At 37.6% G+C, this 72,089-nt stretch overlaps 3 protein-coding genes and 1 long non-coding RNA gene across 4 annotated transcripts in view; 2 read left to right on the top strand and 2 right to left on the bottom strand.

Annotated features, from left to right (window-relative positions):
- LOC125245346 (zinc finger protein 239-like) overlaps nt 1–1,316 on the top strand; it is a 2,743-nt gene extending 1,427 nt beyond the window's left edge. The window contains exon 1 of the mRNA XM_048155893.1: nt 1–1,316. This exon is cut by the window's left edge and continues 1,427 nt beyond it. The gene's annotated coding sequence lies outside the window, so the exon portion shown is untranslated.
- Nucleotides 1,317–12,112: 10,796 nt separating this feature from the next.
- LOC125245343 (tripartite motif-containing protein 16-like) lies at nt 12,113–29,196 on the top strand. The gene is made up of 3 exons (XM_048155891.1): nt 12,113–12,532; nt 28,257–28,292; nt 28,501–29,196. Exons 1-3 carry the CDS (start codon nt 12,220–12,222, stop codon nt 29,091–29,093), a joined length of 942 nt encoding a protein of 313 aa, XP_048011848.1. The 5' UTR covers nt 12,113–12,219; the 3' UTR covers nt 29,094–29,196.
- A 10,351-nt stretch (nt 29,197–39,547) lies between these two features.
- On the bottom strand, nt 39,548–40,757 carry LOC125245360. The gene is made up of 3 exons (XR_007179501.1): nt 40,698–40,757; nt 39,937–40,088; nt 39,548–39,792 (listed from the first exon to the last, which is right to left on the bottom strand). It is a non-coding gene; the product is annotated as an uncharacterized LOC125245360 (long non-coding RNA).
- Nucleotides 40,758–48,426: 7,669 nt separating this feature from the next.
- LOC125244495 (oocyte zinc finger protein XlCOF6-like) lies at nt 48,427–55,444 on the bottom strand (the record flags this gene model as incomplete). Its single annotated transcript, XM_048154571.1, has 5 exons — nt 48,427–48,678; nt 51,948–51,992; nt 52,063–52,155; nt 52,220–52,587; nt 55,255–55,444. Coding segments are annotated over 5 exons (948 nt in total), but the record flags the coding sequence as incomplete, so codon positions are not given.
- Nucleotides 55,445–72,089: the final 16,645 nt, after the last annotated feature.

Raw genomic sequence — 72,089 nt, 5'->3', positions numbered from 1 at the left:
CGCAGTGCGTCGGTTACTGTAAATGAATTGCAATATTAATTTAATAATAAAAGTAGCACAATAATAACAATAATTTAACAGCCCTATATGCCCATCCGCTATACCCCATTGTGAAGGGATAAACGGTGTTCAGGCACGGCATCAAAGCGATTACCTGTTTAATCCAAATCCACATGTGTGGGCTGTTTAATATTCAGTACTGCAATGTCTCTCCAGTCACATGATGTTTCTCATGTGTTTTCAGTTGGCACAACAAAGAAACGTTTACTAGACTGTGGACTAGCTTTGCTCTATGAACAGTGGCAGCCTGCAGCTGAATTTTTGTGATCACTGAAGCCCTGGGTATACTTCGGCAGTTTCATGATTGACGTTCATAATTTTCGTCGTGTGGCAGGCTTGTGGCCAGCCGCACACCCCGTCCGCATGCAGCCCAAATTTCGAGACCGCGCAGATGGTGCACATGCAACAGCACATGCGCAAGCAAGACGGAAGAGTCCACTAGGTGGCAATACGCACAGTACTGAGCACAATGTACAGTCGTCAAAGAAGAGTGTAAAAAGTGATTCAAAAACAAGACAAATAAACTCAGAGGCATGCTTTCCCCATCATTTTTAATTCCTGTTCTCTTGGTGTATCTTCTGAACTATGTTGCAATGGTGGATGCACGGACACGACTGCACGCGAGACACATCCAGGCGCGGAAAGTGAAGTATAGCCGGGGCTTGATGGTGTGCTGTCTTTCCGCACTTACGGTCAAAGAATTATCTGAACTGTGCGCGAGATGGAGCAGAACGTGGGAAATGACATATACCCGGGCCTTAACCACTCCAAATTGTAGTGGACTGGAGCTGACGGCTCACTTTGGGAAAAATACCCCCCCAATGTCCTCCATGTTATTATGTCTTGACATGTAGTTTAACTGTTGCTGGTTGATGCGAGAGGCATTTTGGGATACCTTGCTGTCTCAAGTCTCCTCTCGATGCATCCTCGATAAAAGTCGGATCAAGAACACATCCGGGGATTTGAACTGTACTTGGCTAGATGTGAACTTTGAATTGGATCAGTACTCGGGCAGCAACTGATGATCTAGTTGACTCGATCTCTGCTGATACTTCAGGGCTGTGTTGTGGTCGTGTCAAGGTGCAGGTCCTCGATCTCACCTGAAAACAGCCCGGATCTGGTTGACTACAGTAAACCTCGGGATAAACAGAGAGACTAATATTAGTGTAGATGCCATTCTTCTTCTGATGTAACGAGTACATCTGGTGTTATAGGAAGTGTTCCCAGTTCCGGCTGACCTAATCTATGCAGCCTAATAATCCTTTAACGGATTTGAAAATATAAATTGATAATGTGTTATGTGTATGCCAGGTTAAAGAGATGTGTTTTTAGTCTAGATTTAAACTGACAGAGTGTGTCTGCATCCCGAACAATGCTAGGAAGATTGTTCCAGAGTTTGGGTGCCAGATAGGAGAAGGATCTACCGCCTGCGGTTGATTTTGATATTCTAGGTATTATCAACTGGCCTGAATTCTGAAATTGCAATAGATGTGAAGAACTATAATGCTTTAAGAGCTCGCTCAGGTACTGGGGAGCTAAACCATTTAGTGCTTTGTAAGTAATTAACAAGATTTTAAAATCTATACGATGTTTAACAGGAAGCCAATGCAGTGATGACAGAACTGGGCTAATATGGTCATACTTCCTAGTTCTAGTAAGAACTCTAGCTGCTGCATTTTGTACGAGCTGTAGTTTATTTATCAAGCGGGAGGAACAACCACCCAGTAGAGCGTTACAGTAATCTAGCCTTGAGGTCATGAACTAACTGTCCTTTTTTTTATTGAGAGCATATGTCGTAGTTTAGATATATTTTTAAGATGGAAGAATGCGGTTTTACAGATGCTAGAAACATGGCCTTCAAATGAAAGATTGGTATCAAAGAGCACACCCAGGTTCCAAACTGACGACAGCCATCAAGTGTTAGACAGTATTGTAAGGTTATTACATGAAAATGTTTTGGTCCAAAAATTAAATCTCTGCTTTTTATAAATTTAGTAGTAGGAAATTTTGTGAATTGTTAAGTTTTGTCAGGGCGCAAAGAAATATAGAGCGTTATAGAGAATGATGATATTGATGATACTATATAGCTGATAATACTATAGAGAAATATAGTATCATCAGCGTAACAGTCCCAGATAGCAGACCAACTTTGAATCAATGTTATATCAATGTTAATGCATTAACCAAATTAACATTGAATCAACGTTGAAGTTTTAGTTGATTTTTTTTCATCAGGTTTGCACCCTGAAATAATGTTATTTCAATGATGAAAAATAGATCAACATGGTTGTAAAATCAATGTTTTTTCAACCTTAATTAAATCACCTATTTAACATTGAATTAATAAATGAAACAATATCAAATCAATCTTGCTTTATGTACAGCAAGATTCTAAGCCAGTTAAATGTCTACTTCTACTCATTTCAATCAGAGACAATGTAAGGGCTGCAGTATATATGGTTTTAATGAACAATTCACAACTTCCTTCAATTTTCATACATATGTATTTATAACCACACACTGTTTGAACAGGAATTAACGTCACATTCAGGAAAAACAAGTGACTGTAAAAATGGCATTTTGTGGTGACAAACAGACCTGGTTTCACAGACAGAGTGTAAGGAACCCCCCATCGGCCCAAAAACGGAATCCGACGGCCTGGGCGAAGGTTAATGCATGTATGTCTCTGTGAAGTTCACTTAATTTCACTTGTTTAATCTGACTCCAATTTCAAATGATTCTTATTCTTAGGTTGTGCTTTCAATTAGAAATGAATCATTAGTTATGCCTTAATTTAGATTTTTGATTATTCTGATTACCTTATATTTTCAACTATTTCGTTCACTACAGTCCCGGTATCGCTTTAGAAGAGTCACTTTGGCCAACTTAATGCTCTTCCCAGACACAAACTCGTCAGTTCTGACCTTAAACATTGGATGCAGGGTAAATATCTACCTTTAAGTCGGTCGTGCTCTGCTTACTCGTAACAACAAGCATAGTTTTTATATATTTACAAGAACTGCAACTTATTTAAGGCAGCGATAGTCAGAAATCGAAATGGATTTAATTGATGTGCCCCATGCTCCATCTATTAAACCTTCCGTATGATCAATCCTGAACACAGATTTGAGGTAATACCTAATGGATTGAGGTAATCCATGACATGGTGATGCCTAAAGAAAAGTCTGGATTACAAATGTTAAGTGATTTCAACATTTTAACTAAAGGTAACCTTAAAAATGATCCTAGCATAAAATATTTCAAGATTGTTGTAATGGTTTTTATTTGGTAGTTAAACATTTATATTTTAACATTAAGGGTTCTATATTGTAATGAATTTAATATTACATTCTGTCTGAGTTACAGTCTTAGGAGGCCATTGAAAAGATTATTTGTGCTGTAGAGAGAGAGAGAGAGAGAGAGAGAGCCTTAGTGGAAGCAGGGATGTTATCTGCTAAAGCTTAAACAAAACATAAAGTAATGATATCACAAGCAAAACAATCCCAGCTGACTCTTTTAAAAACTAATTTATAATGATCAGACATGCTTTAAAAATGGTTAAGAGACCATGTAAAGAACTAGGTAAAACCTGAAAAATGCAACATTTAAATGTTTTTAGAGCTAACACCAAAAATCAAACCTTGAAAATGAGCAGTTAATAGTCATGTGTATCTAGTATGTGTGTTTAGTGTGTGTGTGTGTGTGTGTGTGTGTGTGTGTGTGTGTGTGTGTGTGTGTTCATTGGACTTTGTTTTGTATTTGTCAGTTCAAGGTACTATTCTGTCCCTACCGTGTGTATATTGTGTCACTAACCTCTGGAAAGAGTGTCATTACAGATGGGTTAAATTAAATGACAAAACTTTAAAGAAGCTGATAATTCTGACTGAATCTGATGAAAAAGATGATACAGATGAGCTTTAATTAGACCGGTTATCAGTTCTGTCTGCTAAAGACTACTTCTGTCATTTATGATGTTGATTTGAATTACATTCAGGATTAGTTTAAGTATTGATTCAAACTGGAAATGTGAAGTTGAAGATTGACACTTTATCTAAATTGAACTGAGGGTCTAAATTTAAATACCGTTAGCTATGTGTGATCAGATTGATAAACTGAAAATGTTATAGAGTAGGGATATAAAAAATGACAGTCACTATCAAAATGAACTGTAAATTAATGGCAGGGAAATGTGTGACGATTGACAGACTCCTGTTTTTGTTTTGGGGTGTTACATGATATTGGGGCGCTGTGGAAACATGGGAAATGATTGAAGTCAGATGGTCGCCAAATCATTCATTGAGTGTTAGTGTCAGATTTGCTGGACGATATTTTGTTGCCCATTTGGATTTCTGTTTCTAAAAAGGCAAAAGCTGCTGCCACCCAAACAAGGGAGATTGTGTGTACCACGTTATCTGAAAATAACTTTGACTGTTCTAACTCTCTACAGAGCATGAAATATTTTGCTTCAGAGGCAGAGAGGCCTATGTTATTGAGTGAGCGCAAGAAATTATTTGGTGATCATATTTGTTAATTTGTAAAAGAAGGGGGAACAGAGTTAGGATTTAAAGGTGCACTAGAACACTATTTCACAAGATGTAATATAAGTCTAAGGTGTCACCAGAATGTGTCTGTATATTAAAAAATCTATGGGGTATTTTGAGCTAAAATTTCACAATGTTTTAACTGCCTATTTTGGGGCGTAATTAAAAATGTGTGTCCCCTTTAAATGCTCGAGCTCCCTGCCCCCAAGCTCGCAACTCTTTAATACACTGAATAAACAAAGTTTACAAAGCTAATATAATCCTCAAAATGGATCTTTACAAAGTGTTCGTCATGCAGCATACCAGATCATGTAAGTATGGTATTTATTTGGATGTTTACATTTGATTCTGAATGAGTTTGATAGTGCTCAGTGGCTAACGGCTAATACAGAATGAAGTTGTGTTTATGAATTATACAGACTGCAAGTGTTTAACCCTCTACCGCATAGTGTTGCCATATGGCAACATACTCTTTGTGTTCATTTCCTTGCCACTGTCTCTTTAAGAGAACATTCTCGTTTTTCTTGTTGGTAAGAGCAGACCTTAGTTTAGCCAATGGTTAAGTCACATGACATGCAATTTTTTTCTGTGGCGTGATTTCTGACAGACTGCCATCTCTTGATGGTAGTTGCTGAAAGCAAACTAAAATGTCAGTAACAAACAAGGACCCGCCCATGTCACATTCACAAAAATTTTTTTTAACATCATCTCATGTAAGTTATGATAACATATTCACCACTCAAAATTTTTTTAATGAAATTAGTTTTTGGTAAATCAATAAAATGTCTGTGTTGCCATATAAAAAATGCTTTTTGAACTTTCATACAGAAAAAAAAATGAAGTTTGAAGGATTATGGGGGGTTTATGTTCATAACCTTCCTTCCATAAGATTGCGTAATGTTGAATTTTCATGAACTGCAATGTTTTTGGTTTTATGTCAATGTTTTATGATACATGATGAACAGTATTAGATTTGTTTTTAACTGTCTACATTTGCAATTTAAATAATATTCACAAAAAACGTAATTAAAACGTAATATAAAGCATTATTCAGCAAAAGAGAATGGAATAAATAAAAGCACAAGATTTTGGAAAATAAGTATAAGGTATTGTTTATAATTACTGCTAAAGCTTATAATAGCACCAATTAATTCAACACAACATTTCTGAGGAAAAATATTAACCATATACACTTACACTTATTCTAATTTATTTCCACTATCTAATTTATTTCCACTTTATGATATGGCAACATAACTTGAAGTGCTGTAAAAAAAAAAAAAAAAATTGAATTTTTTTTATTTTAAAGTACTTTATGATAAGCCATTCTAAGAAAAGAAAAAGAGTCAAAAATTTTTTTTATAGATGTATCATAATGTGTGCGGTAGAGGGTTTTAATAATGAAAATAACGACATGGATCTGATCTCCGTGAATTCAGTAAGAAACGATGGTAACTTTAACCACATTTAACAGTACATTAGCAACATGCTAAAGAAACATTTAGAAAGACAATTTACAAATATCAGTAAAAATATCATGTTATTATGGATCATGTCAGTTATTGTTGCTCCATCTGCCATTTTTCGCTGTTGTTCTTGCTTGCTTACCTGCATAAAGTCTGTTGATTCGGCTATGCTGCTTCGTTCATCTTCAAAACACAAATTAAGATATTTTAGTTGAAATCTGATGGCTCAGTGAGGCCTTCATAGGGAGCAATGACATTTCCTCTCTCAAGATCCATAAAGGTACTAAAAACACATCTAAATCAGTTCATGTGAGTACAGCAGTTCAATATTAATATTATAAAGCCAAAAGAATATTTTTGGTGCACCAAAAAACTAAATAACGACTTATTTAGTGATGGCCGATTTCAAAACACTGCTTCAGGAAGAAGAATTGGAGTGTTATGAATCAGCATGTCGAATCAGCTGTTCGGAGGGTTCAGCTGACCAAAAGTCAGACCAAAGTCACGTGATTTCAGCAGTTTGGCGGTTTGAAATGCGATCTGAATCATGATTCGATACACTGATTCATAATACTCCGAAGCTTCCTATATAATGATTTTATGATATATTCTTAGGGCTGGACAATTAATCGAAAAGTAATCGAAACCGAAATTCAGAATCTCTAACCGACGTAATTTTGCCATGTCGGTTCTTTCGGTTTTTTAATCCTGTTAATACTTCCCTCTTAAAAACATACTACCGCGTATGTAGCCACATGACTCTGTCCCATCCAGTCAGTGGCATAAAAGCAAAAAATGGAGGTGAACGTCGGTTCAACACCTTGTGGCGCGTGAGCGGTGAGCCTTGCGTCTTCACTAAACTTTGTCAGTTGTATTTGTTTTATGGTTTGGACATTCAAGCGATTGGACGATTGGATGTGTGTTGTTTTATCGAGCTACCGCGCTCGCGCAGCTACATTGTGGCACAAACACTCATACAAACAGTAGCTGCACAAAAAGTTAAGATCGCGCACACAGAGAGGAACGCAGAAACTAGTTGTCAGCGCTGTCTTGTGATTTATCACTAAAGTAGCTTAGAAACTCAAAACTTATAGCATATATTTTTCTACTTTTGAAGGAACTATTTACAACCCACAGCTTCACAATTAATAGAGAGACAGTATGACTAATTCACACACACAATAACTCTCTCATTACATACTGGTACTGTACTAATTTATCTTTAACTGATTTACAACGAGCAGAAATCTGTAAGAAATGTTATGAACAGAGATAAAATAACTGCTGATAGTGAGTTATGATGTCAGATTGCGCTTTCAATAGGAAAAAATATCCCACCTTTAATAGCCAATCATATTTACAGTACAAACCTTGTCAGTGAACTATGAAGGCAAAAAAAAAAGAGAGAGAAACAAAATAATCATTCATTAATCGTAATCGAGGTAAAATGTTCAATTAATTGAGGTTTTGATTTTAGGCCATAATCGTCCAGCCCTATATATTCTGATTGTAAAATATGTGGAAGAATGTGTTTTGTCACGCAATGAGTTTGCACGGCAATTCAGAGCTGTCAGATTTATGAAATCTTCCCCGAAATACATAAACTTTATTGTTTCATAAACAATGTGTATCTGATATGCGTAAAACACTTCATCAAATTCTATAATTAAAAGGGTTATTGTTGCAGCTTCTGTAGACATCAGTGTATGGAATTTGATTTTAGAACTATAAACTATAGATAAACTATAAATGCCTTTTTCTATGCAGTAGCCTACTTAATTCAAATGTGTATTTAAATGTCTGAAACCTAAAATAAACCTGATGAGGTTAAAAACACTGACACGGTCACTCCTCGTGTTTGCTGGATTTCAGGAGAGCCAGGGGAAAACACAGTATGATACACAAACCTGTAGGTCACTGCAATAATGAATGAGCATAAACTCTTTGAATGAATTGAGCACAAATTAAATAGCTGCGTTGCTGTTTCCTCTGTGTGTGTGTCTCAGAAATCAGAGCTTGGCAAGAGTAAACCAACTAAAATACTACATTATACACATGTTCTAGTATTTGTCAAGTCAAGTCAAGTCAAATTTATTTATATAGCGCTTTTACAATTGGTAATTGTTTCAAAGCAGCTTTACATATTAGAAGCACAGAAAAAAGGGAAGTGGTTAAAAATAAGCTGTACAAACAAGCGTGGTAATATGTAACATATACAAGATGGTGCTACATTAAGCCAATGTCGGCTGACTCCCAGGGGTGGAAAAAAACCCCTAGGAGAAAAACCCAGCGTGCTAACACTGGGAAAAAAGTCCTAGGAGGGAAAAAAACCCCTTGGAAGATATATATAATATATGTAAATGGATATGGAGATCAAAATCTGAATTATACATTTTTATTATAGAGATTAAAAATAGATTATATATAAATATATGTAAGCGGATACGGGGATTAAAAATCTGAATTATAGATGCAGCCAGAACTGGATCTGTAGGCCCATTGTCTCCTGGGCTACGTTGTAGTCAGGTCCAGACACAGGTTCTCCATCTGATCTGGATACGGCCTGGATCCAGCACCCGGAAAACCTCAGGATAAGCAGAGAGACAGATATTAGCGTAGATGCCATTCTTATTCTGATGTACAGGTATATCTAGTGTTATAGGAAATGTTCTCGGTTCCGGCCGACCTAATTATTGCAGCGTAACAATCCTTTAACGGATTTGAAAAATGTTAATGTATTGATAATGTGTTATGTGTATGCAAGAGCAAAGAGATGTGTTTTTAGTCAGAGTGTGTCTGCTTCCCGAACAATGCTAGGAAGATTGTTCCAGAGTTTAGGTGCTAAATAGGAAAAGGATCTGCCGCCTTCAGTTGATTTTGATATTCTGGGTATTATCAACTGGCCTGAATTCTGAGATCGCAATAAACGTGAAGGACTATAATGCATTAAGAGCTCACTTAGGTACTGGGGAGCTAAACCATTTAGAGCTTTATAAGTAAGTAGCAAGATTTTAAAATCTATACGATGTTTAATAGGGAGCCAATGTAATGTTGACAGAACTGGGCTAATATGGTCATACTTTCTGGTTCTAGTAAGAACTCTAGCTGCCGCATTTTGGACCAACTGTAGTCTGTTTAAAAGCCGAGCAGAACAACCACCCAGTAGAGCGTTACAATAATCTAGTCTTGAGGTCATGAATGCATGAACCAACTGTTCCGCATTTGTCATTGAGAGCATATGTCGTAATTTAGATATATTTTTTAGATGGAAGAAGGCGGTTTTACAGATACTAGAAACATGACTTTCAAATGAAAGATTGGTATCAAAGAGCACACCCAAGTTCTTAACTGAGGACAAAGGTTTAATGGAGCACCTGTCAAGTGTTAGAGAGTATTCAAGGTTTTTTCGTGAGGAAGTTTTTGGTCCAAAGATTAGGATATCAGTTTTTTCTGAATTTAATAATAAGAAATTTCTTGTCATCCAGTTTTTAATGTCAGCTATGCATTCTGTTAGTTTTGTGAATTTGTAGGTTTCGTCAGGGCGCGAGGAAATATAGAGCTGAGTATCGTCAGCGTAGCAGTGAAAACTAACACCATGCTTCCTAATTATCTCTCCTAAGGGCAGCATGTACAGAGTGAAAAGCAACGGTCCTAGTACTGAGCCTTGTGGTACTCCATATTGAACCTGTGATCGATACGACATCTCTTCATTAACTACTACAGACTGATAACGGTCAGATAAGTACGATTTGAACCATGCCAAAGCAATTCCACTAATGCCAATATAGTTTTCAAGTCTTTTTAAAAGAATGTTGTGATCGATAGTGTCAAAAGCAGCACTGAGATCTAATAACACTAATAGAGAAATACAGCCACGATCGGATGATAGGAGTAGATCGTTTGTAACTCTAACGAGAGCAGTCTCAGTACTATGGTATGGTCTAAATCCTAACTGGAAATCCTCACAGATTCCATTTCTTTCTAAAAAGGAGCACAGTTGTGTTGAAACTGCCTTTTCTAGTATCTTTGACAGAAAAGGTAGATTCGAGATTGGCCTGTAATTTACTAAATCTCTCGGATCTAGTTGAGGTTTTTTAATAAGAGGTTTAATAATAGCCTGCTTAAAGGTTTTTGGCACGTATCCTAGTGTTAAAGATGAATTAATTATATCAAGAAGTGGACCTACGACCTCTGGAAGCATTTCTTTCAGTAGTTTAGTCGGCATTGGGTCTAACATACATGTCGTTGATTTTGATGATTTGATAAGTTTAGATAATTCTTCCTCTCCTATAGCGGCGAATGATTCTAGTTTTACCTCAGGGACACTACAGTGCACTGTCTGAAGCGAAACTGTAGACGGTTGCATGTTTTTAATTTTCTCTCTAATATTATCAATCTTGCAAGTAAAGAAGTTCATAAAGTCATTACTGCTGTGCTCTATGGAAACGTCAGCAGTTGAATCTCTGTTTCTAGTTAATTTAGCCACTGTGTCAAATAAATACCTAGGATTATGTTTGTTTTCTATTAAGAGATTTGAAAAATAAGTAGATCTAGCATTTCTTATAGCTGTTCTGTACTCAATCATTTTTTCTTTCCACGAAAGGCGAAAAACTTCTAGTTTTGTTTTCTTCAGCTTTTCTAACAGCTCGTTTTAGAGCCCGAGTGTGCTCATCATACCACGGCGTTGGATTAGTTTCCTTAATCTTCTTTAGACGTAAAGGAGCGACTGCATCTAATGTGCTGGAAAAGAGAGAGCCAATAGTTTCTGTTGCAGCATCGAGTTCTTCTAAGTTGTCAGGTATACTAAGGCGATGAAACTGCTCGGGGAGATTATTTATAAAGCAATCTTTAGTGGTAGACGTGATGGTTCTACAATATTTATGGCTGGGTGGTGGTTTTGTAGCCTTGGCTAATTGTATTATACACGAGACTAAATAATGATCTGATATATCATCGCTCTGCTGTAGAATTTCAACAGCAGCAATATCAATTCCATGCGACAGTATTAGATCTAGGGTATGATTACGACAATGAGTGGGTCCTGACACGTGTTGTCTAACTCCAATAGAGTTTAAAATGTCTGCAAATGCCAATCCAAATGCGTCTTTATTATTATCTACATGGATATTAAAATCACCAACAACAAGGACTTTATCCGCAGCCAGTACTAACTCTGATAGAAAATCAGCAAATTCTTTGATAAAGTCATTATGGTGCCCTGGTGGCCTGTATACAGTAGCCAGCACAAATGTCAACTTACATAATGTTACATAAAGCACCATCACTTCAAAGGAATTATATTTGAAATTCTTTTGAATGATTCTGAATATATTACTATAAATTACAGCAACACCTCCCCCTTTGCCTTTCTGTCGAGGATTGTGTTGATAATCATAACCTTGAGGACTAGATTCATTTAAAGTAATGTAATCGTCTGGTTTTAGCCAGGTTTCTGTCAAACACAGCAAGTCTAGTTTATTGTCCGTGATAATTTCATTTACAATAAGTGCTTTTGAAGAAATAGATCTAATATTCAGTAACCCAAGCTTTATCATTTGTTTATCTGATTTATCTGTGATTTTCATTTTTTGAACATCAATTAAATTTTTACCCTTAAAAGGTTTCGGAAGTTTTTTGTATTTACTAGTTCGAGGTACTAGTATAGTATTGATATGTATTGATATGTATATTTAAATTATTTATACCTTGTACGATATGATACATGAATTAATGGGATAAGCACAGCAGGATCTCAAACAGCCGCGTTTCGTCACTGTGCGGCTCTCAGAATCCAAACTACAGTGAATGCAGAAAAAAACATGTTGCAAACATAGAGGAATGCATGTCTAGTACTGGATAGTTTGTACTGTTATTAAGCCCAAAGTTCAGTGTTTTGTAAGATTAAAGCAGCCAAAGAAAACACAACTTTAAACTGTCAACATTGCATACATTTGTAAAACATTAAGCCAGCACAACAATATTTTTTGAGAAACAGTCATATGCTGTAGGCTATTTTGTCTGTCATTGGCTAAATTGTTAATCATGTGAGCATTACTAAAGATTATGGTATAAAAGCATTCAATTTGTAACACTCTGAACATACAGATACAGCACACACATCTCTTTAACACGCTTTAGCTAAAGCATTAAGAATGAAGTTCAGAGTAGCAGTTCTTCTGCTTCTGTACAAATGTCTTGTATTCGCTCCGAATGTCATATTCGCGACAGAATCTGCCGTCTCAGGATTGCCTTGTCCTTTGAAAACATGCACAGATGTACTGAAGGAACTTGGAGCCACAGAGAAGCAACTAAAAGATCTGGAAATCAGACTGGCTAAGAGTGAAGCTCAGATTGAGGAAATCAAAAAGGAAAAACAAGCTCAGATTGAGGAAATCAAACAAGATCTGGAAATCAGACTGGCTAAGAGTGAAGCTCAGATTGAAGAAATCAAAAAGGAAAAACAAGGTGAGACGACACTCAAAAAAGCAGATTTTTTTTTTCTTTCAAAAAAATGAAAAAACAAGAAATTTAACTAGATTTTTCATTTTTTGTTCAGGGAACGACTCTGTCCATGAATTTGGCAACTTACGTGTGTTTATCTTTTAAATATTATCCTTATACTAGTTTATCTCAGATTATTTACTTTGCACCTGCACTCACAACTACCTAATAGCCAACAGCTTTGGCTCACTGTTTTATTATTGCTGACCACCTATCAGAATCTGTGTGGCAATGCTGCTCGACTCGCTGGACAGTACAGAGATATAGTGAAGCCCAGACCTGTGTCCTGTGTCCATACTCAGATGTTATAACTTTTTTAGGAAATTTGGACAAAAGAGGAACTTGAAAATAATATGACAGATATGAAAAGAAATAACATTGTATCATAGTTAATGTTCACAGCACATCTATTATAGTTCTATTATGATTTTTATTCATACAACAGTTGGATATAATAATGCCATTATCTCAAAGAATGGTTGTTTCAGTGATTGACTTTAGTGAAATATGAATTTGAGGCTAATGACTTTAAGGTGAACTTGTTTGAATTGAATAAAACCCTGAAATAAGACTTTGTACAATAAACCAGAGATGAAGGGTTTTCATATTTACTGTCATCTACCAGTGTCAGAAATTAACTTTCTCTCATGAAACAAATGATTTTCAGGGGTATTCTTCTTTTATCTTTATATAGAATTTATTTCCTAATCTTATTAACCCTCACACATTATGATACACATTATGATAAATCTATAGAAAAATATTTGATGCTTTTTCTTTTCTTAGAATGGCTTAACTTGAAGTGCTGTAAAAAAAAAAAAAAAAAAAAAAAAAAAAAATTGGAAAAAATATTATTTTAAGGTACTTTATAATATGTTGCAATATGGCAACAACGTACAATAGTGGAAGTAAATTAGAATAAGTGTAAGTGTATATAGTTAATATTTTCCTCAGAAAGGTTGTTTGTATTGAATCAATTGGTGCTATTATAAAATTTAGCAGTAAATATAAACAACACGGTAACACTTTACAATAACAGTACATGAATAATCATGAACTAATACCTGAATTAATGGTTACCTCAACATGAACTCATGATTAGTTAAGATATGATCTAATCATGAATTAATGAAGAGTGATCCTTAACTACGACAGGAGTCATAAGGATTCATGCATGAAAACAGAAGCCTTAACTACGCGTTAATACAATACGTTTGATAATTAATGCATTAATTAACATTTAGGTTAAACTAAATAAATCAGGCTCCATAAGAGTAAACAAGAAGTACTCTGAATTTGAATTAAACGTGATTTAATACTCATAATTTACACTGTAATATCATAATCTGCCATCTGCAGCTTTGTGACAAATAATTGGAATGACACATGATTGTTTAGCCATTAATTACATAGATCTGTCTAATCAAATGTGGAAAATAGACTAACTACCACTAATAAATTTAATTTGATCTAAACTGTTTTCTGATTTTTATAGTTCATTTACATTTATTCATAGCTAAATAGTCATAGTTTATTCCTGGAACTAAAGTATTGTGACGTTTTGCACTGTCCCAGAAGAAACAGAAAGGAGACGAGATTCCAGTTTGAAAGCACCCAACGGGCTGTGGTTTATTTCCTGAACGTTTACAAACTAAAACGCGGGTATCAGGAGGTGTCTTACTTCCCCAAAAATAATAAAACGCAGAAAAAGCTTGACTAACGTTTTTCCCGCTTGACCAACGTTCCACCCCATTCCTCTTTTTTTCCCCCGCGCGCTGTGTTAGCCCCTCCCTCCTAACTCTTTTTTTCCCTGAACACCTCCCAACAGCAGGTGAATTAAGTAAAACACATTTATAACAAAGAATAAACAGTGTCATCGCCACAGTATGTAGGGTTTGTTTCTGGTGGGACACTCATTAGTGGCGCACGCTAGGTGTTCTCTTGGTGCGTTTGTTGTGTTGCTGGCATTTTAAACTAATAAATGTTGACTGCTTTGGTAAGCCGAATTAATAATTAAAGACATATTTACATGTATGTTGTATTGGGATTTTCAGGAGGTTATGTCCAGTTATTAACTGTATTTGTATTTTTGTTGTTTAAATGTAGGCCCTATATGCTTTGATTAGCATTAGCTTGTGGACGCGCCCGATTTTACATGTAAATATGCCTTATGTGTGTCTTTACAGGTATTTTCATGGCTTGCTTTCAAGTCCATATATGTTCAATTATATAAATAAAAATAAAATACAAATACATTTTATTTAGTTTTTTTGTACCGGGGTGTAAAGGAATAAGGATTGCACTCTTAGTGTTTATTCATATATTAGTTAATGATTTGTAAGTGCATGGTGTCATGACTTTACTTGAGGGGGTACAATCATAATTAACTCATTATTAAAGGGATAGTTCACCCAAAAATGAAAATTTGATGTTTATCTGCTTACCCCCAGGGCATCCAAGATGCAGGAGTCTTTGTTTCTTCAGTAGAACACAAATGATGATTTTTAACTCCAACCGCTGCCGTCTGTCAGTCAAATAATGGGAGTGGATGGGGTCACAATCTATAAGAGTCAAATAAACACACACAGACAAATCCAAATTAAATCCTGTGGCTCGTGACGACACATTGATGTCCTAAGACACGAAACGATCAGTTTGTGCGAGAAACCGAACAGTATTTATATCATTTTTCACCTCTAATACACCACTATGTCCAACTGTGTTCAGCACTCGCTTAGTGATGTCTGATCGCGCTCTGACAGCGGAAGTGATGTCTAGCATTTATTGAAGTATATGCGCGAGACATCACTGCTGTTGTCAGAGCGCGATCAGGCCTCACTAACCGATTTCTCAATGCTGTTGGACATAGTGGTGTATTAGAGGTGAAAAATGATATAAATACTGTTCGGTTTCTCGCACAAACCGATCGTTTCGTGTCTTAGGACATCAATGTGTCGTCACGAGCCGCAGGGTTTAATTTGGATTTGTCTGTGCGTGTTTATTGTGTTCTACTGAAGAAAAAAGTCACCTACATCTTGGATGTGCTGGGGGTAAGCAGATAAACATCAAATTTTAATTTTTGGGTGAACTACCCCTTTAACTAACCATATACTAACATCAACTAATGGTTTGTTAATGTATACTTATGTCATGACTTTACTTGAGGGGGCACATCATAATTAATTCACTGTTAACTACTTACCAAATTCAGCTCATGATTTATCATTAACTTACTATCAAATACACATGTACTAACACAACTATATAAGTATTCAGCCCAGTTAAGTGATGTTGTGTGACTTTTCATAAAGTCAGAGAATGGAGGTACAGTATGATCATGGCCTGCGTCTGGATGGAGAGTGAACTTCTGAATCTGATCCCAGCAAACGTTCCCTGACCTTAGTTCATGTTTCCTGTTTGGTTATTTTTTTGGGAACCGATTCCTCAGGAACTGTTGTAAGTCACAGTAGTTTAGTTTGATAGGAAAGAATGTCACAAAACATATTAAGACCTTTTAAGATAAATTTTTAGTGTTATAAATTATTTAGTATTTTATATGTTTGATAAGGAGGATCAGTGAAAATAATGACAAACTAATCCTGTGCCTTTCAGTAATGTTTATAATGAAGCTGCTGATGTCAGTAGTTTAAATTCTGACAATAATAAATTGTTTACATTTATTTCAAAGTCCAAATATTTATTATTCCTTCTTATAGAGACTGTTTGATTTAGTTTACCCTAAATGTTAATTAATGCATTAATTATCAAACATATATTAATGCTTAGTTAAGGCTTCTGTTTCCATGCATGAATCCTTATGACTCCTGTCATAGTTAAGGATCACTCTTCATTAGTTCATGATTATTCATGTACTGTTACTGTAAAGTTGTTACCAACAACACCTTTTACATATTTTCCAACATCTTGTGCTTTTATTTATTTTATTCTCTTTTGCTGAATAATGCTTTATATTCTTTGAATTTCATTACATTTTTCATGAATATTATTTAAATTGCAAATGTAGACAGTTAAAAACAAATCTAATACTGTTCATCATGTATCATAAAACATTGACATAAAACCAAAAACATTGCAGTTCATGAAAATTCAACATTACGCCATCTTATGAGAGGAAGGTTATGAACATGAACCCCCCCCCCATAATCCTTGAAACTTCACCTTTTTTCTGTACGAAACTTTAAAAAGCAGTTTTTTTTTCAGAGGTGAGACACATGTACACATCACATTTGGTGCACTTCACCCTAACAATACACTTAAAACCACTTGCACCTGTTTTTTTGAGACATCATGGTGGGCCAGTGGTTGGTCTGGGCCAGTAGTACTGGCTGTGGTGGCACTGGGCAGGCAGGTCTCTGATGTTGATTTAATCCATAATACAAATGCCATGGCAGTCCTTAACATACGACTAATCAACATTATATCAGTAGCATTAATGTTGTGATTGTTACAGCTTAACAGACTGCAGCTGATCTTTGCTAGCTAGCTAACCTATTATAATAATGGCATTCCATTATTGCGCAGTGTTGCCATATGGCAACACAGACATTTTATCGACTTACCAAAAACAAATTTCATAAAAAAAAATTTGAGTGGTGAATATGTCATCATAACTTACATGAGATGATTTTAACATTTTTTTTGTGAATGTGACATGGGCGGGTCCTTGAGAATGTTCTCTTAAAGAGACAGTGGCAAGGAAATGAACACAAAGATTATGTTGCCATATGGCAACACTATGCGGTAGAGGGTTAAATATGTATGATATCTATAAAGTTAAATTCTTAAAGGATTAGTCCACTTTTAAATAAACTTTTCCTGATAATTTACTCACCCCCATGTCATCCAAGATGTTCATGTCTTTCTTTCTTCAGTCGAAAAGAAATTAAGGTTTTTGATGAAAACACACAAAATATCGCCTTGAACGTACTTCCGGTTTCTGCATTCTTCAAAACGCTCTTCAAAACTTACGGAACGAACGCGGCGCCAGTTTCGTTTCTTCACGACGCAATCACGCAGAGGGTTTCCACAGCATCATTTTCTATGCAATTTCTCATTCCCTCTTCAGGGAACAAAGGTTACAGTCGTAACTGATACGTTTTTTTACATTTTCTGATTTCAATATTAAATCAAAAAACAAATGACCAAAAGATACACAGACCGAACACACTGAGCTTTCTGAACCACTGCCAGTGGGAAATCAAACAGGAAATGTTTGTCAGATCTCACAACAGGTTTTGGGAAATGCAAATGTTTTGCGAGGGAAAAGTAAAAAAAAATAAAAATAATTTTCATCTCATCCCAAATTTTTTCCAACACTATATATAACAACTTTTATAATAACAACTTATTTAGTGATGGCCGATTTCAAAACACTGCTTTATGAAGTATTGGAGCATAAATGAATCAGTGTGTCGAATCAGCTGTTTGGAGTGCCAAAGTCACGTGATTTCAGCAGTTTGGCAGTTTGACACACGATCCGAATCATGATTCGATACACTGATTCATTTAGGCACCGATGCTGCGGCTCGTGACCACACATTGATGTCCTAAGACACGAAACGATCAGTTTGTGCGAGAAACCAAACAGTATTTATATCATTTCTTACCTCTAATACACCACTATGTCCAACTGCGTTCAGCACTCGGTTAGTGAGGTCTGATCACACTCTGACAACGGCAGTGATGTCTCACGCTTATGCCAGACATCACTTCTGTTGTCAGAGCACACTTTTGGGCAAACTGAAGTTGATAGGATGGCTAGAATATATATTGTGCAGGCCACAAAATGGCCGCCTCTTAGCCACCTGTTGTTTAGAGTAGCTTCTCATCTGCTGTTTTCTAGAGTAGTTTGAGTTAGCACTTGTCACTTCAGTTGATATGTATGTTTAGGTCGGCCTTAATCAGCCACCTGACATTGTTTGCTTGTGAGCTTCACTTTCTTTCTCTTATCCATGAGATTTGGAGGTGAAGCCCAGGCTTCACTAAGCTTGTGGCCCTGTAAGAAGGCCCGTAGCTTAGCAGCCAGTCTAGAGCTAGGTTAGGTGTGATGTCTGTATTTATCAAGTTTGAGTTGATGATGCTAGTTTTTTAGCTTTCGTCCTCTAGGGCTTAGAACAGATTTGAGAATCTGTATGAGAGAGTGTTTTTCCTTTTAAACAGCATGTATATCAACGTTTTGTGTTACTTTGAGTTCTAGACTTTTGCCCGACATTTGTATGTGACTTATGCTGCCACAGGTTAGCACTTTGTAGTAACAAAGGTGTCAAGTGGGCTCATCTTTTGCAGACCGGTCGGAGCCGAGCTGAGATTTTACAACCCAGTCCAGCATGCTAAAAGCATTCTGAACATTCCAAAGTTTATTGATTATCCTGATACGTGTGCATATGCTACATCTAGTTGAGCTAAGAGCCACCTCGCACCTAGGGTGGATCTATTGTACTCCTAGAAACGGCCACTAGTCTTATGCTGTGTGTCTTAGAGGTTGCTAGGCCCTATGGGCTGCTTTTTTGAACACACTGGTTTATGTTTGTGTATATTTCTCTTTGAGAATTATCTGTATACACTTCTGGTCAGTCAGAGGCCCAAGTGATAAATCCAACCTCCTTTGGTCCGGTTGTTTATTGTTCTTGGTGCCTAAACACTGCCACAAGCTGATGCCACGTGTCTGTTGAGGTTATAGGCCCTTCCAGGCCTTCCTTAATACGTGTTGGCGTGCGCTGTACTCCTCTTGCTTTAAAGAGTAAAAAGGTGCTTTTACTGAGTACACTGCTCGTTGGATTGTGTCATGTTTGTAATAGTGCTTAGTTCCCTAAGCTGATCATGGTGGTAGGCCTTAATCCGGCCTCCTCCTGAGGTTCAGCCCTAGGCTGGTTTGTGCTTCCCCTGTATGAACAGGTGTTTAGCACACAGCCTCCTCAGTGCATTAATTAAGCGCTGAGTAGATCCTAGGATGAGTGGATTATACTCCTCTCAATATGAGGGTTCATAGCACTCAGCTGAGTTCTGCTCTCCAGGATGCCCGTCTCTACGCGTGGGTCTGAGTTGCTTCTGCCTTTCTACAGTCACTCTTACCTGCTCTCTTCTATCAAGAATGCGTTATGGAGATTCTGTACTCAGACAGGGTTTGCCAAGACTAAGTTTGTCCTATGACAGACCAGGTTGGCCTTCCTGGTGGCATTGGGGGTGACTTCGTTCCCCTCTAGTGACTGGCCGGGGTTCCTTTTGGTTCTCTGGCCACATTCCCTTAAATGGACCACTTTCTCTTCAGAAAAGTTGGTTCCAGATGCCTTTAGCGGCCTTGGTAGGCCTTCTGTGGAAGGCCTTCTTGAGGCTCAGCTTGGGCTGTTGGCCAAAGGGAATGCTTTCACTGACAGCCTGGTGTGACCCAAGGGTGAGTTGCTAAGCGTTTCCTTCGAAACTGCTCGACGTTTTGTCAGTCATATTATTTGGCATGCACTCTCCTCAAGCATGGCAGCGTGGGTATATTGTTTCCCATTGCGTATTCAATGCAGAGCGAGTTCCCTTTCAAAAGGGAATGTCTCAGGTTACGTATATAACCATAGTTCTCTGAGAACCAGGGAATGAGACTCTGTGTTTCCTTGCCATGCTTCGGGTTTCCTGCCTGTAGAACAGTCCCTCAAGACGATAGATACTGACTGTTTCTCTAGGTGCTCCTTTATACTTCCGGGTCACACCATATTACGTCATAGGCTGTCGCCGGCCAATAGGGATTGGAGTTGTTGGATAGTTGGCTTTCAGACATCGGATCACGTGTGACGTTCCCCATTGAGTATTCAACGGAGAGTCTCGTTCCCTGGTTTTTCAGGGAACTATGGTTATATATGTAACCTGAGATGTTGTTACAACACAGAAGGCACGGAGGCAGATGTAAAAGTAAACAGTGAGGTTTATTGATATCAACAGAGTTATTGGCAGTGCAGGTGAGTAGATAGTGAAGATTGATGTTGTCAGATAAGCAGAGAGGTAATACTGTCCTTTTGATGATCGCAGGAATGAAGTATGGAGCTGACGCTGGAGACTGGAGACAGGGAACACTCAGACACAGATGGGATTGCACACGAGGAACACAGGAGACGCTGGAGACAGGTAAGTAGAGAGCTGGAGTCCTTGAGGTAAGCATTCAGGTAAGTGAAGTGCAAACGAGACCGGACAGTGAGTGTGTGTAAGTGTGAGTCTTAAGTAGTGCTGGTGATTGCAGTGGTGATGATGTGCAGGTGGCGGTCATTAGTACTCCGGGGATTGAGTGCGCTGGTAGTGGTGAATGGTGGAACCTGACGTGTCTGTGACAGATGTTTTGAGCACTTCAATTTGGAACAACCCTTCAATATGGCGGCCATGATTATTTTCACTCCGAAGTGCCCTTAGGAGGGCAACATATCCTGTTTGGAATGCACCGTATATCATGAAAATTAATGTGGCCAACTCCCTGATCAGTGCCCTGACTACTGAACTAGGCAGCTGAAGCTGATTGAGACGCATCCTTTAGCTCCGCCCACGGCATGACGGCAGACACGCCTCCAGGAGCGCTGCTTTTTACAGAAAGACTCTGTATAGCATATCTGTCTTTTATAAATATGATAAAACTAAAGACTCTTCAGAGATATGAAGGATGCTATAGGTGTGAAACAATACATTGATTCATCAATCTAATGTCTAACAATACGATGTATTGATGCAACGTGTAAAAAAATGATACCTGTGGGCTATTTATAGAGGCACCTTTGTTTTAACACTATCCACATTTTCACACAATGACAGTCAATGCATTATCACTGTAGTGATTTTTACTTTGTCCATCCAAGGACACTAAGTAAAATAGGGATTGGTACTCAAGTCACCGCTGACGTTGTGATTTTTGGATCATACGTCTCTTGAGGTGTGGTTATGAGTACATCAGATGACCACTTTCCCTAGTTCAGGGCACCAGTCAGGGTCTTTCACTCCCAACAGGGGCTTTCATTCATTTAGAATTAATGTAAAGTGGTCAGCTGATTTATCTGAAAGATTGGTGAAATTGCTAACTTGTAGAACCTTTTCTGTATTATCAGCACAAGGAAGACACAAGTGTAATAAAATAAATTTTATTAACAAAAAGATAAACAAGAATAACTAACACAACTACTAAATGAATACCATGAATGATAAAGGAATAAAGTGCATAAGATACATAGAATACAAGTGATTAAGTTGGGTGTGGCTATGGAAGAGTTACGCTATCTTATGGAAAGATAAACTGTTTCTCTGAAAATAATAAGGTGGAGAACATTATTATGCACCAAACAAATAAATGAAAGATTATTTGTTATTAACTAACATCAGCTATATTACATCTAATGGAAATTAGGAAATTATGTACTGATAATATACAACAATGCCAAGGTCTCTGGAAAGAGGTTTGGTTAAGTGATATTTACGTTCCACTTGGTTGAGTCCGATGACGGTGACGTCTTCCACTGGTTGTGCTGGGCGACAGTGCAGTGGGGAGAGGAGCCAGAAGCTGTTTCAACAGTCTTGAACACGAAGCTCTGTGGGATGCTGATCTCCTGGAGCACCAAAGGGTCCTAACATCTGGAACACGCAGATGAGGCCCTGGCGTAGGTGCAGAAGGTCCTTAACAACCTGGAACACGCAGACGAAGGTACCCAGAAGTGATGGTTTGCTCTCCTGAGCTTAACCTTGTTGCAGATGTCGTCACTGTCTCGCTGGATGGAAACTCTGAACGTAGTGTTTGTTAATGTCTCTTTCCTCACAAGCTGGAGGCTTAGAACGGGGTCGACTCTGTTGCTGCCTCACAAGCTGCAGACTCAGATCACAGGATCTGTTGTTGTCTCTTCTGGATGGACCAGAGGCTCAGAACGGTGTTGTATCTGTTGTGTCTCACCCGATGGGAGACTCAGAAGAATATCTGTTAATGTCTCACTCCTTACAGAGTTGGGACCCAGAACCGTGTATCTGTTGTGTCTCACCCGATGGGAGACTCAGAACAAGGAGTGTCTGTTGAAAGGGTACCTTTATCCCTTTCCGATGAGGAGGAGATTGCATTTTGGCGCTTCTCCATTCGAGTGCTGTGATTGGCTGCTGGCATCAGAGGGGACACACAGAGTGTGACCCACCCTTCTTTCTCCTGTGGAACTCATTTGCATAAAGCACAAAGTTGGAAGTCTTTACAGTGTCTTTAAAGTTTACCAATGCTTTTCTCACTTTCCAAACCACCACCAGAATACCTTTGGCAATATTCTAAACAAATAGAGACTAAACATGATGGAAAAAGATTGAACTGTCATTCAATTGTACATTAACAGCTGAATTTGTATCAGATGTTGCACTACAAATAGCTGTCACTGAGAATACTTATTTCTGTGAATAAGTATGAAATGGATGTGTAGTTTGCATCAGTTCTAAGGTTTTCAAACATAGTTTTGAATGGATTTGAATGGATCTTTGTGATCTCTCTGTTTCACCCATTTCTGCTAAGGTCCCGAGGAATTTTTATGGCAGTCTCTGGCTAACCTTAGGAAGTAGCGTCTAGATGGTGAAGGGCAGTAACTGCCTGTGGACCAATGAGAAGCCTTGTCCTTCCCAGGCTTGGTACAAGAGGTCTTCTTCTTACCCTCTAAGAGAGGTCTGGATGTTGTCCTTACATCTTTATCTGATGGCGTAGGACAGTTTGTTTGTGTTAGTCCACCGAGATCCAATCCAAATGTAGCAAACGTTTGTCCACTGTTACGGAGAGAGAGGGGCCCGGCCGTAAACTGGGCCCTGGAATTCACTACATCACCAATGTGTGCTTCTGGTTTAAAGGTGCCATAGAATTGAAAATTGAATTTACCTTGGCATAGTTGAATAACAAGAGTTTTGTACATGGAAATGACATACAGTGAGTCTCAAACACCATTGTTTCCTCGCAACAGTCGGGATCATTAATATGTATGCCCCCAAATTTTGCATATGTCAGCCCATGTTCAAGGCATCAGACAAGCCAGTATTAACGTCTGGATCTGTGCACAGCTGAATCATCAGACTTTATGCAGGTAAGCAAGCAAGGACAATAGTGAAAAATAGCAGATGGAGCAATAATAACTGACATGATCCATGATATCATGATATTTTTAGTGATATTTGTAAATTGTCTTTCTAAATGTTTTGTTAGCATGTTGCTAATGTACTGTTAAATGTGGTTAAAGTTAACATTGTTTACATCTCATTGTATTCACAGAGTTGTTATTTTCATTTTTAAACACTTGCAGTCTGTATAATTCATAAACACAACTTCATTCGTAATAAATCTCTCCAACAGTGTGTAATGTTAGCTTTAGCCATGGAGCACAGCCTCAAACTCATTCAGAATCAAATGTAAACATCCAAATAAATACCATACTTACATGATCCGATAGGCTGCATGACGAACACTTTGTAAAGATCCATTTTGAGGGTTATATTAGCTGTGTGAACTTTGTTTATGCAATGTATTATAGAGTTGTGAGCTCGGGGGCGGGGAGCATGAGCGTTTAAAGGGGAAGCATGCTGAATCTAAATCTCAATAATGGGTAGAATATTTGTAATCTCAATCATCAGTTTAAAAACAGGCGCCTCAACCCCTGTGACGTGTGGCAGCAGCAGCGCGAGATCTCGGGAGAATGACCAAGCAGACACAAATCAAGTGTGGTACAAAGCATTCTCAGATTTGTTCAGGAAGAAGGGTCATATTTATAGACATAGGTCAAACAACAATCTCCAGGATGGCATGAGCATCCAATCATACGACTTAAGAATCAAACCTTACCATGTATGGCATTTCAAGAAATATAATAACAAATAAGAAATGTATGTGCGTAAATGTGTGTGTGTCTTCAACATCTGGTTACGTGTGAGAGTGTCAGTGTGTCCAAGGACTACTACTTCTTTTTTTTGTCTAAGTAGGTACATGATGTGCACAATGGAAAAATCCCAAGACACAGAGAAAGTCAAAAAGTGAAGCCCAATAAATAAGAAATTATTTAATTATGCCCCAAAATAGGCCGTTAAAAAATTGAATAAAAATAAATATGGGGTATTTTGAGCTGAAACTTCACAGACACATTCAGGGGACACCTTAGACTTATATTACATCTTGTGATAAAGTGTTCTAGGGCACCTTTAAACTACCTTTCAGAAAGACGCTCGGGACAGTAGATGGAACTGAGCCAGTGCTGAATCTTCACAAAGGTTTATCATTTGTTCGCGTTTAAAGCCTTGCAAAAAACAGTGCGCACACATCTCAGACAGTGTCTGTTACTTAGATCAACACTGGAGAACGGAGTGCTGTGAATCGTTCTTCACACACACAGTAACTGTTAAAAGAAAATCCTCAATAAACTGTGACCCTGTGTTGCTTCAAGCGCATCATTCTGCACACGGGATGTGTATAAGTGCTTTGTGCCGCTCTGTATTGGAGCCTTTATAAAACTTTTGCACAAGTGTGAACGCACCTTTAAAGGGTTAGTTCACCCAAAAATGAAAATTCTCTCATTTATTACTCACTCACATGTCGTTTCACACCCATAAGACCTTTGTTAATCTTCAGAACACAAATTAAGATATTTTTTTAAAATCTGATGGCTCCGTGAGGCCTACATAGGAAGCAATGACATTTTCTCTCTCAAGATCCATAAAGGTACTAACACATCTAAATCAGTTCATGTGAGTACAGTGGTTCAATATTAATATTATAAAGTGACAAGAAAACAAAATAACCACTTATTTAGTGATGGCCAATTTCAAAACACTGCTTTAGGAAGCTTCGGATCATAAATGAATCAGTGTATCGAATCATGATTCGGATCGTGTGTCAAACTGCTTAAGTCACGTGACTTTGGTGCTCCGAACAGCTGATTCAACACACTGATTCATTATGCTCCGAAGCTCCCTGAAGCAGTGTTTTGAAATCAGCCATCACTAAATAAGTTGTGCACGCATATGATCGCTTTCAGCGTGGAGCTCCGCTTTGTGTTTAACAACACCAGCCACGTGGATCCTATGTCACAAAAGTGCGGCTCATTCACCTCTGCGTTCGGACGCGCAAGCCGCTGTAATGCGATCTCACACGAACATATTTTCCATTTGTGCTGGTAGATCACAGCAAAACAATCCACATGCACACAAACCTCTGCTCTGGACGCGTCGCAGGAAAACATATTGTGTTGTAGCACTGAGGAAACAAACACCAACGATATGTCTCTAAATGACAAGAGACCGAGGCGAGAGAAGTGATACTTCCTCATGCATAATACCGTGATTATAATCTTATACATACTACAGCACAGTGATTGGATTAAATGAGCTTTAAGTCATGAATAAACACAGAAACTGTTGACATGTTCGACCAGCCCATCCCGGAGCCAACCAGTATGGGCTGATCTTGCTGTTAGTACACAATGACTTCAGATTTTGTGACATTGCTCCAACTTTTCAAACCGGAAGACAGAAATCGCTCTGAAAAATGCAAAAACTTTTAAATAAAATTAATGAGTACCTTTAGTGTTTTCAGTGATGTGCAGCCTATACATATCTGTTCACAGCTCAAAAAATGTGTTCTGGGGTTTCATGAACCCTTTAAGTACTTAGTATTTTATTTTAAAAGATACTAAATCTGTGTTTTATTCAAGGGATCAGGCGTTTGCATCATGCAAAGACCGATGTGACACTCGTTAGTTAGGTGACTGACACTGCATACCTGTATGTTGACATTCATAAAATAAAATGATTTACAGCACATCAATGATTTTGTAGATCAAATAAAACATACACGAAAATAAATAAATAAATAAAACATTTTATATCTGTGGTAAGTTGGATAATTATTGCAAGGGTGGGGTTCCTTTCCGAAGCTGATTTCTTATAGAACATGCGCACAAAAGCAGTTAATCACCATACAGACAAAACAATTTCTAGTAATGAGTCTTTTTGGGAGTGCAGCATATAAATGCATATTTAATTTCCATAATAATAATAAATAGTGGACTGTGACAAAGTAGTACAAAGTAATTGTAATTTTACTCAAGTCATTTTGAAAATGAATATTTTTTTTGTTCATTAGTAGTTAATTCAGTTATTTTTCTTGAACATTAATTAGTAGATAATTACTAGTAGTTCTTCAGGAGTTATGACAGAATTCATTAGTTATTGATTAACTATCTGTTACTAAACAAAATCATAAAATTCTATTTCATACTGATTAGTTAACACATCTTCCTTAGTAGTTAACAGTAGTGACTAAAGTGTTAATGAAGAATTACCTATTAGTCCTTCATTGATTTCTTATTAGTTATGCAGTAAGTAAGAAACAGTATTCCAAAGTGTTAGCCACAGTTCTTGTGTTGTCTGATACACTTACTGCAGAGATTTTCACCTCTAAATGAAGAATATACAGAGCCTCTGAGAGATGCTTTTCTGCAATGAATTACAGCGACTGAATCGTTGAAGGACGCTCTTGTGCGTGACACAGACAGAGAGAGATGCGCTCAAGTTGTAAATGTACACAAGGAATGTTGTCTTATTTAAATAAAAAAACATTTTTCTGTATGTTTGAATTTTTAAACTGGAACTTTATAATATATTGTAACTGTATTATTTCATAATAAATATTTTGGAACCTTATATTGTATCATTTCATATGAAATATTTTATTTTAAACATTTATGGACCTATGTAGATCACACAAAAAAAATTTTTTAAAAAAATTTAAAAATATCTTTTGTTCCCTTGAATTCGTTCATTGTTGAATTTGGTGCCAGTCCAGTCCAAGTTTTCGATCCCTGATCTGATCCTATAATTGAGTTATTTTACATAATTTACAACTCTAGTTTATATTCTTTATTAAACATCTATGGAACTGTAGATCATATAATAATAACAATTAATATCAAGATTTGTGTGTTGCTGGTAGATTATCTGAGAGGCATAACCAGTGTGAAATCATAATGTTGCTAATGTAAGGATGGAAAAGTCACAGAATGAGAGTAAAACAGGTAAAACCGGTTCAACCTGGTGAACTGAAGGAGAGAAGAGATCGACTCGTCAAACACTGGGTCACTTCTAACAGCACTAACATGAGTCTACTGTAGCCCGGATTTACTGTTAAAATCACACATTCAGATACTGATGATACCAAATATGTTTTTAGAATTTAGAAATTTTTAGAATTTAAAACCAAAACATAATTTTTATAATTTTAATAACTGAAGCTGAAATGTGTTTTCCATGTATTCAGTCATTTTCATAATAAACAGTAGAATTATAATATACTGTCGGCTAATCAAATGATTGAGCATGAGAGTTTTATTGATTGATCAGAGTCTCTTTGAAGAACATTACTAAGGAGGTTGAAGTTTAATCCACATCTTATGAAGCGATATGATTTCTCTGTATGGGGAACAAAGGGAAATTTGATCAATTCCCTCTAATCAGTTCATGTCTACAGAAGACAAATCAAATATGGTGACGTGTCAATAATATCAAACCCTCAGTAGTGTCTGTGTCAGGAAACAGCAGAGGCATTTCTCTAAATATCTTCTGTGTTGAAGGATTTCTGCATGTGTGAGCGATGGATGCAGGGATCATTTTCTCCTGACATGATAATCACACTCTTCATGTCTCTTGATTTCCACAGACATTGTTTCCTGGACCAGGAAAGGCTTCCTAAAATGTAAGTCACTGAGAAAACAAGCAGAGAAACTCACTGAGTGAGAAAACATGACAGAAAAGATTTAGAGTTGATCATGATAATGATGATTTTCACAGGATATCTGGTAAACTGTACTGAGACACTGATGAAATACTGAACATGAAGAGTTCAGACACATTAAAAGATCAGATTGATGATTCCTGATTGTGATGTGTTTTATCTCCATCAGATTCCCGTCAGCTCACTGCGGATCCAAACACAGTGAATAAATTCCTCCTTCTGTCTGAGAACAACACACTGATTACTGACACTAGCACACCGCAGTTGTATCCTGATCATCCAGACAGATTTGATGGTGGTGTGCGTCCTCAGGTGTTGTGTAGAGAGAGTGTGAGTGATCGACGCTCTTACTGGGAGATTGAGTGGAGTGGAGGTGATGTGTCTATATCAGTGTCATATAAGAGCATCGGCAGGAAGGGACGGGGTCTTGAGTGTGGGTTTGGATGGAATGATCAGTCCTGGTGTTTGAACTGCTCTCCCTACGGTTACTCATTAAGTCACAATAACATAAAGACTGATCTCCCTGTAAAGCCCATCTTCAGTAGAACACGAGCGAATGAGGAGGATCACTATAGAGAAGGAGTGAAGGTGAAACACTATAGAATAGGAGTGTATGTGGATCAGAGTGCAGGAACTCTGTCCTTCTACAGCGTCTTTGGAGACACAATGATCCTCATCCACACAGTCCAGACCACATTCACTCAACCACTCTATCCTGGGATTAGGATTAATCATGCTGGATCATCAGTGAAACTGATTTGATGAATCAGAACAGAGAGACTCTACCCATAATGCTTTGAGCTGATGAAGAATCAGATGTTATAGAGTACCCCAGGGATGACGTGTTTGTAACACAGTTCGTATGTACAGGAAGAAGGAGGCGGGAACCGGCGAACATTCAACATAACTTTAATTCAAAATAAACAAAGAACAAAACGAAAGTAAAGCTGGGAGACCCTCGCGGACGTCTGCCGGCCACACAAACATAATAAAACATAAAATAATATCCAGGCCTGGTCCTCTCTCGTCCTTCACTGGCGTCGCTCCTCCTTTTATGCTTCCGGAGCTCCTCCGTGAGAGACTAAAGGCCGGTGCGCCTCCCAGGTGGAGCTCATTAACTCTCGCGCCACTGGCCTCGTGCCGTTCCCTCACGGCTCTCGCCCGCCCTGGTCGCCACAGTGTTTTTGTAGGCCAACCCAGAAGTTAGCGGCGCACGGGTTCCCTCGATTGAAAGGCTATGCATTTTTTCCATAGACTTTTGGAAAATCTCAGAAAATAAGCTCTGTGTTTAACTCCCTGAGGTCTGAAAACGCGCCGGCGCGTTTTGCAGGATTTTTTTCACATTGCAGCAAAACAGACTTAAAATACTCCGTCATTTCTTGTCATAGAGACATAAGTAATATGTCAATTGAAACTATAGAATGTCTTCTTTTATTTGTGTACACTCAGAGTAAAAACACAATGTTGTGCATTTTGTAAAACAAAGAAAACTAACATGATGCGTGATCTCTCGTCTCCCTCTGCACGAAGTCCAATCTGATAGTTCTCAGAAAATGAACTGTAACTTATGAATACTAATGACAAAAAAATGACACTTATGTCTATAGAAACGTTGAAATGTCAGGTTTTAAATCGTGCAAGTCAAATCGAAAACAAACATTCTGTGTTTATGTAATCTGTATGAAAAGAGAGCCAAGTCCGTGATTCAGCTCATTACCCACTAATGCGGCCACGCCCATGGAGCCAGCGCTATTCAGATGCAAATTCAGAGGCAATACATGCATACATTGTCTCAATCGTGTATTTATTGTCTTGAAAAGTGTTTATTTGGATGTTAAAGCCATGGTTAGCGATCTGTAGAAGACATGCCGTTAGTTCCTAGTTCCTTTTCTTCTTTATATGAATTTGTGGCCTAAAGGTGTACAGAGAGCACCCTCCGGCTGCAAGTATGAATTAAAAACACCATTCCTGAAATGTCCTCTTCTTCTTTAGAATAATTTGTGGACTAAATGTGCACAGAGAGCGCCCTCCGGCTGCAAGTATGAATTGAAAACACAGTATCCAGCACTCATATTGATGACAATAAATATTACTTCTCAGTATAGAAAATTAACATAAATATATAAGAATCCATCAATATTTCTCCAAATGTGCATCCTTTTAAGCTAAAAGCCTATATGAAATGCCATAGAGGTAACATAATTGTTCAGACACTTTGCATCACAGAAATACATTATATTTTAAAGAATATAATAGAATACCATTATTTTAAATTGTAATAATATTTCACAGTATTGCTGTTTATGATGAGCTGAGACATTATTACAGAGGGTTTTTTTCACAGCCTACCTGACTGAAAGGCCTCATTAATATGCAAGTCATTTCAGGTCATTATTATGTGATTCTTTTGTCTTCTCCGGTGTAAATGGCCCATTATTCATGATCATTCATGCCTCCATGCATACTGTGTTTCTTGACAAAAAGTGTCTTACAAAAACTAAATCAATATATTGTTTTATATGAAGGAGTAGGCAGCATAATTTTTACATAATTCTGAAGCAAAAACTTGTGAACACAGATTTAATATACTTTTTTTGGCCTTATTTCAGGGACTTAAGTTTTTTGTTTTTTCAATAACCACGCATAAACATTATTCCTTCAAAAATACAAACATGTACATACATGTTCCTCACATATTATTGTAGCCTAGTTTGTGCTGAATACAGTGTAATGACACTTTTGTCATTTATATGTTTATGAACAACTGAAAAAAGCACAAATGTCAGGGCATGCCAAAACTTCCCCAAGCCCCAAATCAGCCTCAGACTCCAGAGGGTTAACAAAGGGTTATGGCACTTACACATTTTGTCTATCAAGATAATCTTTACAAGTGAACACAACATTTATAGATTTTGAAGCCTAAATAAAGTCGTCAGATATAAAAAGCTAACAGTAGGCTATAAACGGATTACAGCACACCATGGTCGCGGATCAACTTCATCACCACCAAACTTCCTCAAACTTTATTTAGAAAACAACTTTATTTAAAAACATGCTCACTGATTATGATCTGCACTGTGTATGAATACTTATCCACTTTTTCATGAGAAATGCTGTCCCAAATGTCCCGTTTTTAATGATGACTTCTAAAGTCCTCGCCAAAGGAAGTAGTCCCTTTTAGCACTTTGTTAGCAACCGCCGATTTTAAGACACAGTAAAAGTTTAAAAATCACAAGTGGGTTATAACTGGTGTGTTTTATGTCATAGATCAAAACGTGAAAGTATTTAGAGGCTTTGTTAAACACAGACCTTATTTCAGGCGATTTAGCAAAAACCCATTCAAAAAACCCATAGACTTGACGGCGTTGGAACCGGAAGTCCTAAAATGCTAACTCGCTTCCGGGTTTTGCCTACAAAAATGCGTCATCCCTGAGGCACTCTATTGACCTTATTCCTGACTAGCCTACTGCGTTTCGAATTATGGGTTGCACTTCCGGTTTGGGGAACTTCAATTTAAAAAGACTGAAACGAATCGTTTCAAATCAAAATGTTGCTCTACAAATAAAGCTTATCCGTCAGTTTGACTGAATGAGCTGTCAATGTTTCTTTCATGTTTTATTTTCAGACATCATGAGAATTATGTAACGCTTGGTATTTTATCGTAACATGTTATAACAAGAATATCTATGGCAAGAGCTCTTTTCAGCCGCTGCTTTCTATCCTTGTGATCATTTTCTTTTGTCTCTTTGCATACCACTGTAATAGTATGAAAAGGACAACATATACTGCACATTTGTGGTCTGTTCTCCCAATATAATTTACGATATATCCCATTATTAATTCACTGGAATGAACAAAGAATCTCTCGTTTTTCTCCTCAAAACCTCACGTCTCTTTTTTCAGGTTTGTTTTCACAGATAAATACAGTTTATTATCTGTAAAAATGATGGAAATCACTTTGAAATAGTATGCAATGGTGAAGTTCATGAACATTTTTATTAAGGCAACATATATTACATAATTCAGATATCACTATAGTTATATGTAACCTGTCCGTTATTGCTGTGGAAGAATCACACTTTTTCATGGCCTGTTGAAAGTACCTTGTTGATGCTTTTACACTTTTAAATGTCTTTTTAATGTTCGTTGGCTGAAGGGTGAGTAGAATAATGTCGTCTCATTGTACCCAGTTTAAAAATAAAACACATTACTGCGGTCATAGAGCGAGTCTATCACTGACTGTTTACAGCTTAACGGAAGTTACTCCCATAATTCACGCAAAGCATCATGGGGCGTTGGAATAAGGCGGATAGAGTCTCTTCATTACATTAATACTGTGACAATGAAATATCATGTCAGAATAAAAGTGTGTGAGACAGATCATTGTGTGTGTGCATCTGTGCTTTTCTCAATCTCTGTTAATGGAAATCACCTTCATTTATTTCTATTATAGTGTCACATCAATTATAATTTATGAGTGTAGAATTGAGATTTGTTCAACATCTTTTAAGTGTATTTTAGGAGTCAAAGCACAGAAGCAACATTATTAAGATGGCTTGAAAAAGCTGAAATGCTGTTTAAACTTATTATTATTGGTGCCTGGAGCATCATCACTAACAGCTGCCAAGACACTCCCTAGCAACCAGATAGAGTACCCTAGCAACCGTTTAGCAAGACCTATATCTCTGCATCAGATCATCGTATAGAGATGTGATTGGCTCTTTTTACCAGAGACATTATTATTACAGGGAGATGGGAGGGTCTGTATCTCTTACCATTGGAGAAAGTGTAACGGCTAACGTAATCACATGCAACACCTCTCAGCCTATCGTGTAACGGCCTCTGCTCTTCTTCCCTGTGTACTGCCAGTCTTTACTGCAGCAATTACTTTACCCGTTGCGCTTTTTTGGCTAATGGTTCAGGGTTGCCAACTCTCACGCATCTGGCGTGACACTCAGGCTTTCAGCATCGGTCTCACGCTCTCACGCACACTCAAGAAATGTCACGCCAAAATCCATTTTTCTCCCCTCTCAATCCGTTAATTTTCTGTTGATGACTAGACCACAGCGTATTAATGACAGGAGAGGAGTTTAAGGCCCACAGCTGTTAGGCCGTGTGTCCACCAAAGCGTTTTTTCCAGCTGCTAGCGTGCTTTTTCAATTGTTTTCAATGGGAGCACCGCGTTTTTTAAATGCCAGGAGCGTAACGAGGCGCTGAGCGTCTTTTTCACGCTCAAGCGCTGAGAGCTCTGCGTTTTTTACTGGTCGCCTCGAGTTGAAGAATGTTCAACTTTGAGTAAAACGCTGCGCTCATCACTGTTAGGCCGTGTGTCCACTAGAGCGTTTTTAGCCAGCTGAAAACACTAGGCGCTCTGCTTAAAACGCCTATCTGTGAGCGCTTGAGAGCGCTTCTGCAGCGCAGCGTTTTTTTTCCGTTGAGACGCTTTGTTGCTATGATACAGAATATCAACGGCACTGTTACTTATAACTGATTTTATAAGGTAATTTGTTTCAGGCTAAAAATGTTCACACAATGTGGAATTACTTGCCATGTATGTTCGGAGACCAGCAATATTAATTTCTCATCCATTTTGTTTCTGTTTGTTGATGTCGCTGTAAAGCAAGAATGTGACAGTTGGTCGGAGTTGTATTTGTCCCGCCCCTCCTCCACTCTGATTGGACGGCTGGCTAAAACATGACAGTGATGAGCGCAGCATTTTAATCAAAGTTGAACATTCTTCAACTCGAGGTGACCAGTAAAAAACGCCGAGCGCTCAGCGCTTGAGCATGAAAAAGACGCTCAGCGCCTCGTTGCGCTCCTGGCGTTTAAAAAACGCAGCGTTCCCATTGAAAAAGTACGCTTGCAGCTGGAAAAAACGCTCTGGTGGACACATGGCCTTACTGTTTTCAGCTGGCTAAAAACGCTCTAGTGGACACACGGCCTTACATCTCCCTACAACGTTCTCACTGCAGTATTCTCTGATCGTCGATTGGCTGAAAACCTTGCACCTGATACGTCAGTTGCGTGTGAGAAGTTCAGAGAGAGTTCGGAGCTATGGTTCGGAGTCGGAGTCGGCACGTGTGAAAGTTTGGAAGACAATCAAGGTAAGCATAATAAAATGGTGAGCCTTGTCACTAGACGTACGTAGTGACCTACGTAGCCTTGTCTAATCAGTCTGTGTGCCGAGAGTAAGTTACAGACTTCAACTAAAGTTGCAAATGTTGTCTGACGTGCGTTATGATGTGGCCTAGCTAAATTGCTCAATAAAAATAGTCTCATGTAGGGTCCGAAATTAACACTCGCCAAGCGCCAAATGCGGGTAGATTTTCCGTTTGGCGAGTAAATCTCAAAAGGCTCTCCGCCACACTGGCGGGTTAATGTTCATATCAAAATATGAAATTTTCACTCAATATTCAGAGCGGCCAAAGCATCAAGCTTCCCCGTACTTTTTGACAAGCGTCTTTGACAAATCGGCCAGAGCTTCTTTGCAGCTCAAGTCGGCGGCGGTGTGTACGTACAGTTAACGCTCTATTTGTTGAGGGCGCTGAGGAAAAAGGATATGTGAAGCTCCTGCCACTGGAAGAAGCGGTCGCCGCCCATTTGTGGCCGCGCACCCATCAAAGCCGCGCAGAACGTCTTCAGCACTCCCGGATCGTGCACACTCCGCCGCTGGCCAGGCTGCTTCTGCTTTACACACCATGGCCGTTATTTTCTCGAGAAAAGGAGTTTTCTCATAGGCATAGCGTTTGCAACGCAATACTCGTTACCCTTATCTCTCAGGGAACCGAGGTTACGTAAGTAACCAAGTACGTTCTGCCTTCCCTTCCACACGAGTCAGGTAACAAAACTGACGATAAATAAAATAAATTATTTCACCCCAATGATAGTAATATTTCATACATTTCTCTCATTTTGATCAATATATAGATTTTTTTTATTATTATACATTTCAAATTTTGCTCTGGACAATTTTTAATGTTTTCATGTTCTGATGTTGTTGTTTTACATGTTATTTAATCACCTTTATTTTGTTCACCTTTACCTTTATTTTTTTATAGTGCAATCAATAAATTAATTGTACATTTTGAAAAAGCGTTTCCATTATATTCAGGTTTTTTGTGCATAAATCAGGGTTTATACTAAGTAAACATGGACTGACATTGATTTTTAAAATTAGGGTTACCAAACATTTTCTCCGCGCACACACGCAAACTGATATTTTTACAGAGTCTCACTCCAGCCAAAGTCCCAAAGTTGGCAACCCTGATGGTTGCAGGCTTGTCATCTAGTGGCTTTGTTTTTATGCTAGCAAACAGGACTTCCAATATGCTACACATGCTAGCAGTGAATAGCTACATGCTAATAACAACTAAGTGTTAAAACATTAAGATTAACTTAAAGGGTCATGAAACCCCAAAACTTTTTTTGAGATGTAAACAGATATGTATAGGCTGCACATCATTGAAAACACTAAAGTGAAAACACTACATTTACATTTACGCATTTGGCAGACACTTTTGTGACTTACATTGCATTATACTATACATTTGTATCTGAGTCTGTGCAATCAGAGCTGAAGGTTGGGCGAGGGCGGCTGGCCTGCTGTGGCCTCAGAAGGCAATGAATGGACTGTATGTTTGTTGCAAACATTTTGTACCGGAGAACTTTGTAAATCTACTATGACAAGTGGAATCCGGCTTTGCTAATCGGCTTATTTTAAAGCAAGACGCTGTACCAATTCCCATCTCCAAAACTGTGGTAAGTGTTTGCTAACATATTCTTTATTTTTGTGAATTTGCATGGGTAATTGTTTTTATCGGCAATGAACTCTGTCTGCATTTTTCTGTGCGGTGTGAACTCAAACACATTTGTCTGGTTAGTTCGTTGCGTATTTTGGCGTTGCTCGGGTTTTTATTTTCACCCGATTGAACATGTTCAATCAGCGTTTGTCGGTGTCTGTTTGGTAAGCATAAACATGACTTCTTTTTATAAAGTTTTAAATCCTGCGGCCCACTTAAATGTGGGCGTTTTTCTGTGCGGTGTGAAGTAGTCATTAGGAGCAGGCATAGTCAATGTTAACCAGTAACAGATTTTTTTTTTCTTCAGTGCTTTGGGTTATTTTTGTATTGTGAATATAATGCTTGCGTGTTGTACTTTTTTAGGTTGTAAAGCCCTTGTGTCGTGAGGTGGGGTGCCAGACAGCAGTATTCACAAAAGATGTGATGTGCCAAGCAGATGTTGATTCGCTGATCAAGCATGTATCCACACAATATGCATGGAAACCAGAGCGAAGAAGCAAGAGTAAGAATCCAAATTTTATTATTATTTTTTTTTAATATTTTAAAAGCTAAGCAACTGATATTTATTTTTCAATGCTGAATTGTTCAGGGCACAGTGCCAAATATGGCACCTACACAACGATGGACCTTCAAAAAAACGGATCTTGGACATTCAGCTAATTCAGGTATTTTTAATTTACTAACATAATTTAATCGCTTGCATGCATTTTTTTTAATTATTATTATTCGGACAAACCGTCTGAATTAATCCATAATTTGGAATAATATAATGTTGTATTTTTTAGAGCAATGTTGTTGGCAACAGCCAACGCATGGAAAAGGAGGGGTTACAAAGATGCCTCAGACAGCTGGAGCACAGAGGGGTCCGAGTTCAAATGATTGTCACGGATCGGCATCCTGCTGTCATGAAGTTCCTCAAAGAGAGCAGGCCTGATGTTGTGCACAAGTTTGATGCATGGCACATGGCGAAAGGTGGGTTTCATAACAGAGCTTATTTTCCAGATATGGAGTAGAAAACTGTTGTAAAATAATATGTCTGCCATGTATCTGTAAATAATATTCTGTTTTTTTCCCCCAAGGTGTTGCTAAGAAAATCGACCAACTTGCGAAGACAAGAACTTGCAGAGAAGTTGGTGCTTAGAAGAGCACTGAGAACCACCTTTACTGGTGTGGAGCAAGTTCTTCTACAGGCAGTGAAATTGTTGCTAAATGGAAAACTGTTGCCAACCACATCCAGAACATACATGAGCATGAAGGCGAATTTCCAAACTGCCTCCATCAACCATTTGTGGGAGATCACGCAAGGCAGTGGCTGAAACCAAGTAATGACAACCGCATACACACTTTGATATAGTATCTGTATAGTCTGTTTTTGTATAACAGTTTGAATGTTAAAATATGAAGCAGTCACATTTTTAATCTGATTTATTTTCTTTAAATGATCTTCTTTATTTTATTTTTTTTTTGCATGTTATTTATATATATATATATATATATATATATATATAGACTGTATTATTTTCTCATTAGGTACAGCTGCATGTGAGAAGCTCTGTGATGTCATCCTGGCTCCAAAACTGCTTAGGGACCTACAAAACAAAAGTGGTGACTACCAGACTTCATCACTGGAGTCGTTTCACAGTTTACTCATTCGGTTTTTACTCATTCGGTGTGGCATTCTCTTATGTGGGAATGTTGTGCAGGTATGTTCTCAATTGTTTTGTCAGTGTCCATGAGCAAATAACCCTAATAATTGCTAAAGTGGGAGTTGATTTACAGTATGTAACAATATATTTTCTAATCTTAGATCACAACTGGCAGCAATGCACTACAATGAAAACAGTGAAAGAACACAAGCCACTACTGCAGCCGGACAGCTTAGGTGGCACATACAGTATCCATGCTACAAAAAGGGGGAATGCACAGTGAGGCCGCTAAAGACAAGCCCTACATACAGTTATTATTTTTTTATTATTATATTTTTATTCAGTGTTGCGTATGAGGCAATTTTTTATAGAATCTGGTCATTTTAACACTACTTTCATTGTACTCTGCAGGGTACGTAGAGCGTCTGATGGAGCTACTTTTTGACTACGTGTTGGCGCAGCCCCAGCAGTTCCAAGAAAAGCTAAAACAAGTGCATGTTCCAGATCACCTCTGCACACAATTTACCAGACCTGAAAAGTGGGAGGCTGTGGCACTGCACACATCTCGCCTCTAGTCCATGGACTGTACAGAATAGAAGAGACACAATTTATGCACTATATTTTTAATTTTAGCACTCAAGTAAGTTAAATTAATAGGAGAACAATGTTTTACTGGAGTGAGCATAGTGATGTACATTGATAGTGCACCATTAGTTTACCAACATTACCATTGTTTGAGAAAGATGTCTAAAGATGCAAGTTAAACACATGCTTGTAAAACCACATAATTTAATAAAGTATTGTACAATTTCAACAGATCTGGCCTTTGCTTTTTATATGTTTAGAGTGCCATTCTCATCTCAGACTGAAATGTCCCGTTCTAACATTTGCTACTGAATTGTCTTTGCTGTTCACACATTTCAGCATGACTGTTGTATTGCTAATGTGTACTGATGCTTGTTGGTTTCTATCCATTCAGGTATTTTGATAATCTCTTGCGTATTTCAGATGGGCTACTAACGACCCTATTCAAAACTGTACTACCACATTTACATTTTCCTGGGGTACACAAGGTTCCTTGATGAACCATCATTAGGTTTGATAATGTTTTTATCTAGTTGCATTAGGATGTCTTTGTTACTGATACAAGACATTTACATTTGTATTCTAAATGGGTTATTCACATGTTTGTGGATGCAACATTCAATGTATGGTCAAACATATATTAGGACATTGAAAGCCATTAGGCAAATTAAAGGACAAATTAGGTTTTGCATCTTCAATATATTTAGTTTTTAAAAATATATAAATATGACAACACAATACAAGGTAAAACAGTTAAGGAGAGACACCCCAGGTGAATATGGTAAAAAATTAACTAATAGATATCACCATACTACCCCAGGTGATTGATTACATTAAAAATTGCAAATAAGGCATTATCTAATTAAATATGCGCTAATTTGCATACATTTCTAGAACAAAAATTGGATGACGTCAGGTTCACAGTTCTCGTTTCAGTTTTTGGACATATTAAATTCAAAGGTTTTTACAGAGGGAATTTTGGATATCTCTTTTTATCACTCCATAAATCTGAAAATACTATCAACAGCCAGAAAAAAAAATATTTTCACCATTTTTTTAGGAATAAAATGTTGTATAAAATCAGGCAAATTATATATCAACAAATCCCTCTGTAAAAACCTTCAGAATATAGATAGGAATAAAACTGTAAAGTTTGGTGTATGTAAGTTCTGCTGAAGTGGGAGATTTCTGACTCAGAGCAGGAGAAAAAGCTCATTTTGAGAAAACAGCCTTTAAAGATCTATAGATGCAAATAGATACAGTGCTCTAAAATATACACTTGAAAGTGTATTTTGGATGTTTTCACATTGTTCTGGAAACTGCTGTCTGATGCGTGTAACTGCACAGGAGGGTATGACCACTCTGATGTATCTGCCCAGGAAGCCCCAGCACCATCGGACAAAATTCCTGTATGCCAGGTGTCTGTAAGAACTGTGAATGACATTTAAATAAGTTTGTATTCATACACTTTAGTATTATGTTCATATAGGAATAAAAGCTTTGTAGAAACATTCCCTGTTAAACAGAATGTGTGTGGACAAACTATAGTCATGTAATATTTTTAGCACAACTGACCTGTTGAGGGTAGGGTTCCTCATCTCCCCAAAAAACTGGCGATACGTGCCATACACTGCCTGCAGTACGAATGGGTTTAGAGCGACAGGGTCAAAGCCTGGGTGGTCTGTTATACAGGCGACACCATTCACCTGTACACATCTGTGCATTACCTGTTTGACAGAAAGGACATATTATGGTGCGTTCAAGTCCTCCTGGGAAGTTCGTATTTACGAGGTGGGAAGTCGTGTGTACGACGGTATAGGTGCGTTCAAGTCACTTTCGTCGGAGTATGATGGCGGTGTGCCTTCTCTAAATTAATTACACAAAATAACAACACTTCTGCTTCTAGAAAATGTAGAGCAAAGAATGTGCATTAGTTGTATGTTGCTTTTTTATTTTTAATTAATTTATGAAGCCATTGTAAACTTTATTGTTATATATTACATTTTTATATTGTGATGCTATCATATTTTTGCTGGGAATCGGCTTACTTCGTTGTAAATATAAAAGCCTGACAATGTCACTGCTAAATACCTGTAAGTATTGTGGTATTTCACTATGTTTCTGACTGACACGCCCCCAACTCGTACAGATCGGAGCTTAAAGAAAATTACGAGCTTCCCACTGGTATTTACGACATTGTGGTGGCGTTCATGTCGGTTCTGTTCGTAAATACGATCTTTCCGACATGACTTGAACGCACCATTAGTACTTGGTAAAGGCTACAACATAAAGAATATGTGTTTTTCTTCAGAAATTAAGTTTAAGTAGGATTTTACCTGTGGTATGTCTTTACAACATACATTCTCCCCGGGACTGGAGCAGTTACCACACGATCAACCTGTTATAAAAGTACAACATATTATGCGTTAATATTACTTTGCAACGTGAGATAGAGATAGATCCATGTCACCTGTGTCTGTGTGTGTCCATTGCCGGTGTTATGAAATATTCGGTGTCTGAGATTTTCGGTGACACTGGGCGGAGCTTACATGAATATTCACGAGTTTACTGTTTTATGTTAAAGCGCCACTGAAAATATCAGTGCACGCTCCTCGGATCACAGAAACTGTTTTCGGTAACGTGATAGCGTTTCATAGTTAAGCTTTTTCTGCCTTCATTTAGTTTGTAGATTATCAATGTGTCCGGTGTTATGTTCCAAGTAAGCGAGAACGTTTTTTACATTTGAGGGTATTTAAAAGGTTTATTTGATAATGTATAAATATAATCATACTTGTATCTGAGGTGACACCATTCTATGCGAACTGAACTGAACTGGATGATGACAGCACTGTTTTCTAACTAAGTTGATTGATATTGATTTTTTTTTTTTTATATATACATAAGAATGAATGAATACTGAATTTACTTAAGCTGGACAATGCTTCTAGAGCTGCTGTCCATCCAAAATTATTTAATTACCAGTTATCACTGTAAAGCTACTTTGACACAATCTGCATTGTAAAAAGCGCTAGCCTAGGATAAATAAATAAAGGTGACTTGACTTGGTGGCTTAATTTGTGATATTCCTTATTGCTTGTTCAGTTGGTACATAACTTGATTTATGGAGCAAAACAATTATTTTTACACATTAAGTGGTCTATCTAATATTCTATATATTAGTAGCACATTTCCTGTAAATCTAGTTATGAGTGTAAAATAGTTATTCTGAATTCAGTAAAGAGAGCAAATGTATTTCTGCTACAGTTTTATTTACAAACATGGAAAAAAAAGAATTGCAAAAAAAAAAAAAAAAAAAGGGTTTAAATAAACAAACATGAATAATTTACTAAGGGCCTTTACATCCAGGACAAATAAAAGCTGCCTCAAGACTTGGCCTACTCATGCAGTCCTGGTGATACCAGCCTTTGCAAGCATCACATTCGATCTAAACAAAATAAGATTTACACACATGAATGAACATATAGTCTTGCCAGTTTAATTATACACAGTAATGTTATAAAAGAAAAGAAAGTCATCCAAACGCACCCAAGTGTCTACTTGGTCTGGTGTGTGGGGATTTTGTTCTCCACAAGCCAAGCACAGGTCATCAAGAGGTTCTGTGGAATGTAATCAAGGTGATATACATGCTATTTGTAATCATATACTTAACCCATCATCCCCTATTAATATAATAAAATACCTGATTCATTTAGAAGATATAGACCTATATCTTCACGTATGCGTGTGATATTCGCTTCTGTGCAGGAAAAGGTCAAATCTCCTCCTAGAAGATGTGTTTCTGCAAACTAGGAAATTTGGTTGGAGGTTGAACAAGTATAATTAAAATATACATAAACATTTCTTACAGCTGTATACCTTGCAAACAAACACCCCACATGAAGTGCCATCTGGCTGTAGGCTGTGTGGTAATGTCACACACTTCCATGTGGCACCCTGGATGCCTTTTATGTCCATGAAACTCCTTTTATTAAAGGAAGAAATGGTTATAAAACTTATAACTGGTTAGGGGCTTTATATTCTTACTTACTCACCGTACAGCCTTGACACAGTGAGCAATGTTCCTGCTGCTTTCACCACAGGAGTTCATATAAATGATCCTCATTTCTTGAAGATATATCATCTGGAAACACATTGAATAAGTTGTCCAGTCTTGAAGAAAAAGAAGAAAAAAAAAAACTTCAAACATAATTTACATAAGAATAGATATTAATGTGTGAAACAAACCAGTACTGTCCAGTGGTTACCCTCATTTACTGGAACCCAGTAGCAAATTATGGGCCCTGTGGATCCATCTATGGGTAGGAAATTACAGAGCATTACAATTAAACATCAACATTTATGGTAATCATAAAAATAAACAAGCTGTTTACCTTTTTCATTACAGTGGCCTTGCCTTTCCACAGATCTGTCATTTGGAATGAGTCGATTACTAATGCCTTTCCTGCATACCTCCTTGCTATGCAAGTGAGGTATGCATTGATAACCTGAACAGAAAAGTGGCTCAAATATTTTTTCACAGTTTGACACTTGAACATATGGTTAAAAAGCATTATGATTATGAATTAAGCATTAGAAATTTTGTGAAGACAAAGCTCACCTCACTCTCAAGCTTCGCCCCTGGTCGGAGGCGCTCAAGATCCCAGGTGAATATTTTATATGGCCCATACCTTGCTCCACAGTCTTCCTCCTATTTTTCTTGCCCAGATGTCTTGTAATACTAAAAAAAAAATGTAAATAAAGTTACTACACAGAACATTGTTGTATTTGCACACATTTTAAAAGGTGGATATATACAATCAGTTCAAGGAGCAGGATGACAGGCCACAGGGTTCGTGGGTTCCATAATGGCCCCATGTTAACAGCCCACATGGATTTCATATAGGATTGCACTTGTCAATAGGTGGGCCCCAAGTGGGCAACATGCACAAGACCCATCTCGGTCCCAGATTTAACCCAGACACTGAAAAATGGGCTCTATATGGGATTGTCCGTGGGTTCCATAATGGCCCCATGCCAATTGCCCAGATGGATTTCATGCAGGATTGCACTAGCCACGAGGTGGGCACCAACTGGGCAACTTGTGCAAGACCCATATGGGTCCCAGCTTTAAGTTTTATGTGGGTACTACATGGGCTTGAAATATGGGTTATAAGAGGGATTGTCCATGGGTTCCATGTTGGCCCTTTGTCAATTTCCCATGTAGATTATATGCAGGATTTCACTGGGTGTTAGGTAGGGCCCAAATATTTAACATATGCAAAACCCATCCTGGTCCCATCTTCAAGGTTTCAGTGGACCATAATGCCCATACCCACCCCTGCTCTGACCAGAATAAGACTTTGAACAATTTAAAATAAGATAAATGCATTCCTCACTAAGACAAACTACCATGTTAACAATGCACAACTTTTATCTATATGTTATTTTCTACCTGAATAGTAATCTGAATAGCAAAACCACACAAATAAAATAGCAAACAATTACCAGGGCAGAATGCAGTAGAGAACACAGTGAGACTGAAATCCTTTCAATTTCAGTTTTATTTAATGGCAGAAAACTACAACTATAATAAAGTACTTCAATACAAGCACTACAACAGAAGCAGCAACTTAAAATGTTGTTATAACTCAACCATAAAGGGATAGTTCACCAAAAATGAAAATTCTGTCATTATTTGCCATCATTTACTTTTGTCATCATTTACTAAACATCTTCATTGCTGTACAGCAGAACAAAGAAATTTATACAGGTTTGGAACAACTTGATATGGAGTAAATTATGACAGAAATTTCATTTTTGGGTGAAGTTTTCCTTTAAGCTACAGCCAACTTTTGGTGCATTCTCACTGCCCTCTGTCCTCCTCTGTCTCTTGCTCCAGTAAACCACTTCGACAGTGCCCTCTCCGCTTCTTGCAAGTTAACCTTGGACGTCAGGGGGTTGTTCTTAAGAGCCTCTGCAAAAACAAATAACAAATTAATATTACAAATAGGGATGGTCTGGGGTGCGTTTCCTGAACAACGATGTAACTCGCTGCTGAACTACCATAGTATGATGTATCGTTGAACAAATAAACTTGCTAGTCACGACTGTTTCCCGAAACCATATTATTACAAACCTGTCGTTCAGCCATGATGGTGAATGATGTCACGCAGTTGGTGAGTTATAACTTCTTTAAATTAATCTGTTTGAGATCAAATTAATGCTAGATTTTCTGCTATAAATAGTGGACAAGACTTCAGAGGACTAATTCTCATTTTTCTGTTATTTTGCTTTATTTCCAGATTCAATTATATGCTTGTTCTGATGTACTAGAGCACGTATGCACATGCACACTCTCCAAAAACGGTGCTTTAAATATCTTGACAAACTAAAATATATAAATGACATTTGTACATATTCAAAATAAAATATATATTCAATGACATGCAGCTTGCTTATTTTGCTCAAGATAACAATTTATTAAGTCCACATGTCATAAAAACAAGAAACTATGCTTCTAACCACACCATTCCAACCACACAAGTTTGCAATGCAGTTTGCGAATGTTCAGTTGAATGATGGTTTCAGGAAACACCAAATCGATGAACAATATAAGTAACGACGGAACTTGCAATGTTAGTTGGCTAACGATACTTTTGGGAAATGCACCCCTGATCGGTTGGCTGCAGTTCAGTGTTTGTAGATAATCACATGCAGTATGACTAAATCGGTAGTTACTAGGGGTGTGCAAGACTACCCAGGTGAAAAAAAGTGCAGTAAAATACACTTTATTTTAGTACACTTCCAAAATGTACTTAAAGTGCTTTATTTTCAAGCACTTATTTTGTACTTAATATACTAAAAGTTTTAGTTCATATTCATGGTGTCTCAAAATAGCACAGTTGAGTACAGTTAGATGTTCTTAAGATTATCTAATTATCGAATTTTTAGTATATTATGTACAAAATAAGTGCACGAAAATAGAGCACTTTAAGTACATTATGGAAGTGTACTAAAATAAAGTGTATTTTACTGCATGTTTTTCACCTGGGTATAGAGTTTACTTAATTAATTTGTACTATATTCTTCATGAAAATCCATTAAAATAGAACTTGTGACAGTATATATAAAAATACAGTAAATGTTTATGTAAAGCGTTCATAGCACACTTTTAAGTAATGCACTTATAAAACACTGTATATTTGGTATACTCTATCTGACTACACTTAAAATCATTTGAAGTGTTAGTGCTAATTAGTGCATTTATATTAAATGTACTTAAGTAACACAGTTGGGAAAATGTACTTATAACTAGTACATTAGTAACTTATTTAAAAAACTTTAGATAGTAAGAACTGTTAGATAGTAAGTATGACATTATAAATACAACCTATTGTTTCCAAACTTAAAAATGGCTATACTCAATGTTGGATGTATAAACCTGAAGAAGAACATCTTCAATTAAAAATTATTTGTACAAGCATGATGATATAAAGCTACATTTAAATAAATTATTTTCAATTTATTTTTAAATTGTAAAGATTTGAATTATTACTCATGTGCAAGGCTTGCAAAAGAACCAGAGGGTATATAAGGTGAAGTCTGTGACCTGGACGCGCATAACAGGACTCCATTCAGGCAGGTGCAAGAGGAGAGTAAATTTTCATGAGGTAAGTTCTTTTACCTAACCAATTTAAGTTAATTTAAATCATAAAATCCACATAATAATATACAAATAATCCCACTACAAATATCAATTTAACAATATGAAGAAAATAAATAATACAATAGCTATATACCCTACCCTAACACTAACAGTCCAATGGAACAGTTTGTTTTTCACAGGACAATTCTAAACAACAACAACAAAAACATAAATAAATATCAGCCACGCTTTTACCATATTTATATAACCCATTGGTCAAAGAACTGTCTTTTCCGGCAAATGTACCAAAGGCAGCCTACAAGTTAAATGTTTTAGATTACTGTACAAACTTTGCGTTAATACCGTTAATATCCGTTTATACCGTTATATGTGAAATCATTGTACATTTACTGTACAAACAATGGTTTTGTGTTAATACCGTTAATGTCCGTTTTGTACCGTTATATATGTGTGAAATCATTGTACATTTACTGTACAAACACTGGCTTTAATGGCTTTAAACACTGGCGTTAATACCGTTATTTCCATTATTTATGTGTGACGTCATGTGCGCGTTCTCAAAGGCTTGACTGCAAGCGCGCGTGCTCCCCCTCTCTCACACACGCTGAAAGAGAACTATAGTCAAACTACATGAAAATACTACTACAATTAAATAAATAAATAAATAACTAGTTGATTAATTAAATAATTAATTTATTAAATAATTAAACATATGATCAGAATATCAACTTGCCTAATAATTATGCACTCAACGGAATTAATTTTTTTTGACCACGTTTTTTTTTTTTTCATTGTTTCCAGAATAGCCTCGAGACGATCACCATATGAAAGAGCAGAGCCAATAAGAGTGCGATGCTACGCACCACGTGCAGAACACTAACTTTCAAGACAGTTGATGGGGTCATCAAGGCAGACAAACAGCGGACCACTACTTTGGCTGCCTTGTGGGATGGCATAAAAGCCTTCACATGTCCACAGTCTGACCAGCCACAATTTGAAGAGGATCAGACATATTATTAAAAATTACATAGTACAAAAAAAATATGGAAAAGACTCCATAATTGTAAATCACAAGGCGAGCATTTTTAAAACTTCCCCCCTTCCACTAAGCAAAGAAGAAGAGAGGTTAGCCATGGAAGTCCTGCTTCCTCTTTCAAGGGAAATAACTGGTGAAGAACCTGACCTCAGGAGGGAATGTTACCCTCAGAGGATACATTAATAATGTGAGTAAAAAAAAAAAAAATGTTTTAAGAAGTTTACTGTTTCCCAGTCTTGGTCCTAGAGATATCCAACTATACTTTGTAATGTATTAGGGAAACTGTGGATTCCTTTGAAGTACTCTGCAAAAAAAAAGAAAAAAGAAAAAAAAGAAAAGTTGATTCAACTTAAAATAATTTGTAACCTGGCTGCCTTAAAATGTTGTGTTCAATAAGCTAAAAAACATTTGTTGTTTACACATATATTGGAGTTCCTTAAACCTAGAATTAATCAACTTTATATTTTGTATAACCAACAAGTTTTTAGTAAGCCTAACTAGACGAGAAAATTGTGCCAACCTAAATTCAAGTTGAAACAACATTAAATTAGTGAGACCAACAAACGTGGAGTTGTTCAAACTAAGCTTTTTGTTGAATAAACTTGTAAGTACAAATTGGCCAAACTAAGCGTCTTGTTGAATTAACTTCAGCCAGGTTACTTTTTCAAGAATAGTTAATCTCACTAGTAATGTTAAGTTCATTCAACTGGCCAAACTATGTAATTTGCCCACACAACTCAAGTTTCTATTTTCTACTGTACCACATAAAAATGGAATGAACATTTAAGAACATGCAATGTATATTTATTTCAAAATTGACAGCATGCTATTTAGTATTAGTGTTTAATATAAAAACACCTTTAAAAACAAACATTGACATTTCATATTAACTGTGGAACTATTATCTAAAAAAAAGTATAAAAAGTATGTTTGTCAAACAATTATTTTTACAAAAAAATGTATGAAAACTAAGTTTTCATTACATAACGTCTGTCAAACAATCATCTAAAAAAACTTAACAGTTTTCATTTCATAATGTTTTTGTCGAACAATTTTCTAAAAAAAAAAGTATGAAAACTTGTACATGCAACAAGTTTTGGTAGCTTAGATTAACTCAGTGGCATTTTAGAACAAATATGTTAAACTTTTTTTAACCATGCAAAATGGTGGTGTGATGCAACTACTGATTAGTGTACAAACAGTAAACATTTGTGTAACTAACAAATCAATGCTACCAACTGAAACTGTATTGATGACATTAACTAGGACAACTTGCCACTACACTTTGTCTTGAAGCAAACTGTTGCGGAGTCCATTAAATAATCGCAGAACTATTGCCACTGCCAATGCCCATGAACACTTTTTATATCACCTCAAATGTGTACTTCAGCCTCTTGGGATAGTCTATGTTAAGATAGTAAAGAAGACCCACGAGTGTAGCAAAGGCAAAAGCAACATCTCCTAGGTCACGTTTGACAATCTGCTCCTCCAGAACCACCACAACATCCACCATCATCTCCCTTTCTAGCAAAACTGTGCTGCTCCCGCCTTCTTCAGTGATGATGAGAATGCCAACATCAACTTCTTTTGTAGCATCTTTTTCTGAACTGTCAGCCTAAGAACATAATGAACAAAGATATTAGTAATTAAGCATGTACTGTTACATTAACAAATTCAATGTACAATGTAAAAAAATCAATTCAAATTCTGTGTGAAATGACAAATGCAACATTGATGATTACCTGAAGAAAAATTTCTCTCATGAGACACATCAATATAATTTGTGTAGTACTAGGCTGTATCACTTTTCTCAAAACCAGACCAATATATTACTTTTACACCTAATACTAATTAATTTACAGGTTTAAACTTTGCCACTATCCTAGGTTTTGATCATTTGTCAGCAAGATTTTAGTCATTTAAGTTACAATAAAATTTATTATGAAGACTGGTTATTAAATATCCAGCTCTTGGACATTTGTAACCAGTTCTAAAATGGAACCAATTTTTGACACCCAACCCTACTCTCAATGCCAGTAGCACTGGGCTGAGCTTTGCCACTGTAGTGTGAAAGCACTGTAAGGGTATTTTTCTGTCACTATTGTCCTCAGGCATGTTTTAGTCGGTTAATATTAACCTGTATCTGTTGAGTTGCATTTGTCGGCCACGGTCTCTGCTAAAATAATTCCTTTTCTACGTAAAGGTGCTCTAAGCGATCCTGGGTGGAGTAACTTCCTGTTGACGTGTTGCCAAACAAAACAGAGGCTAGCTAGACCCTCCCTCATCCTCCCATTACCAGAAGCACATTTCACCACCTGAGATTATAACTTCAGCTCCTACACAAGGAAACGCAATAATAATAGCATGATAACATTAGCTTTGCGTTTCACAGAAAGCATAAACAATGGCTCCGTCGTAAACAAATTTAGTCAAAGTTGTCAATAGGCTATAAACGAATTCATAACAAACAGTGGGTGAAAACAATCCTTATTTGTGTTTATATCCTTGTGTTGGTTAGGCGAACATGAACGTAACATCCATTTAGAATAACAAAAAATGGTTTAACTCACCTGTCCAGCAAAAAAAGAGCCACCTGAATGTCGGATTGGAAGCCCTTCTGCCGCCAGAGTTCTCGCCACCTTTCAAAGGCTTTTCCTATGTAAATTCGGGACTTTCAGCATTCCTTCTCCTTTTCCCTTTTCTTTTCCAGGTGTTCATTAGAATGTCGTCGCTTTGGTCATGTGTCGGCCATATCAAGATCACATAATTCGAACTTCCCTCTTTATGCTTCTCTCTTCTACACACCCCCCTTCATGTGCATGCGCACTAACCCCAAAACTCCACCCCCAAATCATTCTTGTCGGTTATTGGCTGGAGCATGTTTATTATGTTTCGTGGTTCAGACTGCACCAGTTTGTTTTTGTGTCCGTTTTCGAGCTTGTGGCGACTACAGAGACTGCGTTTTTTTACAGTGTGTTCAGGGGACTGGCAGCTAGTGGAGAGTGAGGAGATGTTTGCTGTATGTGACAAAAAAAATGTTTTGGCCTAAAAACGTGTGACATCACTTAGAGCACCTTTAATTAAAAAGTTAAAATGAGAAATTTCATATTTAAATATTGAGTTAAATTTATGTAGACAAATAGTAAATGCTGTGTAAATATATTAATGCCATTTCTCATGTCGTTTTTGTCTCACCTCTGCATTGCAAAGATTTTGTTGATAATAAAATAATATTTTATATGATTGGTAATAACAGCCCTATACTGTGCTGTTATTTTAATTGAATTTAATTTGAATGTTAGAATTTTACTTAAAAGGTGATGCATACATCTAATCGGTTTAGAAAAATGGCCTTATTTAGGTAAAAATGCTACTAGAAATCAATGTGATCTGAAAATTTACTTTTGTCAGTATTGCAGCCCGCTAATGTATACACTCACCTAAAGGATTATTAGGAACACCACACTAATACTGTGTTTGACCCCCTTTCGCCTTCAGAACTGCCTTAATTCTACGTGGCATTGATTCAACAAGGTGCTGAAAGCATTCTTTAGAAATGTTGGTCCATATTGATAGGATAGCATCTTGCAGTTGATGGAGATTTGTGGGATGCACATCCAGGGCACGAAGCTGCCGTTCCACCACATCCCAAAGATGCTCTATTGGGTTGAGATCTGGTGACTGTGGGGGCCATTTTAGTACAGTGAACTCATTGTCATGTTCAAGAAACCAATTTGAAATGATTCGAGCTTTGTGACATGGTGCATTATCCTGCTGGAAGTAGCCATCAGAGTATGGGTACATGGTGGTCATAAAGGGATGGACATGGTCAGAAACAATGCTCAGGTAGGCTGTGGCATTTAAACGATGCCCAATTGGCACTAAGGGGCCTAAAGTGTGCCAAGAAAACATCCCCCACACCATTACACCACCACCACCAGCCTGCACAGTGGTAACAAGGCATGATGGATCCATGTTCTCATTCTGGTTACGCCAAATTCTGACTCTACCATCTGAATGTCTCAACAGACATCGAGACTCATCAGACCAGGCAACATTTTTCCAGTCTTCAACTGTCCTATTTTGGTGAGCTCGTGCAAATTGTAGCCTCTTTTTCCTATTTGTAGTGGAGATGAGTGGTACCCGGTGGGGTCTTCTGCTGTTGTAGCCCATCCGCCTCAAGGTTGTGCGTGTTGTGGCTTCACAAATGCTTTGCTGCATACCTCGGTTGTAATGAGTGGTTATTTCAGTCAAAGTTGTTCTTCTATCAGCTTGAATCAGTCGGCCCATTCTCCTCTGACCTCTAGCATCAACAAGGCATTTTCATTTAATGGCATACTCCTCATTTAAAAAAACAAAATTTTTAACCATATAACACTACCGTCCCGCCAGCGGACCACTGGGTCGTTAAAGGGATAAACTTGTTTGCTTAAAATTTTTGTGAATAATTTGCTGATGCAGGTACAAAAAGACATTTTTTAACTGCAAAAAATAAAGAAAATAAAACTTGTCACCCATGGCGCCAACTATAGCTGGAGAGGAGAGATTTGGCTGTGGCTAACTTACACAGAAGAGATTTTGTTGTTCAGCACATAAAAATGAACTACTTCATTTCAGACTGTGGTGATGTGGTTTCTCCACTGCATGGATCTTCATGTGTATCTTCAGGTGACTTTTAATAGTGAAACTCTTTCCACACTGATCGCAGGTGTGCAGCTTCTCTCTGCTGTGGATCCTCTCATGTGTTTTCAGATTTGATGACACACTGAATCTCTTGTCACAGTGTGAACACTTATAAGGTTTCTCTCCAGTGTGGATCCTCTCATGTGTTTTCAGAGATGATAACTGACTAAATCTCTTGTCACAGTGTGAACACTTGTAAGGTTTTTCTCCAGTGTGAATTCTCTGGTGCTGTTTTAAATTGTTTCGCTGTAGTAAAAGTCTTCTCACACTCAAAGCACATGTACTCTCTCACACCAGTGTGTGTTTTTTCATGTGCATGTAAATATGACAGCAGTGAAAAACTCTTTCCACACACAGAACATGAATGTGGCTTCTCCTTTGTATGAACTGTCAGGTGTCTCTTCAGGTTCTGATGCCCAGAGAAATGTTTTGTCACATTGATCACATGTGTGTGGCTTCTCTCCAGTGTGAACTTTCATGTGTTCCTTAAGACTTCCTTTTTGAGTGAAACTCTTCCCACACTGATCACATGTGAACGGCTTCTCTCCTGTGTGGATTCGCATGTGTGCTTTAAGGCTTGATGATTGACTGAATCTCTTCCCACACTGATCACATGTGAACGGCTTCTCTCCTGTATGAACTCTCATGTGAATCTCAAGATATTGTTTGGATGTGAAACTCTTTCCACACTGAGTGCAGGTTGTAGATTTCTTGGCTCTTATTTTCTTTAAAAATGTCTTTTTAGTCTTTGAGCGACTCAAAGGTTTTTCTCCAGGTTTGTCATGATGTTCCTCCTCCACTTCATTCAGTTCTTCACTCTCCTCCTTCACTTCCATCAGCTCTGAAATGAAAGAGAAAAAGTCATTTCATTTTCAGTAAATCAAAATAAAGAGAGAAATATGAAGTTAAAGGTCATTAAATTGAGACTTGTTGTGATAGACAACTGCTACAAAACATTACGATCATTTTGATGCATTTGCATAAATTAGTTGCATATGTCCCTGAAACTTTAACATTAATCTTCCAATCGTAAAGGACCAGCTGTCGTTCCAGCGACAGAATCCAGTGGTCTGGTGAAGGTATAATGTGTGTACGTCTTTTCAGCGCTCCTGTGAAGTTCACTTAATTTTAGAATTTAGTCTCAATTTTACTTTAGCTGCTCGTTTAATCTGACTCCAATTTCAAATGTTTTTACATCAAGATTTACTGAATTCAGACAATCAGCACTGAATGGACGTCTTCTGGCTACAGAATTTCATAAATAGCTGCTCTGCCACCTTCCCTTAAATAATTCTTGATAATTTATAAATAATATTAAGAAAATAAAGAAAACATTGATCTGAAATATTTTCAGTAAAATATTTAATCAATGACAAAATGATCTAATGTGATATTAACAGCCATATTTTGACATTTGATATTTAAATAATTTTCCTAAAACTGTGTAATTATTAAGGGCCGTTCACAGCAGACTTCTCCTTCCTCTGACTTCCTTTCATGAACATGTGAATGTGGGACACCAGAAACACAAGATCAAGTGAAGTTTGCAGTAAAGTGCAGTAGACTGTATATTTTAAAATTTTGGAGTGATTTTTATTTGTTATTTATGTTTTTATATCACGTCATATCTTGACGTTGCCGTGTCTGTAGAAAGTTCACATGCTCAAAGTCTAGACTGACTGCATCTTTAAATGTGTTATTATCAGTGTCCTACATGATTCACTCAATCCTGTTACTTCTGACATGATTTTCCTCCTTTCAAAACCAGAGGATTTCTTAAAACTGTGATGCCCAGGAAGTGACATCATCTGGGCTCTTTCTACAGCATGATGGGAGGACAAGAAAATTATCTCAATCCATTGTCTCAGTTTTTACACAAATAAATGACTGCATTCATCAACCCTGTTACCAAAGTTACTGTAAGAAGAGATTTTGCTCAAGTTACACTCACAACCCTGTCAGCCATCTTTCGACACACATACCCCTTTTCCACCAAGGCAATTTGAGTGCTGGTTCGGAGCCAGAGCCAAGTTTCAAATCAGTTCTTTGTCTTTCGACACACAAAGCACCAGCTCCGAACCAGGAAAAGTGGTTCGTAAGTAGCACCAAAACGTTGCTGGGCTAGAAGTAAGAACCGCTTGCGTCAGGGGCTGGGGGCGGGGTTACCGTGACCAACAAGAAACTTGTGACCGCCATTTTTGAAATAGCAGCTAATCGAGCTAATAGCAGCTCGATCGTAATCTCCGTCTATATACAAATTACGGCGAGCCGTGTTTGTATGCCGATGTAGGGTCGCAAAGCCATGAGCATTAACAGTAGTGAAACATCCGCGATTGTTGATAGAAGGCTTGTTCGAGATGCATCGGAGCAGCGCGGGCCGATTCGGCGGGTGCCGCGGATCCGCGGGAGCGTTTGTAGAGCATACGACTCCTTGTGCTTTTGGATCGTTCTCGCGGAGCTTTAATGTCATGCTCCGATCGCTATGCGAGAAGCCGATGCATCTCAATCGAGCCTGGTATGTTTGCGTTTGGCACTGCGGTGCTAGCTTTGCTGTGAAATATGAGACGTATACAGTGACGTAACACCTGGCTCTGTGCTGCTCTCTGGCCCGTGGAAAGGCAAACTGGTTCTTAGAAGGCTCGTCAGTTGAACCAGCTCCGAACTGGCACTAGCACTAGCTCTGAACTAGCACCCGGTTCGTGCTGGTGGAAAAGGGGTAACAAAGCACCAGCTCCGAACCAGAAAAAGTGGTTCGTAAATAGCACCAAAACATTGCTGGGCTAGAAGTAAGAACCGCTTGCGTCAGGGGCTGGGGGCGGGGTTACCGTGACTAACAAGAAACTTGTGACCGCCATTTTTGAAATAGCAGCTAATCGAGCTAATAGCAGCTCGATCGTAATCTCCGTCTATATACAAATTACGGCGGGCCGTGTTTGGATGCCGATGTAGGTTCGCAAAGCCATGAGCATCAACAGTAGTGAAACATCCGCGATTGTTGATAGAAGGCTTGTTCGAGATGCATCGGAGCAGCACGGACCGATTCGGCAGGTGCCGCGGGTCCGCGGGAGCGTTTGTAGAGCATACGACTCCTTGTGCTTTTGGATCGAGAAGCCGATGCATCTCAAACGAGCCTGGTGTATTTGTGTTTGGCGCTGTGGCGCTAGCTTTGCTGTGAAATATGAGACGTATACAGTGACGTAAGACCTGGCTCTGTAGTGGCTCTCTTGCCTGTGGAAAGGCAAAGTGGTTCTTAGAAGGCTCGTCAGTTGAACCAACTCCGAACTGGCACTAGCACTAGCTCTGAACTAGCACCCGGTTCGTGCTGGTGGAAAGGGGGTATATGTATCATTTCATAGTTTAACTGCATGTCTAAATATGCAGAAGTGTTTGAATCTTTCTAACATGAATGTTGTCATTAAAAGTTCAGTATGTATTTGATAGTTTATCTAAATGTGCAAGAACATGAATGTTGTTCAGCATCATGAATGAATGAAGAATAAACACCAACCTCTTTGTTCTTCAGTATCTTCAGTGTGTTTCATTCTGCAGAGTTCTGGATCACTCGTGTTCTTTGCAGTTTTCAGCTCTTCCTGATGCTTCAGTGCTCGTCTGATGGGAATATTCCAGCATTTATTGATGAACTGCAGTGGGAGGAGCTTCACTGATGATGTGAGTGATGTGGGAGGAGCTTCACTGATGATGTGACTGCTGTGGGAGGAGCTTCACTGACTGAACTACAGATTGGTTGGAGGAGCTGATCTGCCCAAATCAAAAATATCAGTTACTGTGTTTGTTTTTACAGGGTTAAAGACCAGAAATCAAACTGTAGTGTCTGCATCAAATGAAATGTACAAAAGCGAATTTAAATAGAAAACCCATTAAATGCAAGTGTCTATTTTAATGTTTCAAATGACTTTTGTGAAAACCAAATGTTTTAATGTCCCATTATCATTTAGTGTAACAGATATATTTATGTAAAAATGAAACAACATTTATTTTGACCAGAACTTAATAAAGTATATAAAAGAATAAGAGATCATACTAAATTTCATTATATTTTAAATGTATAAGGATTTCAAATGAAAATTAAAGAGTATTTTGGGCTTCACTGTGATCCTTCAATACACTGTTTGAATGTTGTCAAATGATTCTTGTTCTAAGTATGCATGACAAGTTGTTTTCTTTCTTTCTTTTTTTTCTTGCTATATTAACCCCTTTTGTATTTCACTCTTAAACTAATTGCATTAATCATTTATATCCATCTATCGTAAAGCAAATGAGGCAGAATTATAAGCAAAAAGTTATAAATTAAACTTTATTCTGTTTCTTCATTAAAATAATGGCAAATATCTAGAAAATTAGTAAAGAACTGTAAGAAAAACATTTATGGCATGAAGACAGAAATAAGCAGACATAAACACCATCAAATCCCCTCAGTCTGTTGAGAGCAATGAAATGAGCTTTAAGTGTCAATTTACAGCAGATCTGAAGACATCAGCATAATAAATGAGGTGAAAACAGGAACTATTGACATGAAATAAAGAGTGTTTTCAGCAGTTTCTCTGTTAATATTGATCCTCAGACTATCAACACTCATTCAACAAGACATTCAGATCAACATTAGCAGATCATCTCACTTCATTCTGAGTGTTTGCTGATAAAAACCCATTATTAAAGTCCTATAAACTGCTCTATTGAAAGACAATACTGTTATTTCTTACAACATGAAATGGATAAAACACCAATAATACAAAAACAAACACTAATGACACTCATCTTCATCAACCACTGCAATATAATATATATATATGAACTGAAAGTTTGATTTTCTAATAATAAGTACATTGATTGCAGTAGTGAAATTAGATCAGAAGAGACAATGATCACAAAACTTTTCAAAATAAAGAGCAGCACAAAGTAGAGTTGTCGTCATAATACAGAATCATCTCATATTTAAGATATCAAAGCATTGATCTGTATTAAATCCAATATAATCACCAGTATAGGCTACATGTAGATTAGAGGAAGAATTAAAGTGTGAACTAAATGTAAATGAAATACATAAAATGAGTTTTCAGAAATATAAAAATACTTATTTTATTGGATACGATACAAAGCAGTTAAAACTTAAATCATCTTAAACTCTATAATCTAGCTTTATCCAGCAATATTGGAGATGCTGTTACTCGTCCCTCGATCATTTATCTTCTACACTTAATGCAGTTCAGCATCTGAGGAAGCCTTTTACTCCACAGACTCCCATTCTGGTTTATATTCTCTGAAAACTTTTATCTTTTTCTTTCACAATGCTGGACTAATAACAGCTGCCATCATGAGCTGCTCTCTGTAAAGTTAAACTTCCGCCACTGTCAGCATCCCGTCTGGATGATCATGTGATGTATCAACAACCAATGACAGAGAGCTTTACTTAAACTGAGGCTCAAAACAGAAGCTCAAGAGAGTCTTCTCCATCATTCCTGAAGATCTTCAGCTGCGGCGGGTGACAACTTTATGATTGAGGCAGATCTGACTATCCTGAATAATCACAGGGTTAATGCTGAATGATTAAAAGACACAGCGACTGAAAATATATATGACCTATGACATTTGCATATTTTTTGTAGGGGAGAGGAGGAATGTTTCAGACAGAGATATATTTTTGCTGTGGTCAATAAATCACAAGGGTGGTCAATCAATACCAGGTGGTATTTTGTACAAATGTAGAACGGCTTCAGTATAATTTCACTGTGAACAGAAGATGTCGATGACCTTGTCAGTTGGGACGAAAGTAACACAACAATACAAGCTAAATTGTTTGTGTTACTCTTGTTTTTTTATTGAATATACCCTACTAAGACTTTATTACTATGTAACTTAAAACATATTTTGTCCTTTATCTTTGCAAAAAATAAAATATATTAAATTACATTTTCATTTTAAATTTTAGTTTTATCAAATTTTTCAAGTAACTTGACAGTACAAACTTGAATCGTTTAAAATATTTGTTTATAGGCCATGTCAATTCATTTTAAAGTCATTCAAAACATTTTTTTTTCAACAGTATGACAGTATATATTCCAAGAAACCAACAAAAACAGCAAAGATACACCACCATGTATCAGTGGCTGCAGAAACAATAGTTAGAAGAAGCTTTGAGAAACCATGGCATATTCTCAGAAGAGCGGGAAAGAGTACAAACAAACAGGAACATAATAATAGAGATTAGCCTAGTCATTGTCACAGTTGTGATAGATATAATGTTCTGCACCCTCAGTAATAATATCGTTCTCTCAGACAGGCCTGTCGTAAAGATGGAAGCATCATCGTTTAACTGTGTCCTTTGAGATTTTTAAAGTTTCAGCATGCTGCAAAATTAGCTAGATGAAGGTATTTTTCTGATCATCATCATTGGCCTAAGATTTTATTTACCACAATTAAATCAATAATTCAGTTCAATGAGGAACCCTCGGCTGAACTTTATGAGAAATTTTTTAGTTTTTTTCTGACAATGTGATTCATTCTTCCTTCACTTTCACAGTTCCCAGATCTGACTCTGAATTCGCTGGCTACTCCGGTGCTTTTATCATTTTCAGCATGTTTCTTTAAAGGATCTGGGTGATCTGGTTAACCGGATGAATAACTTCCGCCTCACTTGATGTTGTTCCCTCAGAGTTTCTTTCTCTGAAATTGATCCCAGTTTTCAAGTGTTTATTAATTCATCTTTGGATGCTGGGTTAGTCCCAACACATGCTCTACAGGTGAGCCTGATATGAAACAACCAAAAACAATCCTGAGGAGTTTAAATGTGGGATGTCAAAGTTCAAAATGAACAAAGCTCATATTAATCTGCAGATTATACAACATAAATATTACAAAACACACACAAATGTCACATATATTGTCAGTGGCTGTGTCTTTTTTATCATTCAGCCTTAAGCCTGTGATTATTCAGGTAGGGTCAGGATAGTCAGATCTGCCTCAATCATAAAGTTGTCACCCGCCGCAGCTGAAGATCTTCAGGAATGATGGAGACTCTCTTGAGCTTCTGTTCTGAGGCTCAGTTTAAGTAAAGTCTCACAGGAGGCGGTCATGACAATATAAACACTTTTTTATTGGTCACGACGATACAAAGCAGATTAAACTTAAATCATCTTAAGCTAAAAAGCTCTATAATCTTCACTTAATGCAGTTCATCTGAGGAAACCTTTCACTCCTCAGACTCCCATTCTGGTTTATATTTCTGAAAACTCATTTTAGTGTATTTCATTTACATCGAGTTTAAGTTTACTCACTTTAATTCTTCCTCTCTAATCTACATGTAGCCTATACTGGTGATTATACTGGATTTAATACAGATCACTGCTTTGATATCTTAAATATGAGATGATTCTGTATTATTAACCCTACTTTGTGCTGCTCTTTATTTTGAAAGGTTTTGTGATCATTGTCTCTTCTGATCTAATTTCACTACTGCAATCAATGTACTTATTATTAGAAAATCAAACTTTCAATTCATATCTATCATATTGCTGTAGTTATTCATCTTTAGTGGTTGGTGATGGTGAGTGTCCTTATGTTGATTTTTGTATTATTAATGTCATATTGTGAGAAATAACAGTATTGTCTTTCACTTGAGTAGTTTATAGGATTTTCTCATATATCCTGACTCTAATAATCAGTTTCTAACAGCAAACACTCAGAATAAAGTATTGATGATCCTCAGACTATCAACAATCATTCAACAAGACATTCAGATCATCAGCAGATCATCTCACACTCTTTATTCATGTCAATAGTTCCTGTTTTCAGCTCATTTATTATGTTGATGTCTTCAGATCTGCTGTAAATTGACACTTAAAGCTCATTTCATTGCTGTCAACAGACTGAGAGGATTTGATAACTACAAATATGTACATGTATTTCTGTATTCATGCATAATGTTTTTCATACTGTGTAGGCATCTTGCTCTCCATTCTTACTTTGGCCTACATTAACCACATCAATTTCTTCAGGTACACCTTCACCAACATGTGCTCCCTCACCTGCATAAGACTACTCTACAACTTCACATAGATGAACTGGTGCTATCTGAGTGACATTCCAGCTCCTGTGATATCTGCAAATATGAGATGAAAAGGATGTTTTTACACTGAAAGTTTCAGAACATCCATCAAAGGGAGAAGTTACAGTCAGCCCCTCTTGTATGTGGCTACTCAAGTGAGACACAGTTGGCAAAAATGGAGCTGGAAAAAAGAAAGAAAACCACTAATTTAGATTAACTGTAACTGGCTGCTGACACGCATGAACAGCAAAATTAGGACTTTCATGTGAACGTACCTTGCTCATGGGTGCAATATCCACCTTCTCCTTTAACGATGCATGAGGTTGGAGGAATGGCTTCAAAAAACCCATGAATCACACTTTCCCTGTTGTGGAGTGGCTGTTTTTTGTGATGCAATACATCACAGTCCCCACAGAACCAATCCTCAGGAAGACACTCTCTGCAGAAAAATAAAAAAAATATTCTAATATAATACATTATTTCATGTGAATAGTTTATTTCAAATTTACTTTGATTAGTTCTGATTTGATTTTGTAGGGCTGCACAGTAGCTCAGTGTTTAGCACTATCACCACACAGCACAAACATCTTAGATTTACTTTTCTCATTAATGTGGTTTTCATCTGGGTATCCAAGTTTTCTACCATTCCACAAGACATGCGTCTTAGCTTATAAAGCACTGAGCATTAATTCTCAGCAAACCGACCCTGGGTAATCCAAGCTTTATCATTTGTGTATCATTATTATCTCGATTTTTTATTTGTTGAACATCAATAAAATTTTTTCCATTAAATGGGTTTGGAAGTTTTTTGTTTTTATTAATTCAGGGTACAGACACAGTCTCTATGCTTAAAACAACAGACTTGTTTTAAGCGGTAACTTTTACTGCCACATTTTCCAACCAGTTACACAGTGGCAGGCAGACATAGGCTATAACTGCATTCATGTTCATTATTTTTTTTCAACCTACTGTATATACTGATCAATTTTTGAAATCAGACATATTTCTGTTAAGTACTTGGTAATGTCTTCTATAATAGTGCCAGAAAAAGGTTTATGAATGTCTTTTTGGATATTGGACTATTTTAAATTCTCAACAATCAATTACAGTGATCTAATTACAGTTGCTCCACCATTTACATAGTAAATTCCAACAAACGTCACATAATTCACATTTAACCTGTAGCTGAGGCTTGCCGTCGCATCCTCGGCTTGCCACGACCTACAAAGACCCTTTCAGAGGTCTGTGGAGGGTCTCCTCCAGAGGCTGCACGTTTCCTCTCCAAAGCTGCTCTCTGTGTGTTGGAGTGAATATTTCTTGTAAGACTGATGATGTTAAACGTACTGGAACCAAAAGAAATGTAACTAGTGAAAAGAAAACACTGAATGAGCCTTGGCATAGAAGTCTCTGTAACTCCATTCTTCCAAAATATATGCCCTCATTTACATATACCACAGAGCATGATAGGATGTTAATTGCTAAACTGCATCATGCCATATACCTGTCTGAAATCTAATACACTCATCCTTCCACATTCATTATGTTTTTACTTCAATCTGTCCCCCATCTGTATGTTATGTATGTATAAAATGATTGAGGTGTATAAAAACTCGGCTAGAACGTGGTCATGTTTCAGTTCAAGAGCCATGCGTCTCCCCTCTTGGTAATGGGGGTCCTGTGAGTCAAGGATATGTCTGGTGGCCATTGCAACACAGACAGATACAGACAGACAGATACAGATAAGACAGACAAGTAAACAAAGACAGTATGGAGATTGAAGAGATGGATAGAAATATAGATGGACAGAGAGGTTGTGAGAGATAGAGATAGAAAATGATGAAGAGAAAGATAGAGGTTGGCTCTTAAAATTGCCTTTGGGTTTTGGGAATCAGGTGCATCTATAGGGTGAAGGTGAAATTTGACAGGATCTGCAGGAGAACAGAAAATGTTAATTATATAGTGAAGGCTAGATATGTTGAAAAAAGGTTTAAAATGTGTACCCTGATAGTGAGAGATACCAATTTTCATAAAAATATTTTTTTTTTCTTAAAATAAATCAATAAAATTCATGTTTTTCCCATTTTCTGTATGACTGCACAAAAGACGTGTCTTTTATCTTCTTCTTGTTTTGCTGTTAATATGGAAACCATTGGTCGGCCTTTAATTTGTTGCTCTAACATGTAAACCATGTGAGTCTAATGGCAAAGAAAAGCATCAATTATAACATTTAAACAAATTTGATCATTACTTTCAAGTCTCGTGGCTTACCTGAGAAGTGGTTTGAGTCAGTGAAGGAGAATTCGCGGCCTGCAGAAATCATCCAATCGCGAAGCGGACTGGCTCCGTCTCCACAGCAACGGATGCTGAGGCTCACGGGTAATGCGGGCGTATACTAATTAATTTAATTAATTTTATTTTATTTTAATTTAATTAATAACCACAACTAATCCCCCGTTCTCACAATAGAAGGAGAATCAAATAAAACGGATGGTCATGAACATCGTATTGTTGAATTATCAAGCACACTTTCGTATTTATGTGTTGAAAGAAAGATGAGGATATCATTAAAAGAGAATCGGCGGTGGGTCATCAGGTAGTTTTAGCCGACATCTTCAACATAGTAAAAGTAGATAAGGCTCATGGGTACTCTAGTATTAGTTTACTGTCCGATTTGACACACCAAATAGATGGAAAAACGGCTTTTCTCAGAAAAGAAACCGTAGCACAATGGTTAGTAGCCTACAGAATATAAAGCAATAAACACAAGGATCAAATCTCCTGGTTAAATGTTGAGTAAAGTAGTGCTTAAAGTTTAAAAATGAATAACAAATGAGAAAAAACAATGCTTCCCAGTGGCAGAAAGAAAGTCGTGTTGAGTGACACACAAAAAAAAGGGAAATTCGTGTCCACGAACACGAACCAATAGATTCGTGACTAAATTTCGTGACTTTGTCACAAACTGCAGTGAGACTGGGTTGGTGAGGAGGACCCACAATTCTTCAAGACTTGACATGTAAGTGTTCGATGCATTAACAGAATTGCTGGTATCGGTGAATGTAACGGTCTACTTTAGTCTACTGAGTGAAACTTACAGTTGGACCCTCTATGCTTATTTCAGGAGGCGTTTGCAGAGCCAGACATCACTGATTCTGTCATTGTGGTCAACGAAACGAAAGCACAAGTCCTTCAAGAACTGTAGTTGTGATAGAAGATGATCTTCAGTTTTATAACAAAAGACTAATCTTCAAAAAATATTTAATTGTACAGCTAAAGGTTTATTTTATTTATTTATTTTTTAGGTCTTTTGAGTTAGTATTTTTATGTAATGTCCTGCAGAGGTGCCTGATCCTGTTCCTGGAGATCTACCTGCTGCAGAGTTCAGCTAACTTATTCAGCTCATTATTTTGTACAACAGCAAAACGTTTTCCATTTAGGCTACCAATGTGTTTAAAACATTTTAAGTTAGTCTATACTTACACACAGTGTGTAAAATTGAATAATACCAGTGTAGAATTTTTCAAAATGTGGTAAATATTTACAATAATTGTATAACAACTGCTGTTATTTGATGTAATATAGTTTTGTAATTGTTCTGTAAATAAAATGTTTTCATGCCAACCAGATCAAGTGGACATATAATTGCTTTCATAATAATGTGATGTTTGTATAGATTTTAGTAATGTTATTTATGTATTATAATTTATATAATTAAAATGTAAGTAAGCGTTTTGACTGGGTATCAAATTTAAATGAAAAATGAATGAACAGTATGGTAGATATATAAATGGGGCTGGGCCGTTTCTGGCGCGATACCGGCTTGATTCCGGCAGTGTTGGCATGGGAACGGCTGCCGCGTCTGGTCTGATTGACTCGGCCCGGAATCGGGCAGTGAGTACACCAGGCATCCCGTCCGATCGCTGCAGAAAGAAACGGGCCAAATAAGTCTCCGGCAGGCGAGAATCTAACAGGAACTGGCCCGAGTGTATTTTGCTATCTGGCCTGATAACAAAAATAAGAAATCATTTAAAATCATTTATTTATTCATGGCCACGATTTCGTATTTTATTCCCTGTTAGAAAATTTCATAATTCATTCATGAAAGACTTCCTATTCATGGCCATGATATATTCATATTTCCCGCATCATGTGGGGAGTGCGTAGTCCAGTCACAACAACAACCAAGTTCTTTACAAACCTACCTTTATAATCGTTGATGTGTTTGGCCTCCAGTGCGTCGGTCTTGTCGATGATCTTCCGCTTCTTTTAATGGTTTTCTTCTTCTCGGTCTCATTTCAACAGGCCGTCTCCCGCCGCTCCTCCGGTTCCAGTGATTCAGAGATGTCACGCGGTCTCACAATCTCCCACCACACTAGTCTGGGTAAACCCAGCCTGATCTGCCGGCGATTTGATTTCGCCCGGCAACTCAGTCTGGAAACCCGTACATTCAATTCTGCTGCATCTCTTACATTTTTGCGGGAACCAATCACAGACTGGCTTATCCTCCTTGCTCGCTATTGGCGGGTATAACACGATGACGATAGAGAAGCGACGGCAAGCAGTTTTCAAACTCAATCTGATCTACCCGTCACTCCAAAATAACAATGCACAATCACAGTGACGCCGATTGTGTTAAGCATTTACCTTATCTGAGAGAAATGTAGCAGAGCGCTGATCCAACTGTCACTTAGGAAGATTACAAACGGCGAAAGCCAATTGATGACTGTTACGACCTGCGTTCTTGTATTTGGTATGTGGTTTTTCTTTTTCCTTTTGTTTTGCCTGTGCTCCAATAGGTTGTCCAATGACGATCTCCTCTCTCTCTATTGGCGGTTCAGAAGAGGCGTGGTCTTTATAAGGACGCTGCTGGCGTTCAACATGGAGCTCATTTCTGGTTCGGCTGCGTTTGGGTTGGGAGCTCCTGGATCCCTCCTCCGGCCGATGATCAAACTTTTAGAGAAAATGTGTTTGAACAATCTGTTGACCATGTTCTATTGTTTCTGAAGTTACCCTTTAAGAACGTGGAGCGTAGGGGTGTCCTGCCTATTTATTTTGATATCTTGGTTCGTACTTTGTTTTTCGTTAGGGAGTTAGGGAAGGTAAATGTATCTTATTTTTATGTTCATGTAGGTTATTTAATCCCTTTCTCCTTTTCTTTTCTAGAGTTGTTTTGTTTGTTATTTTGGCCTTGATAAGATGCTCTCTTTCCCCTGTTATGTTATCTTTAATAAATTTAATCATATACCTTAATTAGTTTTGTGTATTTGTTTGATTATCGACCGGAGTGAAATGAAACTGGGATTCCATTACCACAACCTTTCTTTTTTATTATGCCCGCTTGGAGTTATCGACTGCCCCTAGACGCGGGGCGTATTAATGACACACAACGATTCTCTGCTGTTATTTTGGTGGTTTGCTTCACGGTGTGAGTACAGGACTCTTTTACTTCAATGCCCCTTGTTGGTAGACAATATTTTTATTATTTGCTCTATATGTTTCGTCTCCTGCTTCTTGAATCTGGCGCCGCCTGAGCTGACTGGAATTATTTTGGTTGTCATGACAATGACGTAGTTTAGGGCGGCTATATTCCGCGTTCATTTACACTGAACCAGAACAGTATCAGGGTCGCCTTTTAAACTCTCGACGATGCTGAATGACTTATTTAGTTTAGCAAACAAATCGCTCGACTGGGTGTAAATACCGATCACTTTCATGTTTTTGGCACAACCTGCAAAAATCGCTCGATGCCATTGCTGCTTCTGCAAATGGCGGATCAATGCTACAAACTAAACCTGCGTCTCAATCAGCTCCCTAGTTCCCTAGGTTGTGAATCAGTATATCATGAAAGTGAATGTGGCTGATTCCCTGATCAGTGCCCTGACTACTGAACTAGGGAGCTGATTGAGACACACTGGAGTTTTCGCATCGCTCTACAAAGTACGTCACCCGGATCGTTGATCTGATTGGTTGAAGGACTATCCAATTGCGTGACTAATGCTCGTTGATCACGCCTCTTGTGCAGAAGAAAATCCATACAGACTCTCCAGACCAATGTTCAATTTTAAATTGAGCTTGGTCTGGTGATAGCCAGACTACCACCACACCGCAGTTTATAACACTTTACAATATGCACCAGTAAACACTTTAAATTGTATAACGACGTGAAATTTTAATTTATCAATAGTTCATTCGACACACTCAAAGATTATGATTCTGATAAAAACTTTAACGTTAATCAATCTCATTAGAAAACTCCACCACATGAACATTCTTAAAAATAATTTGAATTTGTGATGTTTATTTATTGAATTATACATAATATTTACAAGCAGGTTAATTACCTGTAAGAATGTACTTTCACTGTTGACAGACACTGTTTAGAGTTGGTTTTTGTTCATGGAGGGGATCAAGAAAAAAACTGCACTATATATATCAGCACCGCCTCCTGAGCCGATTACAAGCAAAACATTGTGTATCATGGCTGCAGCAGGCGCAATGATATTACGCAGAGTCTCTCACAAACGTCTCCATGGTTGCAAGGCACGTTCCCTGTGCAAGCAGGGGCTCACGGGCGCTGCGTAATATCATTGCACTGCTGCAGCCATGGAACGGCAGCAAAGTTCCTTGATTATTACGCCAGAATGAGAGTATAGTTCCTAGCCATATCAGCCTAGAAAATCACAACTTTTTATTTTCCGTCGGTCTTAGTACACGATTTAACTACAGAAGAGTCAAGTTTTAAATAGATAAAATATCTAAACTCTTTGGTGATTTTTAAGCGCGATGCTAACGGTCTAATCAGATTCAATGAACTATGCTAAGCTATGCTAAAAGTGGTACCACCAGAACCGGAGATCGGCTGAATGGATTCGAAAACGGTAAAACTCAACTGTTTAACTCTAGGGGAGTTGGAAAATGAGCCTATTTTCAAAAAAAGTGGAGTGTTCCTTTAAGGCTTGTCCTAGACTAAAGCATATGTTTGAGCTTTTTCAATTGAAAATAACTTGCACTGACAGATCTTAATATGCCAATGCCATTGATTTGTCTCAAGATAGATACCAGTAACATTTATTTTCTAAGGCATGTTTATAAAAGATGCTTAAACGTCTTAATTTAACTAAGCATAGTCCTGGCTTTAGGTAAGCCTTTTCTGTGAAACCAGGCCTGCATATAATAGTAAAGTTTTTGCTAAGCTGTCTTTTTTCCTGTACCAACACAGATGGGGAATAGTGACACATGGAGGAATAGATGGACACTCGCGGGTCATTACTTTTTTTAAGAGCAAGTCTTGATAACACAGCTTTTACAGTGTTGGCCAATTTTGTTGGAGCAACTTTTCAGTATGGCCTTCCATCCAGAGTAAGGTCAGACAGTGGCGGTGAAAACACTTTGGTTGCTCTGCTTATGAATTTAATTTATGGAGATGAACGAAGGAGCCACATCACAGGAAGATCAGTGCACAACCAACGCATTGAAAGACTCTGGCGGGATGTGTTTTTGCAGGTGATTCAGCATATTTATCATCTGTTCTATTCCTTTGAGGAAGATCAAGTGCTGGATCCAAATAATGACATACACAGATGTTCACTACAACAAGTTTACCTCCCAGTCATTCAGGAAAGACTGGACACTTTTAGGTCAGCATGGAACAATCACAATCTGTTTACGGACAGTGGTGTGTTCTCATTGGCTACTGAGTTTTTGATTGACAGCTTCTTCTTGACCTGGAAGTGAAGACGTCAGCGTTGTGTTTACATGTGTGGAGGTGCCCACATCTCCATCTTAACATCACATCTTCGCCCCCGCGAGAGATTTGTGCCAGAAAGACGAACGAAAAGCTCTGGGATCGTAAACGAAAACTTCAGAAGCATAAATGAAAACTCTGTAAATGCTTTTGTAAGTAAAGATCAGTGAAAGAAAGAAAAGAAACTGTTAGCAAAACATGCAGTGTATTAAAAACAAAGTCAAACATTTTGCCTGCGATTTTTTTTTTAAGTTTCAAAGACATTTTATTCAGTTTCAATTTATATTTTTATTAGTTTTTTTGAAAAGTTACGTTCATTATTTTTCGATCAAATGTAATTCCATAAATCTTATGCTTTAAAGCTAGCTAGCTATTGCTAGCCTTTACGAAATTGCCTTACCCTACCTTTATGTAGTTTAAACTGTTTAACAGTTTTCTGTTGATTTTTATTTCATTTAGGTCTGGGTGTGTTTGCAAAAAACCCTATCTCACAAGGTTCCTTTATTCTTGAATATAGAGGAACTTTAGTGGAAAAAGAGAAATTAGGAAAATATTCTAACAATAACTACGCATACTTTTTCAAACACGGAGGGCGTGACTGCTGGTGAGTAGCCTATATTTTACTGTATGTAAACCCCTGTGGATTGTTTTTAACCCTGAAACTAAATATCACACACAGTTTTGGGGCAGGTTAAAGTGATTACTAATGATGTATTCCTTTCTAGAGCATAACTTTAGTGAACATTTGTAACAATAATTTTTTTCCTTCATATAGCATTGATGCCTCCTTTGATGACAGCTCTCTTGGGAGACTTGTAAATGACAGTCAAAATCCAAATGGCAAAATAAAGAAAATTGAACTGGACGGAAAGCCTCATCTTTATTTATTTGCCATAAAAGACATACATAAAGATGACGAGAGCACTTATGATTATGGAGGACAAGACTTGTCATGGCGTTCTCACTGTGGGCAGGAACTGTGCAAGGTAGAATATTTCCAAATGATATTCAGATATTTATACTAATATCATCCAGTTGTTTCAGTTTTTTTCTGTCTTCCAGTTTGTCCATAAGCCTGTCACTGCAGCCATAATGGGAAGTGAAGTCACTTCTGCTAAAGAGGTTTGTTAACACTTTTGTCAATTTAGTTTTTCACTCGTTGTAACAAGACCTGAAGTGAAATTCTCTTATTGCTACAAAATGTGATTCAGCAATACACTATTGTTAAAACACTTGTGTGTTATAGTATACTGAAAGCCTTGTGTCCTCATAAACCACGAGTAAACACACACAAGTGTTGTTAAGAGGATAATACAATGAAAACAAAGGGACAAAAGACTGACCTTTTGTTGAAAACACTTAGAACATATGTCCTAAGGTGAACACTAGTGGGAAGGTTGAGATACCTGCATTTTACTCTACTTTTCTTCTTAAAGTAATTCGTTTTTTTATGAAATATTTGACTGCCTTCCAGTCTCGATTTCCTAAAACTTGAGGTTCTGCATTAATACAACGCTGACAGTCCATTTTCCCTGGAACTTGGTTCCTCACAATGAACTTCTTTAGGTGCCTTTCTAGCCTGACGTGGTCATACTCAATTCTAGTTCGAATATGAGTCTGATACTGCTCCATTGGGCTTTGATTATGGGGGCGTATTTCAACCGATCCAGGAAAGTCCTCAATTGGATAGACCTACAACCAATCAGAGCTACAGAGTAAGTGACGTATGTTGAGCGACGCATAGTTGTCAACAGAACTCTTCTTAGCGACCATCGGGGCCAGCTGATAAATCAAACTTTTGCCGAATCCCGTAGGAAAAATGGAAAAGACATCTTTCCCATCGACAAATGCCTTGATCGCGGTCCTCTGTTCCTCTTTTAAAATTAATGCGCTGTCGATATCTTCTATAACGGACGCGATGGCGGAATCTACACATCTCAGTTCTTCAACAGCCATCATTGTTGTAAACTAATTGACCTTTCGCAAGACTCGCCCCCCTTAGTTACTGTTGCTTTGTCCGACAAGCCGTGGCGCTGTCACGCCACACAGAGTGGAAAATACATCGTGGAGCAAAGAGGACACTGGCAACACATCGATATCGTTATGATATTAAACAAAGTCCCAGCTTTCAAACTGTGTAGTTATTAAAAAAATTCAAACAATAAAAACTGTTTTGTGGCTCTTTAATGTGTTGTGACCATGATCGTGACAGATTGCTGTAGCGCCTCAGCTCAAGAGGCTCGTGAACCAATCATCTCTTCCTACTAGTCCATTTATAGCATCAAATAAACATGAATGAACATGAGAATGAATGTTGTTTCAAACGCGGAAAGACGTCAATATGCACAATTTTTCAAGTTTAACTCCACCGAGTTAGTCTTAATCTGACTGCTTTGTCGGACAAAATGGCGGATGCGGCGTTCTGATTGGTTAGATCGCTTGTCAATCAAACTCCCCAAGCGCTCTTTGATGACGTGGCTGATTACGTTTCTGGTGATAATCTGTCAATCATCGCCCTGACAATGTGACAGTTTCTGTTCGGGCATAATTACTCCTCTACGGATCGAGTCCAGACCGAACTCCCCGACCTCAAAATGTTGTGGGCGGGGCTAAGTTCGGCTGGCATCCAGGCTAGTGCCTTTCAACTGCAGCACATTCATCTGCGGTCCAGCTTCTTTTGACAACAGTTTATTTGCCTAAGTATTCATAAAAAAAGTTATATGTTTATGAACTTCTTAGTTTATGATTCTTAGTCAAACAAAGTCAGGTGGACTTTACAAAGTACCAAGCAATCAGTTTCCAAAAAGTGAATGATTTTTTGTGTTTTTGGTGAAAACTTTTAAAATTCCAGTAAGTCCTTCTTCATGGATATGTGGTCAAAGCTGAACTATAATTTGAAATGGTTTCTCTCTTTTGTCCAGAATCTACATGCATCTTCTAGACAAGTTTTTCTCATGAATCCACAAGGAACTGATGAGGAGAAGGACTCTAGGTGATTTAGGTGAAAACACAATGCTAATATTACTCTAATTACTTTAATTAACTTTAACTGTGCCATATATTTATCAAAGTCAATACTTCAAAATGAGGTTCAGCTCAAAAGAGTGTGTGGAGAGTGTCCACAATTAAGCACACAATCCAGCAGGATTCAAACAGCGGTGGTGTATTTGTTATGCAGCTGACATTAAAGCTGCAGTCCGCGACTTTTTTTGGTTAAAAATGATCCAAAATCAACTTTTGAACAAGTACATAACCAGCCAGTGTTCAAAACTATCTAATTATCTTGTCACAATTCACAACAGTAAGCTTGTAATAATGTTTTATAATAGGACATGGCGGATTTCCGCGGGAAATTTGAGCATGCAGCAGTTCCTCTGTGTGTCGTTACGTCACGTCCGTAAACAGAAAGAAAGGAGTCCAGGCTAATCGGTTTTATCACATGAGGACGCAGCTGGTAGCGGATCATTATAGCCTGTTCTCACAGCAGCTGAAATAATTAAACTTGTCATTTTGATGGCGGATTGTAATCCAGAAAGATCCAAATGACAATCATCAATGACAACTGGAGATTCACCTGTAGTCAAAAAGCAAAAGACTTGGACTGTTGAGTGACCACAGAAATTGAAATCTACAGGTAACACTAATACACACTAAATACACAGTCACGCAATGCTGATGCTGTTAACATTAACAATTTGAGAACAACATAACAGTAATAATAATTTGTTAGGCAAACATGCAGTTGCGTGTGCACGCGCGTCTCTCGTTGTCAGCTGTGGTAGTCTGATGGCAGTTTTTTCGTTGGCTTCTAACCTAAAACGACAAAAAGAACACATTATTCAATCATGTATCAGATATCGATTTGTCTATTAAAAACATTTGTTACTGTCAATTTGGGTTTAGTTAGACCAAGATTATCGCACATTTGAAGATAGGCCGTAACGGTCAGCCGCGACGGACAACAACTTCAGCAAACATTTGTAAATGTAATCTTATCATATAATTTAAAATTTACAAGATAAACAGTGGTTAAGGTAGCTAATGTCTACTAAACTAAAATTTAAAATACCTTTTCGGCCGAAGAAAGAGAAAACTCGTCTGAGAAAATCACCGGCAGGACCGTTAACTCTCGACTCAGCTGAGCGTTGCCATGGATACATGCGCGTACCCTAAAGAATGACGTCACTCGATCGTCACTCGCTTGTATCTCCCAGCTGTGTGGCTATATTACACTTTCTGCCACATGCTATACCTGTCTTAAGTGTAAAAATTAAAGTTTTTTTTTTTCCTAAAATAATTTTTCTTTAATAAAACAATGTTTGACAGGTATTTATTGGTATAGGAATTGTCTTACCTGTGTAATTTTCCAATTTCTTTGCCAGCAAAGTGCTTTATCGTACCAACACAAAATATGTAATGTGTATTACATTCCTATTATTAATGAACATACTGTTTTATAGTGCAGGGACAATATAGGACATACCAGTGTTTATGTGAGAAAAGTCATTGATCATTTCCACACTGGTTTCCGGAGCCCTGA

Source organism: Megalobrama amblycephala, linkage group LG14, assembly GCF_018812025.1.
Source record: "Megalobrama amblycephala isolate DHTTF-2021 linkage group LG14, ASM1881202v1, whole genome shotgun sequence".
NCBI classification, from domain to species: domain Eukaryota; kingdom Metazoa; phylum Chordata; class Actinopteri; order Cypriniformes; family Xenocyprididae; genus Megalobrama; species Megalobrama amblycephala.
This window is presented reverse-complemented; position numbering and strand designations above follow the sequence as displayed.

Coding starts and splice junctions, on each gene's coding strand:
- LOC125245343 (XM_048155891.1), top strand. CDS start 12,220: ATGAAGTTCAGAGTAGCAGTTCTTCTGCTTCTGTACAAATGTCTTGTA. Junction 12,533..28,256: donor AATCAAAAAGGAAAAACAAG/GTGAGACGACAC, acceptor TGATTTCCACAG/ACATTGTTTCCTGGACCAGG. Junction 28,293..28,500: donor CAGGAAAGGCTTCCTAAAAT/GTAAGTCACTGA, acceptor TATCTCCATCAG/ATTCCCGTCAGCTCACTGCG.